We start from the raw sequence: 72,089 nt of genomic DNA, 5'->3' as shown, positions 1-72,089 counted from the left end.
CTTTTCCCCTCATGCGTAAGACGCGTTGGGATTGTTTGTTTTGGTTAAACACATTCGGGTGTGTCCCGGTGTTCACACCACCCTTTTCCTTCTGTGTGTAACACATTAGGATCCCGGTTGAGACCTCGGGTGCTCCCGACGGTCGCTCTTCGTCTTTCCTACACGTCACATAGTTAAGTTTGCATAATTTTCTTACATCCTTTCTGTACGAAATGTGGTTCGGTTCGTAATCCCCATGTGTGGCGTGTTTACATACTTTTGTGTTTGAGGTTGCTATACCTTGTTTCGGTTTGTTGGAATGTGGAATTTTCATTGCATAGCATTTGCACCTAAATGTTTCATTACAGCCTCATTGCATGATCATAAGTTATGTTCCTGCATCGTGCATATCGTTTGCATCTTGCCCTAAAACTACACTGGTTTGATTCCTTGCAAAGGGATACGTAGGCAGCCTGCGGGCGCAACCATTTTTGTCTTGCTTGTTTGTTTGTCCAAGTCTTCGGCCTTGTCAAAATGGGTCGTTTCTGGGCTTTGACATTCACTCCCGTCATTTCATGACTTCTGAGTTCTGTCAAAGAGGGGCAATCGTAGATACCCCATTTTTGACCGTCCTCAAGACTTGGACGTCATCACTTGTGCATTTGATTATGGTTGCATGTGTTCGTTTTGAGTGCCCGAAGTCTTCAGCAGAACGCCCTGTCTTTGAGCCTTTAGACCTTGTCCTTTCTGTACCTTGTTTTGGATCAAAACTTGGTGCCTGAAACTTGTGATGACCTGTCGGCCAAAACCAGAGGCTGTCGCCCTTGGTTGTCGGCCATTAGTGTGGCTAGTCGGCCACCAGTCTCTTTTTCCAGATATTTGTTGACAGCTGTGCCAACTGTTAGCACAATTAGCTGCATCTCCCTACACGTGTATGGTAGGATGTTTCCAAGCTAAAGGCATGTTTTTCTATATATAAGGGGGGTTCCTCCCCCATTTTTAAAGGTTAGAAATTTTAGAGTAAAAATCTCTCTCTCTCTCTCTCTCTCTCTCTCTCTCTCTCTCTCTTTCAATTTTGTGCCTAATTATTTATTTTCTCTACACTTTTGCATACACATCCTAAATCAAATCCTCTTACCTTTGAGCTGAGATTACTTAGGGTCTTCTTGGAGCTCTTGAAGGTGGTTTTAGCTTGGTTTTGTACCTAGAATTTCCCTTTGCTTCAAGAGGTAGTTTACTTGCCTTGTTTACTTTGTTTTGCAAGCTTGTTTTACCATCTTTTCTTACTGTTTTGGGGCTGGTTTTGAACTTAGAAAAACTCTATTTTTGTGGCCTAAAAGTGCTGGTTTGAGCCCTTTTTTAGTTAGGGGGTGGTTCACCATTCTTGCTTATTAGTTTGTAAAGCTTTTGTGCCTTTATTCATCACGTTTAAATCAACTTTTTTTGGGCCTTTTAACTACTGAATTTCAGAGGTTTTTCAGTAGCAAAAAACTTATTTTGAGGTCCAAATTTGGAGGGGTTAGCCTTCCCTCCTTGTGTCTTGTTTGCATGCCTAGTTAGTTTCACATGTTAGCATATTTTTATAGCTTAACTTAGCTCAAGTCCAGCACATTTTAGCCTCTAAAATAACCTGTTTTAGCTCTGTTTTGGGTTGATTAGTTTGTTTGAGTCTTGTTTTGCATAGTTGTAGTGTAACCCCTTTCACTAGCAAGGTGTTTTAAGGCTTTAATCATCATTGGTGTGAGTTGATTGCATGTTTTAGTGCTTTTTCTACTTCATTTTAGCACTTAATCATCTCCGCAACCTCCTTCCTTTTTTGGTTTTATTTTTTCTTTGAAAGTGGTTTCAAACCACTTGTTTGCCTAAGTGTGAAATGGAGGTCCTACACCTAGTGTAATGCCTCTTTCATGCCCAAAGCAACTTATGGTTTGAGCCCTCCTTCCATTAGAGGACACTCACCAATGGACTTAATGGATTAAGGAATGATTTGGTAATTAAAATGAGTAAACAAAATTGGCAAGTAAAAGAGGCAAGATAAGCATTCTTTGTGTTGCATTGCATGTGTTCAAATTGGACATTAATTTGAACACACGGAAAATGGGACATTTCATACTCAGAAGTGATGAAATATGTCATTTTCCTAGGTCTCTATTGCCCTTGATCATGCATGATAGGGTGATGGAGTCTTTGAGTCTTGTTCTTGTATTTACTAAACTTGTACAATTGGTTTTACAAGCCATCATGCAATGAATTTGCTTGATTGATGGTTTGCGAACCAAATTGTGTCCCTCATTTGACTTCCCCATAAAAAGGAGAGGCAAAGTATGCAAATAACCCTTGAGAAGTGCACTGTTTTGTTTTGTTTTGCTCTCTATTGCAGCAAGGAAGTTCAAACCAATAGTGGCCGACAACTACCACTAGTGGCTGACCGACCACCAATGGTAGCCGACCAGCCACCATTGGTAACGGACCAACCCCTTGTCGGCTATCAGTGAAATTTGCACAGTTTGTTGGTAAGGTGGAGCAAAGATGTTCTGGAAGTGGGCATAATTTTCAGTGATCACAGGTGCAACTAGAGGGTTACAGTAGCAAAACAGCAGCTTTTGCTGGTGGAAACCAAGCACGTGCATGAGCCTCCCTTGCATTTTCAAGCTTATTTAATACTTAAATATCTAGCTTAAATACATGTTGTAATTAATTAGTTGTAGCTAATTAAGTGTTTTAAATAATTAGTTAGTTTAACTAGTTATTCGAGTTCGGTTTGTAATGATTAGTTAACTAGAATAGTTAATTAATTCAAGTTTTGTAATAATTAGTTAGCTTAATTAGTGTAGCTAGTTGGTTTGCTTATTCATTTGGACCTTCCTTCGTAAGGGCGTAATGTTGTAATAAGTGTGCGTACGTGTGTGTATGTCTTTCAACCTCACGTTTTTCTCCTTTTTATTTACCCGCTTTCGATGGTTAGATTGGGGGCATGTTTCGATTAGCATATCTTATGCTTGCATACATTCTTCTTGTCTTGCATGCACCGAGACTCGGCGCATCATTCAAACTATATTGTTATTTCAATATCTTATTTGAATACATGTTTAATCGCATGTTGTTCAAATTGCTTCATATGTATATTAGTAGCCGAGCCTATTAAATTACATATTGTATGTGTTGCATTAGGCATCTTGTATAGTTAGGAATCATGTATATTTTTCTAACTCTCATGTTTTCCTAGCTTGGAGTACTAGGTGAGTTTTTATGCTTTAGCATACTTGCATAAGTGTCAATGTTGCCATAATTAGCATGCTTGCCATGAGGCTATGTGCTTAAATGCTAAACTACATGAATGCCTGTGGATGAAGGCTTATTATTTGAATTGGAACGATTCAACAAATGTGCGTTTTAAGCCCACTTTGTTGAGTGGCAAATCATATTTTAAGCCCACTATGTTTGGTGGCAAATCCGCAAATTTTAAGCCCACTTGAGGGTGGCAAATTCAAACCATTTTCGCAAACAAACATGAGTTGAATTGTTCTAAATTGAGCAAACTAGTCTATACTTGTTTGTGCGTATCACATAGTAAAGCTAGCTTAAATAATCAACAAGAACACATAATGTTTATAAAAAAAAAAATCATATCATGATTAGTAGAGGCCAATCTTTGATCGAGCGAGCAGGGGTGCTCAATTTATGGCCTTCCCCTCTCGTACCTAAGTTCCCGAGCCGAGGCAACTTTGGTGATGATGGATACATGGCCTTTGGCACGAGTCATGGGTTTCCTAAATTTCCCCAAAATAAAATATTTAGGTGGCGACTCTGTATCTGGCAAAGCAGTCCAATTTTGGCATTTTGATCCTAAAATCAATTTTTCAAAACGATTTGTCGGATTTGGACTCTTTGGTGTTTATCAGTTTCACATTGCACTTGTGAGATTAGATTCAGAACCGCAGGAGTCCGAACTGTAGGGCTTTCTTTCGAGCTTCTAAAAAGGGGTGGCGAAAAAGCCGAGCTATAACAACAAGAATATGAAAGCAAGAAATTTACCACTAAATAAGCAAACTTGTGGCGAGGTGGCTAAGCCTAACCTCTAATCCTCCCATGACCACAAGGTTCTAAGTTAAGCTATAACAAGGTAAAAATGATCAACTCCAATGGATTGGCTACTATGTCCTAAACACGCCAAATCCAGAAAGACCTACAACAACACAAATATGATATTTAAAGCATAAAAAGTAAGAGTACGTGTAGCGAAGAGGACTAGAACCCTTTTATAAGCCCATGTTCAAGTCATGTCAAACAAAAACAATCTAAAAATAGTGCTAAAAAGGTACTGAAATTTAACCAAATGAAGTGAAATGAAGGTAAAAAAAATGAAAGAAAAACAAAGAGGTGCACAACTAATGAGCTAGCCAATGGAATGGTGGCAAGCTCACTCACTTTTAATAAAGTTTTAATCACATTTTAAGCTTAAAAACAACTCTGAAATCAGTATGAAAGTACAAGAAAAAGAGAGAAAAAAAATGTTTGAAGAGTTCAAAGATCACCTCTTGAAAGAGATGATGTTCTTCTTAGTTTACAAACCACAATCCAACCACTCTCAAGTAACTGAAATTGTGTTCAAGAACCTCAACAAAAGTTTCAAGTTCAAGTTTAGATGGTGTATCTATTGTATATGTGTACTGCAAGAGAGAAGGAAAGTGTGTTGGACAAGCTATAGGCTTTTGGAGATTTTTTCTAATTCCAAACCATGAGGGAGGGTGTTGTATTTATAGAAAAATAGCTTCTCACGTCGGAAATATCTGTAAAGAGACAATTGACCCAAAGCATGTGCATGGGAGCAGCTACAGCTATCAAAAATATCTGCTATCGGCAAACATGGTCGGCTAACCATGAAGGGATACGGCTAGCCAAATAGAATTGACCTGCTGACCATGTGATGGCCTATAGTTCTCTAGGTGGTTAGGCCAAAAGAAAAGTGGTTTTGGTCAAGAAGGGGTGTAAGGTTTAGGTTTTGAAGCTCAAAAGTGAATTCCTTTTGCTAAAAAATTAAAGAATTTGCACAATGTAATGTTTCATCATCAAGTGTTCAGATTGAAGTGCCCAAAGGGCAATCAAAAATGAGATGTCTACACTCTCTCTTGTCTTCTAATCTTGAGGTATGGATTTCTTCAACCTTTGGTATGATTTTTACCTTAGTTATTTGTCCATTGAAAGAATCTAATGATTTGGGGAGTTTGGGTTAAACCTAGGTTTGATTTTGAATTGTAAAAGAGGTATTTTCAAATGGGTTCTTGTGAAAGATTGTAGGGATGTGTTTATGGTTGAGATATGTTTTAAATTTGGTTCTTGAAAGTAAAGGGATTTTTATTCTAAAATCATGGATGTTTGGTTTGTGGAAGAAAAAGGAATGATGTTAGGTTTTGCAAGAATGGAACTAATGTATATGTTGATGATGGTGGTGGAGTTGGATATGTAATATCACTCCTATTTTGAAAATGATATCTTTTGTTGAAAATTATGTTGAATAGAAATATCTATTTTAGGCTATCGGTGGAGAATAACTTTGATTATTGTAGAAATTGCATGAGGATTGGGTGAATTGAAACTAATTACTCATATATCTTGCATTGAGCATTGTTTCATACTTAAATATTGAAAATGTATTTTTTTTGAGAAAAATGGGTGAATACATTGGTGAATCTGATTAGGGGGTGTGGTTGTGGTTATTATGTTAGCCTGTGTGTCTGTGGTGAAAGTCTAGAAACCTGCACGGTTAGATGCCGATCATTCCGGTTAGTACTCGTAAAATGGCTTTGGTAGTGTTTGTATAGCCTACTGGCAAACACGTACCTAGAGATTCTCAGTGTTTTGTATCCATTGCCCTATTTTGGGATATAAAAGGTTATTTTTATAAATTGATATATAATCTGGCATTGTATTGTTTTGAGATCGAAATTTAAAACATTTGACAATTGGCATGCATATGCATCCACCTTATGACTTTGTTAAGATTCATATATTGTGTTAAAGTATCTCTACTGGGCTTTAACTTACTCTATGTAGAAAATAACTTTCAGGTGCTGATAATATGCCTACACCAAAGACATAACTTGAGAGAACTTGGAGCCAAGAGCTTCCTTTTATTTATTTCATGCAATGATTTTGTGAAAGCCTTGGCTTTTAATTGTATTGAGATGAACTCATTTTGATGTACCTAAGTTTCGACTTTGAAAGATGTAGCCATTACAACATATAATTACTTGGGTTTTCTTTTATTTCAATGTTTGTACGCATGTTTTATGCTATAGATTCATGATCTGGGATTTATGAATGTATACGCGCATATGTCATCTTTTATATGATTAAGAATTATAAATGGAATAAAAATATAATGTTTTTATCAATTGTAAAGAATATTATGAGATGAGCTACTATTATTATTTCGAGACGTTACATTTATGATTCTATTTAAATATTTATATTTTATTATATTTTTAAACTCGATAGAGTGTTAGAGGATTAATAAATTAACAAAACTCGCGCATTCAAACACCTAAAGGTTGGCAAGGTAGGAATATGTGCCTGGCTACATTTACAACACAAGTGTCCGTTGTATATGGGAAAGGCTGCTACATGCACCCAAAAAAAAAAAAAAAAAAATGCATATGGTATGCACCTACAAAAAAAAAATTATAATTGGTACTACAAAATATGACTTTTATCCCAAAATGTATAATTTTTTCTTTTTATAAAATATATAACTTTTTAACCCTCACAAAAAATGTAACTTTTACTATAAAAAAAAATGATTATCCATAACTTGAAGAATGTATACCATAATTTCACAATTCATAATTTTCAATATAAAAATCAAAAGTTTCGCCATAAAAATAATAATTTTTATTACGAAATGCAAATGCACATTGTAGCATTTCCTTTCTTACATAGTCTTCACTATTTGCCCATAAAAGGAAAAAAAATATCAATTTTCTTTATTTATTGAATGATTCATAATTTTGTATTTCCGTAATCACAATAAAACCCTCAACCCCAAATTTTAATGAACTTGTTTCAAAATATTAATGTTGTACACAATGCCATACTTACAACGAACTCCATGACATTTTCCTACTAGGCAAAAAATGAAAATAATCAGTGTGTTTGGTTTGAGTTTTTTGAATTAAATTTTTTAAAAATTGAGTTTTTTTATTTTCGTATTCTTTTGTTTTTAGTGAATATTCTTTAAATTTTAAATTTTTTTTTTTACTTTTTTAGATGCACCTTAGTTAGATGTATCTAAAAAGTAAAAAATTTGTAAAAAAATATTTTAAAAAATTAATAAATACATAAAAATGTAAAAAATGTACTGAATTATTATATTTTTTATATTTTTGGTATTTAGTGAATTTTTAAAATATTTTTTTATAATTTTTTTGCTTTTTAGGTATATTTATGCTAGGTGTGTCTAAAAAGTAAAAAAAATACTTAAAATATTAAAAAAATTTAGTAAAAACAAAAAAATACGAAAAATAAGAATGTAAAATTTTCTAAAAAGTATCTTCTAAAAAATGAAAACAAGCAAGATAAATCTGCCCTGACTAATGTGTACAAACAAAAAATAAATATAACATTCAAAGTACACATTAGGGGTGCAACTCGGGCGGGTTCGGTCGGGTTGGGGGTCTGCCCAAGCCCGACCCGAATTGTATTTGGCACTGCCCAAGCCCGCCCAAGCCCGACCATGAACCCGAACATTGTTGCCCAAGCCCGGCCCAAGCTTTGTATTTTGAACTCGGGTTGCCCGAATTGCCCGAGTTCAGAAACCTGTAGGTAGATCTAAGGGTAGACATAAAAGATGCTAATCTAATGGTAGAAAACTAACCAAAAATAAATAAAAAATAAAAATTAAGACTAACTCTTTTACTTAATGGAAGACTAACCAAAAAATAAAAATAAAAATAAAAATTAAGACTAACTCTTTTACTTAATTTATATATATTACATAATTTATTAAATTATATATATATTATATATTATATATTATATAATTTATATAATATATTAAATTGAATTCGAGTTCGGGTTGCTCGGGTTGGCCATTGGTTCTGCCCAAGCCCGGCCCGAATTGCAATTCGGGCATCAAAAATCTGCCCAAGCCCGTCCAGATTACAAGATATAGTTGCCCAAGCCCTAAAAAAACTCGGGCTGGGCTCGGGTTGCTCGGATTGAGCCCGCCCGAGTTGCACCCCTAGTACACATGACTTATGTGTACAAATAAAAACTGAAAATAATAATACCGCCATGACTAATGTGTACTCATTCAAAGTATGGAATTAAAATCAAGTTTTAATTCCATACTTCCTTTTGTAATGTTTTTGAAACAATTCTGAAATCTTTGAATGGCCTTGATCTTGGATGATCAATCTTGTGCTTGCATCCTGATGTGATAAGGTTGTGTTTGAATATTAGATTTGGATAAAATTTATGAAAGGAAAAAAAAAAATGAGATGAAAATGTAAGAAAATTTATTTTCTCATCCTAAATCTATATATTATAGGTACTCTGTTCATAAAATCAAGTTTTAACTTTATTTGACTTTAGGTCCAAAGGCTGAAATGCTTTGTCTAAAAATGCAAGTTTAGATGAAATGATTAAAATATTCTTCTATATATATCATATATACGGCATCGGCACACAAATGAATAGAATGAGAGAGAGAGATATCTGTGTTTGGTCTTCTTAGATTTTCCCAATGGGCAAACAGTTAAAAGTTAAAAAGTTAAAAGTAATTAAAAAAATTAAAAAGTTAAAAGTTATTAAAAAAAATTAAAAAGTTAACAATTTATACTAAAAAGTTAAAGATTTTTTTTTATTTTTTATATATTTTTTCATAAAAAATTAAAAAATTATCTCAAACATATTAATTTTTTTATATCATATTTTAGTTAAAAAGTCAAAAAAATTAAAAAAAACAAAATTCCAAACGAGGCCTAAAATTAAAAATGGCTCTTGTATTAGCAAATCTAATTTTTAATTAGAAAAAAATAACCTGTAAATAAATTTTTTATAAAATATGATCTATGATAGTTTTGAATGGTCTTATATATATAATATAATACAATTAAAGTAATTGTGTATGTGATGCTGTGATGTTGCAAGGTAACAACGATGGAGATGTGAGGTTCAAAGTCAGATGTGAGGCTCTGAAAAATTTGGACAGATAAAAAATTTTCACAGATAAAATTTGAATAGATAGAAAATTTATATAGAAAAAATTAAACAAATAGACAAAAAAAATTGAACAGATTGAAAATAATTTGAACAAATACATGAAAAATTTGAACAGATAGTCAAAAAAAAGTCTAAAGATAAATTAAGGGATAAAATTAGAAACAAAATATCCTTCAAAACAAGTAAAGGCACCTTTTACCAAACTATTTCACAAATGGGGGACCTCTCACTAATAAAAAAAATACATTGAACTTAATGTCTTAGACACTCTCTAAATTGGATTTATCACTAATTTTCTCTATATTATATAAGTAAAAGGGAATTTTTAATGAGAAAAGCTAACAAAACTCTAAAGTGCTTAATCTAAATTTATTGATTTTTCAATTTAAAAAAATAATTAATAAATCACATACCAACACTTCTTTTTTTAAACAAAGAATGTATTTTTTATTCCTAAAATCATTCATTCCTTACTATCAAACAAGGAATGAGTTTTCCAATTAAGAAAAAATAATTAATAAATCACACACTCAAAAAGGAGTTTTTCAATTAAAAAAAAATTAATATATCACACACTCAAAAATATTTCATCGTAAAATATTTTCTAGTAAACTATTTCAAATTCTTCACCACAAAACATATAATAATTTATATAATTAAATTTCATAACATTTTTTTTTTCTCTCACCATGACCACTACTACTTAACGTATATATCAAATCTCATTATTTTCATACACAGTAGTGTTAATGGGGTTTTCTTTTAAGATTCAAACTCTCGACTCATTTCTTTTTAAATTTCTTTAATAATGAAAATATTAAGTGTCATTATGTGTTGCATTTTAATTAATTCATAATTAAATACATAGAGTTTTATTAAACCCTTATATTATGCCACCGTAGTTAACATTTCAAATTACTTCCTTAATTGTGTTTACCATACCAAATTTATTTTCAAAATTGTTTCCCTAAGATTGCATTAATGCATGATTTTGATACATCATTTATACACATATGGAAAATAATTAATTCTTTAACTTAAAATTTAAATATTATTGATTCTTTAACATGGTCTGGGCTTTTCTCCAATCCTCCGTCGGACTGGAGAGGTGTTGTTGGATCTTGTGGGCTTACTTTTGGGTTCCATTTTAATAATCTGAACCATTTATATTTTAGAATTCGTGGAGTACGTCATCCTTGTAAAAAATCAAGTCAATCAGATAACGATAACCATATGTTTGTATTAGTTTTGTATGAAAAAAATAGACAGTAAGAAAATAAACTGTTCATACAAAATTGATCCAAACACATGATTTCTGTTATCTGATCAACTTGCTTTTTTGCAAGGATGATGTACTCGACGAATCATAAAATGTGAACGTTTTGGATCATCAAAACGGGGCCCAAAAATTGGCCCATTGAATATTTAATTCAAAATTAAATACAAGTCACGAATCAATAAATTATCATATAATTTATACATAATGTTTAAATTTATTATTATCAAATATTTTTACTAAGATTGAAACTAAAGTATGACATAATTTAGGATGGCTCTGCCTTAGATAATTTTTTAATATATGAATATATATAACTATTTATTTCATAGTGTTAATATAAATATATAATTTTTTACCTAAGTTCAAATTTTTTTAATAGATATGCATAAAATATGTTCATATTTCTTATTTAAAAAATAAAAAATAGATATAGATATTTGTTTACCAATTTAATAAATAAATAGGTCAAATGATTCATAAGTTGGGGTATAGACCAAAACAATTTTTAATGATTAGGTGAAGGTTACGTTGGCATAAATATACAAGTCATTTATGTGTAACTCTAATAAAAATGAATAAAATTTAATTGATTATAAGTTACTTTTACTAAATATTTTAGATAAATTTTATATTATTATTTAGTTTTAAAACTAATTTTTGATTATTTATTTATACTCATGCATAGTACTACGAAGACCACTTTACTGACTCTTAACACAAAATAAAAATAAAACTAATTAAAATTTTAAAAACAAAAGTGATGTTTTATTTTTTATTTAGTAGCTTCAGAATACAAAAATTACTAAAATTTATAGGTTATTAACACAAAACAAAATTAAAATAAAGCTGACTAAAATTTTAAAAAGAAAAGTGATGCTATTTTTATTTTTATTTTTATTTAGTAGCTTCTAAATACAAAAATTGTTGAAATTTATAGGTTATTGACACAAAATAAAATTAAGAAATAAAAAGGTGATCCCTTGAATTTTTTTTAATTAAGTAGCTTTAGAATACAAAAATTATTAAAAATTATTAGTAGTAGACACAAAATAAAGTTAAAATTTGTATAATAAGATATCATAAATGCTTATTTTCTAACTCCACAAAATTTAAATTTTTAAAACTTATAATTGTCGTTTAACTCTTATCTAATTTTAACTTATTACATCTCAGTTCTTATTTTTGAGATTTTTTTTTTTTTTTTACAAATTTTAAAAAATTATAGGCAACATTTCACGCTTATCCAATTTTTAAACTACTACCATGTTATGTTCTTCTAGCATTAGAGTTATGTGTTTGGTTTGAGTTTTCTAGATTAAGTTTTTTGAAAACTAAGTTTTTTTGGTTTCCATGTTTCCTTGTTTTTAGTGAATATTTTAAAATTTTAAATTTTTTTTTTACTTTTTTAGATACACCTTACTTAGATGTATCTAAAAAGTAAAAAAATTGTGAAAAAATATTTTAAAAAATTAATAAATATATAAAAATACAAAAAATGTACTGAATTCTTGTATATATATTTTTTTTGTATTTTTGGTATTTAGTAAATTTTTTATAATTTTTTTAGTTTTTAGGTGTATTTATGTTAGGTGTGTCTAAAAATTAAAAAAATTACTTAAAATATTAAAAAAAATTCAGTAAAAACAAAAAAACAAGGAAAATAAGAAAGTAGAATTTTCTAAAAAGTGTTTTTGGAAAAATGGAACCAAGCAACAGATTTTTTTTTTTTTTCAAGTTTATCTTATTTTATTTTTGAATTTTTAAATTTCAACTTGATTTCTTTTTTTCAATTTTCATTTGATGTTGAAAAATCTAAAAATCTCCTAAATATTGATTTGTGATTATGTATCAATTATAACTAGTAAATAACAATCTCAATCAAATAATCAAAGACAATCACCACAATGATTTTACGTGAAAAAATCACAATTGGAGCATCTCCAATTGTGATTAAAAAAATAAAAAAATTAAAAAAAAAACCACAGGCAAAAGCCACAAAACAATCCACTAAGAAGACATAAAGGAATTACATAAGTGTACTCTCAATTACCTAGTGAATCCACACCCAAATCGAACCGACCCCAATGTGCCTCTTCCACCACCGTCTTCACCTCGGAATTATCTTGCCCAACGTTGAACCCACAACGTTGATGTCGAATGCACGACGATGAGTCACTCCAGAATCCACCAAAGCTTCAGGTCCGAATTTCCCAAAATCCACCAAAAAACAATTCTTTTTTTTTTATTGAATAAAACAAACAATCCTTTGACGTATACTTCTTAAACCATGAGTTAAACTCAAAAAAACATCAAAGAAACTATCAAAAAAAGCTCTAGATGAAAATCTTAATGCCCAAAAAGAAAATTTGGAAGTCGTCTCTAGAAACAGACTAAATCGCATATTAATAGGAAAAAGAATTGTGATCTTCGCTCGAGCGCAAGAATGCCACTCGAGCCGAGTAACTAAAACGTATGTTTCAGAACACGGATCTACACTCAAGCGCAGGAAAGACCGCTCGAGCGAAAAAATACAACTCCCAGTACTTTTGCAGACGAGTGAAATTTCTAAAAAGTCGCGATCTCCGCTCGAGCCGAAAAACAACCTCGATTCCCAACATAGCCAGCGAAGTGGCAAACATGATAGGATTAAGCTCACAAACTCCTTTACATAAACACAATTCAGGTTGGATTCGCATATAAAAACTCATAGTCTCATTGAAATAAAAGAACGAATAAAATTACAACTGAAAAGAATTTTGTCAAACGAGATTGCCAAGAACAAAAACCTAACAGATGTTTAATAAATTTCTCTCTACCTCATTTTTCTGTAATTTAATTAATTTTCTCTTTTTATATTCTTATAGTTCATCCTCAAATTTAAACTTGATTTTTTTTTTTTTATCTTTATCTTATATTTACGGAATCTACTTTCGCTCTTGATTTTCAATTGAGTTTATTCATTTTTTTGAAGATTTATCTAATTTTCTCTTTCTATATTCATCTTCAAATTTAAACTTTTTTTTTTATTTATCTTTATCTTATATTTATAGAATTTCACTCTTTCTCTTCTTTTCCTTATTTGGTGAATGTAACAAGTCCTCTCTATAAAGAGGTTACTGATCATTGTAACAATATAATAAAGACAACAAGAAAGGAAAAGAAGAAATTTGAATATATAGAGTTTTTATTAAGGTATTTGTGTCTCTTTAGGAGCTATGTACGACCTTCAAGTCGTACATCTCTACAAGCATTGTTTTATATATATGAGTGAGTTATGTTTTATTATTATTAATGTCCGCCATACTTGCTAGAGTCCATCACCTAATTAGAACCGAATGCTCTTAGGCCTTATTTGATTAACAGGATTAATAGTAAAATGATTAATAATCCTATGAATTAGTATAAAATTAGTTCTCATATAAAATTAGTGAGGTAACCATTTATTATGTATTCATTTTATTTTATTTTTCTTCCATACTTGAAATTATGATCTTCAACCCCTTCTAATGTTAAAAATTCACTGATTTCGTCGAATTAGATGTCTATAATATATGTTGACATAGAAGGGCCTATAGGAGCATTTGGCCCATCACTTAGAGCCTAATACATGATTCAAACACTAAAGCCCAATACTACTGGAGCTCAACGTGGCATTAAGGACCAATGACATCTAAACACGTGTCAAGAGAAGAACCAGCTACATAAGCAGACAAAGATCGTGCAAAGTTATTGCACCACACATCAGCCATTAATGAGGCTTCCTACAGCATTTATTGCGATAACTCCTCCCCGTCGGGACAGAACGGCATCACCATGAACACGGCAAGCTAGAGCATAGACTTTCGGCCAAGGTGACAGGTCGGAAGGCACAAGGAAATTATTAGCAGAGGATATAAGCAGGCACCGACGACAAGGAAAAGGTAAAGCTTCCCTATCACCAATCTATCTCAACATTCCATTTCTCTCTTTCTAACTTGCTCGTCGGAGGGTTCGCTGGGGGAACTCTCCATTCCCTGTTGAACTCTTGTGCAGGTTTTGCTGTGAGCTCAGCCCCTAGGTAACAGTTTGGGAAGTGTGGATCAATCTGACCCGTCCATCAGGAGCCCGCAGCATCATCAGTTGGCATCGTCTGTGGGAAAACCGTTTTGCTCCGTCTGGCAACTGTGTTCATTGTCGCCGGAGACCCACTCCTGATAATCCTCACTTGCCACCCACCAAGGTAGATGGTCACAACTAGATCCATGGCTTCTTAACACAACATTGCCGATCCCCAAGCCGACCCCCCTAACCCAAACAACTTACTGCAGTTGTGACAACCCTCACCTCTGATTAGTATTAAACTGTGAATGAGCATGCTAAGTAATTGATTAAGCTGAAATTCTGAACTGAATGCATGAGTATGTTGCTTTAATTGCATTTCTATCTATTTGTCATTTAATGATCTGTTCATATTTTGACTTCGAATTGCAAATTGAAGGCCTTATCAGCGACCGAATCAGAAATTGATTAGTGTTTTGTGCTAATTAGGATTTATGTGATTTTATGGTAGGTTTAATTAAAATTCAATTTGAAATGATTAAATTAGCATTGTTAATGTTAAATTACATCAACTTGAATTATTTGCATTTTTGCCACTAGTGGGCATTTTAGGCCATTAATTGATTTTATATCATTTTGTTGCATCATCTCATCCATTTCCTCAAGACCAAAATCGAGAGAGAGAGGGAGAGTAGGAGAAAAACTTGAGTTCATCTAGATTTTGACTTGAAATTAGAGGGCTTGAAGGATAATTGCATAATTAGGCTTCTACATTGGGAATTCAAGACCTAAGGTAGGAAATTCATCTTTTTAATTATGAATTTGAGTTATTTCTTGCATGGTTCATGGGAATATTGGAGATTAAAGACAAGAATTAATTTAAAGAGTTGAATTGAGAATTAATTCATGCATGCATGTACACATTCTTGAGTTTTGAGGTTGTTTTCATGAGGATTTCAACATGCATGTCTATATTTTGGTTGTAGTCCATGAATTCACCATGTTTTGGAGCATTAGAGTTCTTGAGAACTCATGCATGTTATGATCTTACATAGTTCATGAAGTTTCATTCAAATTGTGTTCAATTGCCTCACCTTTGGGCTTGATTTCATAAATTGATCTTTGAAACATGTTGTATTATGGGTTTCTAAGTGTTTTCCAGAAAATTAACCCAAAAAAATCGAATTTGAAGCTTTAGAAGTTGAGTTTTGTGCTTGAGGATCAATCTGGAAATTCCATATTTTGGATCCACGCTCGAGTGGAGGACTTCATGCTCGAGCGTACACTCTGAGTACATGCACTTCCGCTCGAGCGTGGAAAGTCACGCTCGAGCGTGAAATGCATATGCCCAGAAGTTCATGTGTTTTGCAGTCCGCTCGAGTGAGAGAATTCACTCTCGAGCGAGGGTCTGAGTCTCACGCTCGAGCGGAGGTCGAGCGTCCGTCGAGCGTGAATATCTTACAACCAGTACTTTTCTTGAGTTTGCAGCCCGCTTGAGCGAAGGAAGTCACGCTCGAGCGGAGCTTCATTCTCTGCATGTCCGCTTGATCATAGAAAGCCACGCTCGAGCGTGGACTCCTGTCTCCGTAAATTTTGAAAAGTGTTTTAAAGTACATTTTTGCATCCTCATTTCATCCTAGGCATTCCTAGGCCTAGTTTAAAGCATCTTAATGAAGATAATGTTATAGAACCACACCGAGTCAAGTTAAGGGGCTAAGTTATTAATCCCAAGTGTGTAACTTAGTGTGTTTGTTTGTTCTGCAATTGTGTAGGGTTGGCATCCGAGGACGCTCATTAACCTGTCTGTAGCCCAGTACTCTGTGAGTAACAATGTTGTAAAGATACGTTTAATTACAATTATTTTCTGAACGATTGACTGTGCTGCTTTCTGAAGTAACATTACTTACTGAATGAATGTTTGTCCCATTTGTGAACTGTACTCGTGGCATCCATAGCAATTTACTGTTACTGCGCTGTTACTGCTACTGTTACAGAAATCTCTGTCAGTTCCAATGTTTGGAACTACTACTGTTTACTGTCATGATGTCCATAAACTGACTGTTCGGTCTGTTAAGACCTACTGTACTATTTTACTATTGGATGTACCACATATGACTACTATGGTTTCTAAATGACTGTATGGCATGTATTATGAGCCACTGATTGAATAATTGATCTACAGATCCAATTGACTGTTTTAATTACTGAAAGGACATTCATTCTTAACCTCTTTATGCATTTGTTATTCACTGGGCTTTAGCTCACTGTTTATATTTATATGTAGGTGTCCAGGCATCGGACCGAAGCTAGGAGCGTCATGTTAAGCTCCCGTTTTGTCGAGCCAACCATTGTGCCTCACTTCGAGGTTCCAAATCTGTTCAAACCAAGGCTGTTTTGGGGTGTCTCAGTTTCACCTTTTTGTCTCTGTTATGTAAAAATGTTTAAGGCTTCTGACTGTTCAGTTATGGTGAAGGGATTTGCTCCCTAACCTGGATGTTTGTGTATATGATGTATATATATATGTTTTGGCTATGAATGTGGCTTGTTCATAAAAGTCTTTTTGCATTCAGACTTTTACAGCTCATTGGACATCATTTATTTACTGTTTGGCTTCCGCCAGCCCCTTACTCTATATTACTGTTATTACTGTTAAGCAGGCCTTTGGTAATCACGGATTACTGGCTGGTTACGATACTAAACCCATAGGGGCGGGTTTGGGTCGTGACAGTAGTATTTCACTGAGCTCACCAATAATATTAACTGCCTAGCTGAACAAAACCAAGCCCTAATCAATGCTTTGCTTCAAAGGAACCTTCTCATTCCTCCTCCACCACCTTAAGATGTCCCACCCGACCGAGAACGAGCCCTGAGCCATCCCATCCAACAGTTCCATCCATCCAACTTGGAGGGCTTGCGACCCCTTCCTCCAGAGATGAACCCGCCACCTCGGGCCCCACTCCCATCAATCCAACCACCAGCCCCCGAGGGAGAGGCCAATAGCATCCAACCTCTATTGCATTCTGGCAGAGACAACGCTCCTCTTTGGGATGCAGAACTCCAAGCCATGAAACTCCAGCTCCAAGGAGTCATGCAGAACATACAAAATAAACCCTCTACCACAGCCAACTCACCATTTGTTGCCTCTATTAGGGACAAACCCTTACCTCCTAAGTTCAAAATGCCCTTGTTCGACTCTTTCGACGACATAACGGACCCAATCGACCATTTGGAAACTTACAGAATCCTCATGGTCCTCCATGCATTCCCTAACAAGATCATGTGTCGGGCTTTCCTCGTAACACTTAAGGGGTCGGCTCGACTCTGGTTTAGTCAACTGCCAACAAACTCTGTTTCCACTTTCCAGCACCTTAGTGACTCCTTTCTCAGCCACTTCATTGGTGCCCAGCGACAACAGCGTCCGGCAACCCAGCTTCTCAACATCTGTCAAACCGAGGGGGAGTCGTTGCGCCGCTTCGTCACCCGCTTCAACACCGAAGCCCTGCAGGTTGCGAAAAACAACGACAACGTCATTCTTACGGCTATCATGGCCGGTCTACGATCATCTGACTTCCTTTTTTCTCTCTCCAAAAACCCTCCGACCTCCATGACAACCCTACTCTCCAAAGCCCAAAAATACATGAACGCCAAAGATTCCCTAACTGCTTGACAAGATCCTACGACCAAAAATTCGACCCCCAGAGAGAAGAGAAAGGACTCTAAAACCAGAAACACCCAGTACACTCACCAAACACCTCAGTATACCGATCGACCTGCCCGAGCCGACCGGTCGGCACCTACCCGACCGCCCAACCGATTCGAATGATACACACCCCTCAATTCCCCCATGGAACAAGTCCTGAATCAGATCCAACGAGATTATCCCTTGAAATGGCCCCAACCGTCGCGGTCTCCTTCCAATCGGCATGACCAGTCCAAATTCTGCCGTTTTCATCAGGACCATGGCCACAATACTGAGGAGTGTGTTAACCTTAAAGACAAGGTCAAGAGCTTGATATGCCAGGGGTGTCTCAGTCGGTTCACGGTAGCCCGCCCTCAGCAAAGGCAAAGGACTGAACCTACCAGGAACAACCACCGGTGCACCCTTCCTCGACAACACGCACAACCTAACCAAGGCCATGATCGGCCGCCACAACCACCCCGGGTACAAGGCAACCCCGCTCCCCGGTCGGAGAGATCAGAGTTATTGCTGGCGGGCTTGCTTGTGGAGGACCCTCCCGTTCGGCTCAGCGGGCAAAACTCAGAAAAATAAGGCAGAGCTCAGATAAAGAAGTTGCAACACTAGACCACCCTTCAAACACCTCAAGCAGTGGATGGAGCCCATCACCTTTACGAAAGCCGATTGCACAGGCATCCGTTACCCCCATGACGACCCTCTCGTTATCTCTGCTCTCCTCTCCAATTACAAAGTCAGACAGGTGCTTGTCGACAACGGTAACTCTTCGAACATCATCTTCCTAAACGTCTATCACCAACTCAAGGTCGGGAAAGAAAGCTTGTCCCCCCTCCAAACCCCACTGGTTGGTTTCACTGGAGACCGAGTGACCTCCATAGGCTCCATCGATCTTCTTATCACCACTGAAGAATACCCACGATAGACCACTACGTTGCTCACTTTTCTCGTCGTCGACTGTCCCTCTGCTTATAACATCATCCTCGATCGCACCGCTCTTAACGCTTTTCAAGCCGTCACATTCACGTACCATCTAGCCATGAAATTTCCTACCGACCTCGGAGTCGGCACTGTGAGGGAAGAACAGACTGTAGCCAGAGAATGCTACGTCGCTTCACTCAAAAAGGCCAAGCTCAAGGAGACCATGATCATCGAAGGACTCGACGTTAGAGACGAAGACGAGTTAGTCAGAGGGGAACCAGTGGAAGAACTTGTTGAAGTCCCCATCGACCCCACTAACCCAGCAAAGACAGCCAAGATCGGCAGCCAACTATCTCCTCAAGCTAAGGCCGCTCTTACAACCCTCCTGACTGAGCACAATGATGTGTTTGCTTGGACCCATTCTGACATGCCGGGTATCGATCCTTCCTTCATCACTCATCGTTTGAGCATCGAACCCCATTTTCGACCCTTCCGCCAGAAACAGTGCATCTTCCACCTGGAACGCAACACTCTTATTGCTTCTGAGGTAGATAAGCTACAGGAGGCACAGTTTGTCAAGAATGTGGACTACCCCAGATGGCTGTCGAATGTGGTCTTGGTCCGTAAACACAATGGTAAATGGCGACTCTGCGTCGACTACTTCGACCTCAATCGAGCTTGCCCCAAAGATAGTTATCCCCTTCCTCGCATAGACCTGCTTGTCGACGCCATGACCGATCATCAAATGCTCAATTTCATGGACGCCTTCTCTGGGTACAACCAAATTCTGATGCACCCATCTGATTAGGAACACACCTCCTTCATCACCGACCGGGGAACCTACCACTATCGTGTCATGCCATTTGGGTTGAAAAATGCCGGAGCAACTTACCAACGGTTGGTCAACTCCGTCTTTCATCATCAGATAGGTCAGAACATGGAAGTATATGTCAACGACATGCTAGTCAAGAGCAAACTCTCCTCTAATCATCTGGCCGACCTACGGGAGACCTTTGGCACCCTACAAAAGTATCAAATGAAGCTCAATCCAGAGCAATGCGCCTTCAGCATAGGATTTGGGAAGTTCTTGGGTTTCATGGTCAGTTAGCGGGGTATTGAGGCTAACCTTGAAAAGATCAAGGCACTGATAGAAATGCAGTCACCCAGAACGGTTAAAGAGGTTCAAAGGCTTACTGGCAAAGTCACTGCCCTTAACCGCTTCATTTCCTGCGCAACAGACAAGTGCCTCCCTTTCTTCAAAATTCTTCAGCAGGCTTTCGAGTGGACGACCGAATCCGAAGAGGCATTCCAACAATTGAAGCAGTGCATGGCCAACCCCCTTTTACTTTCTCAAGCGATCACGGGTGAGCCTATTTTTCTATACTTAGCTGTATCGAACACTGCAGTCAGTGCAGCCCTCATCAGGGAAGATGGCTCTGTCCAACGTCCGGTCTACTACATTAGTTGGGCTCTCAGGGGAGCAGAACAAAGCTACCTACTGCTAGAAAAGATGGCCCTGGCCTTGGTAATAGCCTCAATACGACTCCAACCTTACTTCCAGGCCCACTCCATTGTCGTCCTCACTGACCAACCTTCGAAAAAGATAATGCAATAACTAGAGTTGTCCAGCCGACTTATGCAATGGTCTGTCGAGCTCAGCTAATTTGAAATCTCCTACCGACCTCGAATAGCAATCAAAGGATAGGTTGTCGCCGATTTTATCTTGGAGTTCACCAATCCTATCCCAGCCACGGCCCACCACCCAAACCATTCAACGCTGAGACAAATGAACCCCTCTCCTGGACCCTCAACGTCGATGGATCATCCTGCAAAGAAGGCAGTGGGGCTGGTCTCATCCTCACCGCCCCCGAGGGTGGTTATTTCAAATGTGCTCTAGGCTGAATACGAGGCATTGATAGTAGGACTCCGCCTAGCCAAAGACATTGGTGTAAGCCATATCCAGGTGTTCAGCGATTCCCAGCTCATCGTTGGACAAATTACGGGGGAATTCGATGCCAAGGGCGACACAATGCGGGCATACAGGGATATTGCACTCCCCCTTGTTCACCTCTTCAATACTTTCCACATCACGCACATCCCTCAGACGAAAAACTCCAAGGCAGATGAAATGGCTCAATTAGCTTCTGCCGACCAGTCCTACCTCAGCCATGGTGTCCGCCTTGAATACCTAGCCCACCCTGCCATTTCCCTAAAACAGCAGCAAGTCCACTTCCTCCAAAATGAACCTATTCCATAGGCGGCAGATATCCTTCTCTTTTTGACAACTAGGGAATTGCCAGACGACAAACAGTAGGCTGCCAAAGTCAAGGCCCGGCCGTCCAACTACATTCTTATCAACAGCCTCTTGTACAAACGTGATTTTTCACGCCCATACCTGAGATGCCTTAATCCTACTCAAATGACCTACGTGATGAGGGAAGTCCACGAGGATGTATGTGGTAATCATTCGAGCGCCAGGTCACTAGCCCATAAAATACTTCGCACCGGTTACTTCTGGCCTACTCTCAATCAAGATACCACTGAATTCGTGCTTAAATCTGATAAGTGCCAACGCTTTGCCAACATCCATCATGCTCCTCCTACATAACTAATCACACTTTGCAGTACCTACCCATTCGCCAAATGGGGGATCGACTTAGTTGGCCCATTGCCCACCGACCGAGGCCAAACCAAGTTCTCAATCGTCGCCATTGATTACTTCACTAAATGGGTGGAGGCAGAACCCCACGCCACAATCATTGAGCAGAACACAACCAGATTCATTTGGCAGTCGATCATGTGCCGAGGCATCCTTCAAGCCATCGTCTCCGACAACGGCAAGCAATTCGACAATGCCAAGTTCAGGAAATTATGTGCAAAACTTCAAATCCAACCATGTTTCTCTTCCCCAGGCCATCCCTAAGCCAATGACCAAGTTGAGGTTACCAACCGTTCTCTTCTGAAGATCATCAAAACTAAATTGGAAGCTGCTAAGGGACTCTGGGCTGACGAAATACCAAACGTACTCTAGGCCTACCGCACTACCGTCCGAACCCCCACTGGGGAGACCCCCATTCGCTTAGTATACGGCGCTGAGGCGGTCATCCCAGTGGAAATTGGTTTGCCTACCCCGAGGGTTTTGCACCCGAATTCAGAGCTCACCGAAGACTTGCGTCGGGCTGACTTAGACTTGATTGAAGAGCTCTGAGAGACAGCTGCTATCTGACAAGCCTCCTATCGACAAAAAATGAGAACACACTACAACCGCAAGGTTCAATCAAGGGAGTTCGCAGTCGGGGACCTAGTCTTGCACGAGGCAACTCTCGCCACCAAAAACCCTGCCGAGGGCAAGCTAGTAGCCAAGTGAGAAGGCCCTTACGTTGTTAAGGCCAGACCTCGCCCAAGCACCTACCGACTCCAGGACATGGAAGGCCGAGACCTCCCCCACCCATGGAACGCTGAGCACTTGAAGCGTTATTTCTAGTAAAGTGTCATGTCTTATTTTTGTATTGATCATTTGTTATATGTGCTTTTTGACCATCTACACATTTAGTTATTTTTGTCCTCTTTGTACACTATGTAAACTTGTGATCAATAGGCTATGCCTTAAAAGACAATGGTTTTATGGCTCCGTTACCTGTGTTGTGCTTCAATAACGACTTGTCAAACAAAGTTAATTAAAGCCTTAGCTAGACTGAGCACGAAGGGCTCAGCCAGACTGAGTCACTTAAAGCCTCAACCAGACTGAGCACGAAGGGCTCAGCCAGACTAAGTTAATTAAAGCCTCAGCCAGACTTAGCATGAAGGGCTCAGCCAGACTGAGTTAGTTAAAGCCTCAGCCAGACTGAGCACGAAGGGCTCGGCCAGACTGAGTTAATTACAGCCTCAACCAGACTGAGCACGAGTGAAGAATTCGATCGGATGGTTCCAATATTCAGTTCACATCCAGGTCCATACTCCGAGGTTTTTTGACATTCTTTACAGCTTTAACTTTACATTTTTAATTCATTTAACATCCAAGCTCATAGTCGTCCAAGCCCACTTTTCATTTTTAACACTCTTAACATTTTTGTGCATGCCTATTTTCAACGATTCTTGCATCATGGTTTTTTTTGCAAGTTAGGCTGGCTGCCCATTTCTAAAAACTCTTTACATCACAATCTGCTGGCAAGTTTCATAATTCATGCACAAGTCTTACTTTTACAACCTTTCTTCAAAAAATTCTACTCTACCATTGTCATTATTTTCAAATTTACAACTCAAAAGAAATAACGACAACAGTACAAGGGAAAACTCATTGTTTTATTTACAAACTTACTATTCCATACAATTCACTGTAGAAATCACACATAACAACAAATAAACGACAACAACAAAAAAAAAAAAAAAAAAAAAAAAAAAAAAAAAAAAAAACAACAACAACAACAACAACAACAACAACAACAACAACAAAAAACAACCAAAAAAAGATCACTCATTCTCGCTGGAGGCCAAGTCTTCCTCCTCAATCCCCTCGTCCAGGGGGGTCTGGGCAACGTCGTCTTCATCAATCTTCACTTGGCTAAAGTCTACGTTTGGGAACAGCTATTCCACTTTATGTTTAAACGTCTTCCAGCCGCTGTCCCAGAACTTAGCCATTTCATGCTTATAGAAGTCCGACCGCTGGAAGCTCTGGATCACTTCCTATTCACTCCTACTTCCAGTGGCCGCTTCTGATGGCCCAGCCCCTCCATCCCCCTCCCTCGCCAAGCTTCTGGCCACTACGGCGTCAATGGCTATCTGGAAGTCAGCAGACTCCTTGAATTACTCCACCGCCGCCTTACACAGGTCAGGGTACGCTGCCTTTTCAGACTCTAACTTGACCCTTTTGTCTTCCAGAGCTTTCTCCAAGTCAGCAATACGCTTATCTGCTTCTTCCTTGTCCTTGATTGCTTGGGCACGCAGATCCTCATTGTTGCTCAGTGCCTCTTCCCACCTTTCATTGGCAGTGGTGCAGGCCTTTTGGACCAACTCTAGCTGCTTCTGCTCGCCTGCCAATTCAAACTCCAGTGATATCACCCTACGGTGCTCCGCTTCCAGGTCTGATCTGGTGGCGAGGAGCTCTGCCCCGGTTCGCTCTGCTGAGATGCCCTGTACCACTGCCAATACCTCCATCTTCTTGGCTCTTTGTGCACACTCCATCCCCTTAAGGCATGCGCTTCGGGCGGCCTTCCTCCACCCCGCTATCTCGTTCCTTAAGCTCTGCAACTGTGCCTCTACTTCTCCCAGCCGGGCCCTCACCGGCTCTATCTCCAACTTGGTACGCGCCGATTTGTTGAACAAGGCTGCCGCCAAGGTCGCCGCCTCCATATGAGCCGAACAAAACCCTCTCAGGAGGTCAGCCTCCCCCACTCGCGCCATTGACCGAATGGCCGCGTCCTCCAATACTCCAACCAGCAGATCGGCAGCAACCCTAGCTTTCCCCCTTTCTTCCACCGAGCACCCTGCCAGCGTGCGCGCATGGTACGACACAGTCGCTAGCACGCCACTCGTCTCTGTCTTGCTGGTCCCAGTCTTTCCTTCGCCATGATTAGGGGTTATCTCTGGTACCACCATCGGTGCCGTAGTCGCATTTGGACTCAAGTGTTCCTCTAACACTTGAGCACTTGGACCCTTGTCCTCCTCTGTCGTTTGGATGGTTTCCATTTCTGGAGCTCCCCCCACACTACCCTTCTTCACCTTTTCCACCACAAGGGCAACCTCCCCCCCAGCCTTCATCTTTTTCAGGATAGGGGCATCTTTCCCCCCCTCTACAACCCCCCTCTTTTTCCTTAGTTTCTTCACCACCGCATCCACCTCTTGCTTGCCCCTCACCTTCAGTGGGTCTACGGGGGACGGCAGAGGGGTGAAACCAGTTAGGTCTTTGTCACCCACCGGCTTGGGACGAGGCCAGATCCGCTGCCTCATCATCAGCTTCAGGGCAGGCCCCAATTGCGCCTCCTTGTATTTTTCCGCCCTAGCGAACAAGCTCCTCTCCTCCTCCTCCTCCTCCTCCTCCTCCTCCTCCACCTTCCTCTGCACTTCCATTTCCTCCCTCACTGGATCCTCTTCCAACAGTTGCGGTCTTAAGTTCAGGGCAAACAAGGATGAAGGGCGGACCAGGTCGTCCTATCTAACACCCTCATTCTCCCTCTACTCCTTCATCTGTTTGACCTTACTCTCTACCTTCACCCCTAACTTCGGCTCCACTATTTTCGTGGGGACCTTCCATACCGTACGTACCCTCTCCGCCCCATTCCCCAACACGAAGAACCACCTCAGTCTCCACCCCTTTATAGATGACGGTAGCCTGGCTACTAACCCCTTACCCACCACCGCCTACAAAGTCACCCAAGTCTCTTGCTGACCAGATGCTTTGTAGCATGAAAATAACTCTTCGACTGTCATCGTCGATCCATCGGTCGCCCACGGCCATGCGATCGTGTAGGCCATTATAATCTTCCATGCGTTGGGCATCAGCTGCCCCGGCGCTGCTTCCAGTCGGTTAACTATCTCTGCCACCAATTTAGGGATGGGCAACCTCAGTCCCGCCTGCAATGCTTCTTGGTACAGTGAGAACTCTGCCGGCCACACATTTGACACCCTCTTCTTAGATGTGGGCACCATCAACTCTATCTCTGATAGAATTTGGTACTTCCTTCGTACCTCCTCCAACTTCTCCACTGTAAACGTGGACCTGTCTGGTTTGGTGTGCCAGTGGTCTGGCTCTGCTTGGCTTATAGGCTTCACGGCCGCGATCATCGTCAGAGGAGGAGGAGGACCCCGCACCAACTGACCAGCTCCCCTCCTCTCCCTTTGTTCCACCCGATATTGTTCTGCCAACTCCACTGCATCGTCGTCACCTAAAGAATCAAGCCTTACGGCTGGCCTTTCCTCTCGCGCCATTTCTACTGCGTATCTGCGAATTACTTCGGACGTGGGCACAAGAAAGTTCACAAAGTGCTGCAGAGGTGTATCACTCGACACAAATGAGTTTACTTTTGGGACGCTTTGGTTTTTTGCAAAAAGATAGATAAAACGGATAATCCCAAACGCCCAAGGTTTGCCTATATTCCAAGGGTCAAGATTAAATTTTGCCAGTTTCAAAATTTTCAAAATTTTTTCCAAAACCGCCTTTTCAACGCCCTATATTAAACCTATCCCTTCGTTTCTTGCCCAACGCCTAACCTCCTCCATTACAAGATTACGCCACATGTACGACCACGATCCACTACCCCCTTCCCCTTCTCTGTCTATTCCACTTCACTTCACCACGTGCCCCGCCGCTCCTCGAGCCCCGCGCACCGCCACTTCCTCTTCCCACTCGGCCACCCGTCACGGTCGGCACTCCTCACGGTCAGTCCACCCACTCTGCCACCCGTCGCGGTTTTCCCTCTTCACGGTCGGTCTGTCCACTTGGCCACCCTTCGAGGTCGACCCTCCTCATGGTCGGTCCCTCCACTCGGCCACCCCTCACGGTCGGCCCACCTCGTAGTCGACCCTACCTTCGGTCGGTTCCCTCACGTGATCACCCCTCGCGGCCTTTCTTACTCCGATTTCTCTCCGTCGATCCTTCACAACCCCTGTTTTCTCTCTTATTCCCTTCGTTGGACTAAAGCTACACTTGGGAATGGGGGACTACTAACATAAGAGGGCCTATAGGAGCGTTTGGCCCATCACTTATAGCCCAATACATGATTCAAACACTAAAGTCCAATACTGCTGGAGCTCAACGTGGCATTAAGGACCACTGACATCTAAACACGTGTCAAGAGAAGAACCAGCCACATAAGCAGACAAAAATCCTGCAAAGTTATTGCACCACATATCAGCCATTAATGAGGCTTCCTGTAGCATTTATTGCGATAACTCCTCCCCGTCGGAACAGAACGGCATCACCATGAACAAGGCAAGCTAGAGCATAGACTTTCGGCCAAGGTGACAGGTCGAAAGGGACAAGGAAATAATTAGCAGAGAATATAAGTAGGCACCGACGACAAGGAAAAGGTAAAGCTTCCCTATCACCAATCTATCTCGACATTCCATTTCTCTCTTTCTAACTTGCTCGTCGGAGGATTCGCTAGGGGACTCCCCGTTCCCCATTGAACTCTTGTGCAGGTTTTGCTATGAACTCAGTCCCTAGGTAACGGTTTGAGAAGTGTGAATCAATCCGACCCGTTCCATCAAGAGTCCGTAACAATATCATATGTAATTTGATTAATAAAATTTATAATTAAATATAAAATTATGAATTTATGAAATAATAATTTTAATATTATTCTATAATCTTACTAATGAGACATATTATTAAAATTTGAATGGAGATGATGGTTGTCAAGGAGGAGAGAGAGGGTCACCAACGGAGAAAAGGGTTTGCCCTAGGGAATGGGAACTGGGGGAGAGTGACAGAAGGAGGAGCTACACCAGGAAGGTTGTAGATTAGAATAATGGTGGCTGCTCGTTAGTCAACTTCCAATATTCTTTTGTTTTTTTTTTTTTTTTTATAAAAGGATGACTGAAAAAAGTCAATTTTTTTTTTTTTTTTTTTTCCTGACCTCTTCTGTCGATAATAATAATAACAATAATACTACATTGATAATTTTAATTCTACATTAAAACATTATTACTAAAAGGATAGGGATGAAATATCATTTTATTTTTTAAATTTATATACGTATTTTAATTTGATATTTAGATTTTGATTAATATTAATTTTACATTTAAACTTTTGAAATTTTAATCAATTTAATCTCTACCGTTACAACCTGTCTATAATTAGACGAAATGTACAGATGTGATATTAAAGTTCATTTGAAATTTTATTTTACCCTTCAAATTATACTCTAAAAATTAATTTTCCCCCAAATTAAAAATCAATTTGCCCTACATCAACATATTCCGTCTAATTATTGACGAAATATGACGACAGAGATTAAATTGATCAAAATTTTAAAAATTTAGATGTAAAATTAATATTAATCAAAATTTAACAATTAAATTAAAAAAAAATACGTGGAAATTTAATGGACGAAATGATTGTCGTTGGGGTCCACACTGAAATCACACCACACAATTGCCTAAGTCAAGTCGTCGGTGTCACGGTGTGCTACATTGACCGCTACTATTAACTCCTGTTTCAATTTTTAAAATTAAAAAAAAAATGCATCAAATATATTTGATCATATATATTTCTAAGATTTAAGTGACTGAATTTTGTATCATCATTTATGCTACGTGTATGTAGTTTGATAAATTGTAGTGTTGTTAAGGGATATTAATTTTCATATTCACTGGTTGGAATTAAAATATTTATAATTTTAGATATTTTTTTAATTGCATCAAAATTGATTTTAAAATAAATTTATCAAATCCAATCACTCTCTCAAGCTGAGATCACAACTTAAGGGAAGTTAAAATCTTTTTATTTATCTATTGAAATTATTTTAACCTATCTCCCCATATTTTAACATATCTATCCAAATTATTTTAATTTATTTGTCCTAATATTTTTACTTATTTGTTCAAATTATTTTAACTTATTTGTTGCCCTGATTTGGACAAATAGGTACCTGAAGCTTAAAATAAATAAATAAAAACAAATCATTTATGATTTTAAAATTTCAACATGTCATAATTTTGCAGTAGGTAGTCTGTTTTGAATGATATTTTTTTTTATTTCATAGATTTTCTCAAAGGATTTTAGTTTAAAGTCTTGATATTAAGATTTTATAAGATAAATGACATATAATATTTTCATAATAGTTGGGGTCCATCAATATTTTCACAGAAAAATTTCAATAAAGGATTCAAAGTAAAATTTTATAGAGAAATTTTAGCGTCACAGAAAAATTTTAGCTCATAATATTATTAAGAAACCTTAACTAATAAGAAAAAATATATCGGATCTCTCCTACTACCAAAAGTTAGAGAGAGATGTTTTACTAATTTATCCTTTTTCAAATTAATCCATTTGAAACTGGTGAAGGCAATTTTAAGCATTTACTTTCACAAAAAAAATTCATACTTTGCTGTTTTGATTGATCGAAAAATCATTTTATTCACTTTTTTTTAAACTTTATATTTAATATTAATCTTATTTGAAAAATATCAGAAGAAATGGATATACATATATAAATTTTATTAAAAACAAATCTATAAAACTCAAATTATGAGATTTTAAATTTTCCTAATACAAAATTAATTTGTTTAGCAAAAAATATGTCGTAATGGCCTTAAAAATTGGGGGAGTTACATCCCAATGACGCAGTGTTTTTTTTTTTTTTTTTTTTTCTAAATATGACTTGCACCAACAGCATTTCACTTCCATCCTGTCACATAATCGCTCGTACCCTATATGTTTTGTAATTTTTTTTTCGCTACTGTGTTGTAATTCTTTCTTAAAAATTTAGCACATGAAAGTATTTCTAAATAAAATTAAAAATTAAATTTATAACTTGAGCCCTCGTAACAAAATAGTACGAATTAAAATTAAAAAATATATATATATATTAAAAAATTCTAAACTAAACAAACAGCTACTCGTAAAAGTCATGTCAGTGCCCAATTATGATGGCTAACACGGTTTCACAAGGCCCCATAATCACGCTGTAAGGTTGTTGATGGGGTCCACATTGAAATCACACCACGCCGATAAGGGTGTAATAATGGCTCGGCTCGGCCCGGCCCAACCCATTCAGGCTTTGTGGGTTCGCGGTTTTTTAGCGGGCCGAGCCGGGCCTGCATAGGCCAAAAGGTGAGGCCCAGGCCCAAGCCCACTCATAATAGGGCCTAGGGCTGTAGGCCTGGGCTCGGGTCTTGGCCCACGGGCCGGGCATAGTCGGGCTTTTTTTTTAATATTAGAAATAAAAAATTTTAAAAAAAAAATTTATGCTAGAGTATTTTAATTACGATTAATGAGATATTTTGTTTGGTTATGTAATGTTCTATGGTGATATTTAAATTTAATTATATATGACATATTTTTTTAATTGTGAACTTATAACTAAAAAAGTATGCAATTATGTAATTTTTTTTTCTTTCGAAATGAATAATTTTATATATATGAAATTGAAACTTTCAATATTACAATATTAAATTATTTATATAACATTTATTGAATGAATAATTTTTATTTCAAAATGAAATAAAATATTACAAAAATTGATATTATTAAATAAATTAGGTGTAGATTACTGATAATAGTATAACAACTGCATCACTATAGGTCAAGTACATCCCAATTAGGTTGGCACCTACTAGCCTACCAATCATTTACTTTATACTCCACCTCAATAATCTAATACAAAAAAAACAAAAACAAAAACCAAGAAAAAAACGAAATGAAATGAAATAGTAAAAAATAAATTGTTGATCAATCATCGGAGGAGACAGACATTTCAATCGTGTTGCCCAATGATATGTCATCCAAATCATATTGAATTCACTCATTTTCACTAAAATTGTGTCTTCTTGTAAGCGCGTGTATATGATCCCTGGATATCATCAATGCCTCAACCATTTCGGGTGAAAACCTGCTCCTATAGTCACTCAGCACCCGTCTGCCTGCACTAAAAACTGTTTCTGAAGCAACTGTAGAAATAGGAACAGTTAGTATATCACGGGCCATCTGTGAAAGCACAGGCCACATAGATTCATTTTGTTTCTACCATTCCAAAATGTCAAAATTATTGGAATCATCCACTGATGGGCTTTCCAAATAACGTTGTAGTTCAGAACTACTTACACTTGTATGTTGAGATATTCTTATACTTTTTATTACTGTGAAAATAGTTAATCTCCTGCCTCGAGATTGGACTGCTAGTATAGTGTGTGTAGGTGTATTTACAGAAGCAGCTGCAGCTGCCCTGTATTCTTGAAATAATTTGTTTCATGTTTGCATAATAAGGGCAAACTGTATTTGATCAACGAAAATACACTCTAAAAATTCTTGTAAACCAACTTCTTTACACCTAGGATCAATTATTATAGCTAAACCTAATAGATGAGGCAAATGATGAAAATATTTATCAAAATTTTCTTTCATTGAAGTAATAATGGTTACATAAAGTTCATTAATGTAGACACCCCATTTTTGACCGACCTTAAGACTCAGACGTCACCGATTGAGCGCTTGGTGATGTTGCATATTGTGCTCGTTCGGAAGTTTCAGAGTCTTAGCTGTGAGCCTTGCCTCCGGACTTCCGGACCCTTTTGGGCTTTGCCTCGATTTTCGAACCAGGCCCTATTTTCTCTATTTTCTCTTTCCGAAGGGAGGGAGAGGTCTCGTAGATCTTCTCTCAGTGGCCGTAGGCTACATTTCGTGGTCGTAGGCCATTTTGCCCGTTTGGAGTCCGGTTTTCGATTTTTCGGAGCCGTTGGCCGTGTGCCTCGGTTCAGGACCGCTTAACCATCTCCGTTTGCTCTGGTCTTTGTCATACATCTTATTTTCCCTTTTGAGGGACACTGTGGTCTGAGAGACCAACTTCGTGGTCGAACACCACTTCCGGTGCCTAACAGTCAGTTTTCGGGGCTTCGGGCTACGCGTTTCGGCCCCCGAACCTTCATTTTGCATCGGTTTGGGCTCATTTTTGGTGGAGACCTTATTTTCACTGTTAGAAAGCTTGTAGGAGGGTGGGAGGCCAACAATTTTTCTGAAAAGCCAACTTCTTTTTGGTCAAAAGTGGTTCAGCATGAATCCGGGAAGGAGAAAAATCTGCGCGGCTTCACCGAAACGGGCGTAACTCTTTGCACAAGAGGAATTAAGATATGAGGCCACCACCATTGGAAAGCTTACTTCCGGGGCTTCATTTTGCACTCAAGAATCTCCTAAGTCCAAGTCCGGGGGGGGAGATGTGGTTGGTTGAAGTCCGGTTGGACCGAATCTGCGCGGCTTCACGGAAAAGGGCATAACTTTTTCTACAGGAGGAATTTTAGTGCAAGGTTTGTGCCATTGGAAAGCTAACTTCTGGGGCTTCATCCTAAAGGGTAACTGGCCACTTTTCCCCTTTGACCTGGCCGGCCGGCCACTTACCTGGTGGATGACTTTTTTTCCCCTTTTAAACTGGCCGGCCATTTTTGCCCCTGTGAGTGCATTCCAGCCATGTATTTTTTTTAACACTTCACCCATGTCCGAGGGTTTGGCACTTTTGGAGGGAAACTTGACTCATTTTCCCTCCATTTTTCCCCCCCTTTTTCCCCCTCTTTGGCCTATATATCAGCAGCTCCAGCTGCTGGTTTAGGGTTACAAAATTCCCTCCCAAGCCCTTGCCTTGTCTCTCTCTTTCTCCATACTTCCAAGCTCCAATCCTTCAAACCCTACACCATTCTACACTACACCTCATAGCACCACATCCCCATCTTCCATTCCAGCAGCTTGAAGCTGATTTCCAGAGCTAAAGAGCCACCAAACTCAAGCCAAGAGTTGCCAAAAACTTGGTCTTCAAGGGTAAGTTCCATTTCCCCCTTTTTTGAGCTTATTTTGCATCCTATCTTAGCCATATTTTCTTGCTGTTTTGGGCTCCGACCCTAACTGGAACTAGGCTCATTTTGAGCCATTTTTCATGTTTTTTTAAGGGTCTCTCACTGTTTGAGGCCTCCTTGTTGCACTTGCTTCATTATCCCTCTTGTATGCCTATTCCTTGTGTAGTATTTTTGGCCTATGTATAAACTGTTTTGAGCTCTGTCATGAACTGAAAAGTTTCTTATTTTGAGCCCTTCTTCAACATTGTTGAAGGGCTCATTGCTGTTTGAGGCTTCCATTTGCTACTTGCCATTATATCTCTCTTTTGACCATATTTTTGCATGAATTGTTAGCCTCTTTTGCTTCTGTTTTTGGACTCCGGTCCGAACTGAAAATGGCCTTATTTTGACCCCATATTCATGTTTCATTAAGGGTCTTTCATTGTTTGAGGCATCCTTTTTATACTTTGTATTATATCTCTCTTTTTGGCCTTATTTTGTGTAGTATTTTAGGCTTGCATGCATACTGTTTTGGGTCCGGCCATCCACTGTAAAATGCTATATTTTGGGCCTCTCTTCAACATTGTTGAAGGGCCCCTTTGTGTTTGAGGCCAGAAACCACCACTTGCTTCTTTGACCCTCTTTTGGCCCATTTCTTGCATGAGAACTTAGCCATACCTGTGTTGGTTTTTGTGGTTTGTTGTATACTATAAAAGGTCATATTTTGGGCCCCTCTTCAACATTGTTGAAGGGTCCTAATCTGTTTGGGGTCAGAAGCTGTGAGTTGCTTCTTTATCTCACATTTAGGGCCATTTTTGCATGCTAGTTTTGCCCTATGTGTGTTTGCTGTTTGGCCTTGTTTAAAACTGAAAAAATGCTTGTTTTGGGGCTTCCTAGAATCTGTCTTCACATTTCATAATCGAATAATGCATGTTTTATATAGCTATAGGCCAATGCATGGGCCTAGTTTTGCATTTCGGTTTCATTTCATGCATCGGGTACTATATCGCCATGATTCGAGACTGTTTTGGGACATATTTTAGCGCTGAAATTTTCATGCCTGCATGCCATATCCCATGCCTTGCCATGTCTTGTTAGAGTGGCATTTTGTGCCTTAGGGTCGATCCTCGGTTTGCGTGCATGTGTGCACGCATTTCGAGTGTCTCATTTTTCATCTTATGGCCTCCTATGTGAGTGTGGCTGAGGTCCACTCATGTTGGTGTAAGCCCATATTGCATTGTGTATGCCATCTCATTTCATAGCATTGTGTATGCTAGGCCGTATGTTAGCGCATTGTGTATGCCATGTTACCTCATGCATCGTGTATGCCATTTCATAGCATTGTGCATGCTAGGTTGTATATTAGTTGCATTCATGCATGTCATGCATATTGCATTGTGTTTGGGATAGGAGTTAGCCCGAGCATGGGAAACGAGGTGCGTTTCGTACTCCGAGTGACGGAACGTGTCTCAATTCCCCAGTCACCGACACTCCGGATTATCCATGATGGAGTTGGGTTTTAGTTGAGTTTTCATTCGCATCCATTTCATATTGAGTTGTGCAATTCGATCCCTCGGCCATCATGCATCGATATGAGTGATTGGTGGCACGAGGATCGAGGCATGCATACATCTGTGAAAATACATTGCTATGCCCCTTTCCTGCTCTCTGTTGCAGCAAATCAAGAATTAGCAACCTTCCGGAGCTTGGCGCGCTTTCCAAGAATAATTGCGAAACAGAGGCTAATTGGGGCATCCCAGTGGATTTCCACGCAAGGCAGCCCAGACATGCATCATCCATCATCTGAAGAAGAGTCAAGGCAGTCCCGGCTTGCATGCCAGTTTATTATTTTTCTTAGTTAATTTGTAAATTAATTAGGAATTTGTATTATTTGGACTGTACTATTTATTCGGACCCTCTGCGCGAGGGCACAACTGTAATAAGTGTGCGTGTGTGTGTTGTATGTCTTCCAACCCCACGTCTTTCTCCCTTTTATTTATCCGCTTATGGTGGTTAGATTAGGGCATATTTCAATTAGCATACAGTATGACAGCATGTTTGCATCATTCAACTGTTTTGCATGCACCGGGCTCGGCGCATCATACTAACTGCATTGTATTTTCAATTCCAAATTGAATACATGTTAGCTGTAGCATTTCATATGCCATGTTTAGAATAGCCGAGCCTGCTATAGTTGCATTTTTGCATGTGCTGCATTAGGCACTTCTGTATAGTTAGGATCATGCATGGATTTCTAATGAGTTTCTGTTTTGGCTTGGAGTACTCGGTAAGTTTTATGCTTTAGCATCCTCGCATGCGTGTGAGTGACTGCCATGAATAGCATGCTTACCATGAGGCTATATGCTTATGTGATATAACTGTCTGAATGCCTGTGGGTGAAGGTTGGGTTACTTAGATTGGAACAAATCATCAACTGTAAGTTTTAAGCCCACTAGATAGTGGCAAAACCATCTTTTCTAAGCCCACCCGAGGGTGGCAAAATCTGCATTTTAAGCCTACTTGCGAGTAGCAAACCATCTTTCAAATAAACAAACATGAAATGTTTTGTTCCAATCCAGGCGACCCGGTCTATACTTGTATGCTGTGCGCATCACATAGTAAATCTAGGCTAATAACCGGAATAAGAACGCATAATGTTTTCAAAACTAGATATCATGGTTAGTAGAGGCTGATCTTTGATCGGGCGAGCGGGGGTGCTCACGAAGTGACCTTCCCCAATCGTACCCAAGTTCCCGAGCCGAGGCAACTTTGGTGATGACGGACACGTGGCCTTAGGCAAACGAGTCAGGGTTTCCTAAATTTCCCAAAATAAAATATTTAGGTGGCGACTCTGTATCTGGCAAAGCAGTCCATGTTTGGCACTTCTTTCAAAAAATCTGTTTTCTCAAAACGATTTGCCGGATTTGGACTCTTTGGTTCAGATTACGAACCGTGACAATTTGTGAGTCCTGAGCTGTAGTGACCCCAAATGAACGGAACGGGATTTCCCTCCCGGGGCGTTCGGGGACGTCTACAATTAACCATATATTTTATGAAAAATTTAATTGTTTCTGTTAACATATGTAAAACAAATGATGAAGTAGGAATATATATATATATATATATATAAGAAAATAATTTTGTTGAAATATTGAAAACTTTTAAAAAATCTTTATATAAGGCTACTTGACGCTAATTAAGTTCAGTGGGTGTCAGTACTCCTCCTATTGATGTTTCTGTAAAAAAGAAATCTATTGCTCTTCTTTGTTTACAAACTATTTTTAACATATTATATGTTGAATTCCACCTACTATCTATATCTAAAATTAATTTTTTAAATGACATATTTTCTTATTGACAAATCTTTCTATATTCTGAAATTCGATTACCAGAAAACATAATAGTAACAACTGCATTTTTTGTTACAAGTATAGAAGTTTCGTATACATGCATAGCTTCTTTAACAATCAAATTTAAAATATGGGCACAACAACGAACATGAAATAAATCACTATCAACAAGTAATTGTAAAGTTGATTTTAAATGGACTACAGTTTGATTATAATATGATGCATTATCTAAACTAATCGTAAATATTTTATTTTGTAAAACCCACTCATATAATACATTTCTTATTTGTACACCAAGCGAATGACCAGTGTATGGCAGTTCAACTAATTTAAATGAAATTATTCTTTTATTTAATTTCCAATCATTATCAATTAAATGTGCGGTGATACATTGATATTCAAAACCATTATTTGACCACAGATCAGATGTTAAACAAACTCTTCCATTCAAATTTTTAAAGATATCAAATAGCTCACTTTTAATATCCTCAAATTTCTTTAAAATCCTGTTTCTAGTAGTATTTCTTGAAAAACTTTGATATTGCGGTGCAAAATTTTCGTGAATCATTTCGATAAAATCAAGACATTCACTAGTACTAAAAGGTTGTTCTTTTTTAATAATATAATCAACTACAGAATTTTGTGCACGTATAGGATCATATGAAAATGTGTGCAAATTACCAATTGATGAAGCCCCTAATTGCATTTGACTTCGAATATCAGGTTGTTTACTTTGTAAATGTTTGTCAGAATGCCGTTTTAAATGACTAGTACCCCCTGCAGATGCAGCACTAAGTAAACGTGCACAATATTTACATTTTGCTTTAAATGTAATTGTGTCATCAGGATTATTTATAGATATTTTTCAAAATGTTCCCAAACACTACTACTTATGCTCCTAGATGATGATCCAACTGTTGGAAGAGGGATATTAGAAGGAGAATCAACAGATTCATGTGGTGTAGAATATGTATCAGCATGGACATAAACATTAGGCATATTAGGATCCATAGTAATGCAAGTAAAACAATATATAAGAATTAATAATTAATTTAAATAATGTGTAAATTCAATCAGTAAAAAATAATAATTAATATATGTGCATAAATAATTAATGAAAAAAATGAGCAGTTAATAAATTTAATTAAACTAATTAAATGCAATATAAAAAATTTCTTTTTCTGCTAAAAGTTTCTTGTTGCACAATTGCAATAGCCACTTAGGGATGGCACTTGAAAATTAATTAAGAGTTGAGAGAGTTTAAGAGAGAGAGAGAGAATGATTTAGTGTGAAATATATTTTGAAAACTAAAATATATTTATACTAGTTTAAATTATAACCGTTTGAATTATAACCGTTTCATATATATCCGTTTGAGTTGTAGGAGATGCAAATTTGCAATGCAACGGCTCAAAATTGAGACTAGGCTGGTACTATAATAGTAGGTAGGGGCTGTACGGTGGCATGGCAAAGTTTTAGGAAATGGTTGCCTCCTTTTCGGGCAACCATTTGGATGGTGCTCTTTGGCCAGTGGGAGCCATCACGGGTCCCCTTTTTCTAATCGGAACCGTTTAATGTGTACAACTCGTCAAGCATTATATGTTTGTAAAAAATCACGTTGATCGGATATCTATAACTATCTGATCGGATTAATTTTTTTTTTTAAACCATTAACTATAACACCATACATTTTTATACCAAATTTATTTGATCATGTAGTTAGCAATATCCGATTAATGTGATTTTTTACAGGTATATAGTAATGGAAGAGTTCTACACATTAAAGGGTTTGGATTATCAAAATAGGACTCATGGTGAGTCCCCACGAGCCTAGTATTACTTCCAACTTTGTAAATATATATTTATATATATATAATTTTTTTTTTCTTTCACGTGAGGTACACTTTTCCATCAAACAATGAAGTAAGAAATTAAAAAAAATAAAATAAAATAAGGCCAGCCACACACACAAACTGCACACTGCCACTACGAGCCACGGCGTGATACATCATATCATCCTTTTCTATCAAACAATTATTAATTTGATTTTAATTTAATAAATTATTATTAATTTTTGTTTTATTTTTAAATTATTAATGTTATTTATTTAATTATATTAATTTTTATTTATTTTTTTATTTTTATAAGATCAATCTTTTTATTTATTTAATTATTTAATTTTTTTATTTTTTATTTTTATAAGATCAATCTTTTTATTTTTTAATTATTTTATTTTTTTATTTTTATAAGATCAATCTTTTTATTTATTTAATTATTTTATTTATTTATTTTTATAAGATCAATCTTTTTATTTTTTTGTTTTTATAAGATCAATCTTTTTATTTTTTTAATTATTTTATTTTTTTATTTTTATAAGATCAATCTTTTTATTTATTTAATTATTTTATTTTTTATTTTTATAAGATTAATCTTTTTTTATTTTTTTTAATTATTTAACTATTGTAAGTTATTTTTTATTTTTATTTTTTAAAATTTGATCATTGGTAGAGAGAGGGTTTGATGGTTGGGTCGGGCCGGGTCCCAAAATGGAAGGCCCAGGCCCAGGCCTAAAGGTACTAGGCTGGGCTCGAGCCTGGGCTTAACCGGGCCGAAATAGCCTGGGCCCACCTCGGGCTTTAGGCCGCCCACGAGACTCGGACCATTTTTACACCCCTACACGCCGAGTGTTCAAAGTCATCGGTGTGCTATATTGACAGCTACTTAGATTAACTCCTGTTTCAATTAGAGACCCCCCTTTGTCGTAATGGCCTTAAAAATTGGGCGAGTTAGAGCATCTCTAATGATGTGTCATTAGAGTTGCTATTGCTAAATTATGGTAGCAATCAATAGAAAAGTATCTTTAATGACAACTTTTAGCAGTTGCTATTTTTGACAAATATCAAAATTGCTAAGTCAGCTTCAACCAACCGTTCCTTTACTCCCTCACTCCCTCTTTTTTTCATCATCTTTTCCAAACACAGTTTCAATATTCACCGAAAAATCACAAAAATTTCTAAATTTCCAAACAATATTCACCCAACAATTTCTAAATTTCCAAAATCACACAAATTTTGAAATTTCCAAAATTCACCCAACAATTTCCAAACACAGAAAATTAGAAAACAAAATACCTGAAGCAAACAAAAAAATAAAGTCGTACTTCGGAGATGTCGGAGCCGCCGGAGTCGCTGTCGCCGTACCTCGACGCGAGCACCGAGAACGTCGCCGTCGATGTCGAAGAGGAGATGGAAGAGGAGGATGAGGAGATTGAGCCATTGCCTGTTGCCGTCTTCTTCGTGCGACTCTTCGCCTACACTGATCTCCTCAATTGGGTCTTGATGGTGGTGGGATTGCTAGCCGCCACCACTCACAGCATCGCGCTGGTGGTGTACTCGAACAAAGAAAAAAGAGAAATAAATCTGTGAGAGAGAGAGAGAGAGACGACAACTGAGAGGGACAGAGAGGAGAAAATGGTGAGAGAGACAGTAAGATAGAGAGGAATAAAAAGTTGGATGATTCTACACAAATCATCTCAACCGTTGATGACCAACACGTGGACGGTGGAGATGAAAATTTATAGAGTTGTTGTGCTCTGTTTGGCTATAAAAAACAAAAAAATAAAAACAAAAACAAAAATAAAAACAAACACCAGCTTGTGTCAAACGGTCATGTCTTCAAGCGGCTATTATATTAAAACGGTAATATTTTGAATTTTTATAAATAGAAACCCCTCATTTCAATTTTATTTCACAACCATTGCACGTTTCATTTTTCTTTTCTCCTCTCTTCATCTCAATTTGATTTCACAATAAACTTCCAAAATTATATTCTTTTTAGTTTTTTCACACAATCACTATGGAAGGTTCATCAAAAACAAAGAGAGAAAAATCTTTCACTACTAAAGAAGATGTGGCAATTTGTAGAGCTTGGTGTCACATTATTGAAGACCCAATTGTTGGGAATTCGCAATCTCATGCTCATTTTTTGGGAAGAATTTTTTAAAATTATTGCTCGCTGCAAAATGATCACTCAAGAACACAAGTGTCAATATCATCTCGATGGGGTGTAATCATGAAATGTTGCAACAAATTTTGTGGGTGTTTGACACAAGTCGAAAATCTGCACCCAATTGGAATGTCTCAAGTTGACATAGTAAGATTTCATATTCATTTATTTATGTTAGTTTATTTATTTTGTCTTATTTAAAAATGAGCCAATTAATTAATGTAATAATTTATTGATACAGATGCTTCAAGCGAAACTGTTATACCAACAAGATGAAAACAAACATTTACTTTTGAACATTGTTGGCCAATCTTACAAAATAATATCAGGTGGCAAGATGTAGCTCCTACAAACATAGTGAAGTCAAGGATACATACACCATTTTCTCCTAATTTAGCCCTCTGATTCTCCTATGGATAATTGCATTTCTCTTGAAGATGACATTAGTCCAAGTATTGGTAACAATCCAACTATTAGTGAGGGTAGTGTCTCTGCAAAAGGTAAAAGGCCTATGGGTAGGAAAGCTGCAAAAGAATTATTTCGGAGAAATCAAGTCGTTGAAATTGAAATCCAAAAGTGAGCATACAATTAGAGAATTAGAGACATTTAACCAACAACTTGTTGAGAAAAAAAAAGAAAAAAAGATGAAAGAGAAGAAAAAAAGGATTGAAGCGCTACAGGAGCTGAAAGAACTTGAGATTAGAAAACAAGAACATGAGATAAAAAAGGAAGAAAATATGATACAAACTACGAACATTTCTCATTTGGACCCTCAGATGAAAGCGTATTACACAATGTGAAAAAAAAATGAGATTTTCGCCAAGTGGTCCTCAAATGTCAGTAGCCCAAATTACTATTTCCCCTTACCTCCTGATGAACAATCACAGGATAATGTATTTTTTGCAATGTCATTTATTTTTTAATGTAATTGTTAGTCTTTATTTGCAATGCCATTTTTTTTTTATTTTGTAATGAAATTTTATTTTTTATTTTTATTTTTGAGTATTTTTTACAACAGAATGTAATATTGATTTTACAATGTATAATGTTGACTATTTTTTAGTATAATTTAAATTTTTTAATAAAGTATAATGAAAAATAAATATATTTTTTGAAATGAAGCAATAAAAAGATAAAATACATTAACTGACCTTAATGAAGATAATTTTATTACAATAAAAAGACATTAAATATATTTTCATTAACTGACATTAAATGAAGATAATTTCATTACAATAAAAAGACATTAAATAAATTTTTTTTTTCAATTTTTCAATTTTTTTCAATTTTTATATTTGTCTAGTCGGAAATAATATAAATATATAATTTTTTTTACAAACAGTTAAAAAAAGGTCACAAAAGACAAAAGAAATAAGCAAAAAATAAAATCACAAAAAAACATATATCCAAACAAAACCTACAAACTTGGAAGGAAAGTTGGTTGAGATTTGCCAAAATAACAAATCACCATTGAAGCATCATTGTTATAATTTAGCAAAATAGCACTATTTATTACCAAATTATAGCAATAATAATGGCAATATAGCAACAACCATTGGAGATGCTCTTAGAGCATCCACAATGGACATGTTAGTGATTGTGTTAGTGTTAGTGGCCAAATTTTAGCTAGCTACAGTAACGTTTGGATCTCGTAATGGAAGTGTTAAGTAGTGTGTTAATGGGTTTTGTTAGTGCCAGTTGTTAACTTCTTTGTTAACTGTGGCTAGCGTTTTAGCCAGCGAGAGAGAGAGAAAGGGGAGAGGGAAAGGGGAACGTGGGAAAGTGTCTTAGGGTCGTCCGACCGAATATCCAGCCGATCATCCCCCCGGACATCTGGACCCTTCACAAAAAAAAAAAAAAAAAAAAAAAAAAAAGTTGCCTCTGATCGGTCAACCGGCCGGTTGACCCGTCGGACGTCCTGCCCAATTCTCCTACCTCCATCCATTGCCCCTTAACAGATATTATTTATATATATAATACACATATTATTTATACCACTTTATTTATTATATATATATATATATATATACACACTTAACACACATCTTAACACACACCTTAACACATCTATTGCACCATCACTCACTCTATAAAATTCACAAACTCTTAACACACCTTAACACATATTTTTAAACTCCACTTTTATCACTTTTTGTCATATAACACACATTTTAACAAATAATTTTAGCTATCCCATTGTGGATGCTCTTACACCCCAATAGCACATAGGTTTTTTTTTAATAAGACTTGCACCAACAGCATTTCACTTCCATTCCATCACAGAATCACTTGTATCTTCTATATTTTTGTAATTTTTTTTCATTTTTCCTACTACATTGTAATTCTTCCTTAAAAATTTAGCACATGCAAGTATTTCTAAAAAAAAAAAAAAAAAAAATTAAATTTTTAACTTGAGCCCTCGTAACAAAATAGTACGAATTAAAATTTAAAAAATATAATTCTAAAAATTCTAAACCAAACAAACAGTTGCTCGTAAAAGTAATGCCAGTGCTCAATTATGATGACTAACACGGTTTCACAAGGCCCCAAAATCACGCTGTAAAGGTTGTTGATGGGGTCCACATTAAAATCACACCACGCCGAGTGTTCAAAGTCGTCGGTGTGCTATATTGACCGCTAGTTAGATTAACTCCTGTTTCAATCAGAGACCCCCCTTTGTTTCTTTCTCATCTCTCAAAAACTCATCTTATTTTTGTCATCTTCTAGGGTTACTGGTGTATTCTTTCATATATTTAGGCTCCCAAATATCAAAGATATGTCTGGTTCAAGTGCTGATGATGCAATTTCAAGCGTTGTGACTGAATCTGAGTACTCATGCCGTTGCTTTTCACTAGCTGAGATACAATCACTGACCAACAATTTTAATGAAGAATTAGTTATTGGGATTGGCGGATTTGGTAAGGTATATAAGGGTTTCATCGACAACGGTGCTACAGCTGTTGCCATAAAGAGGTTGAAAGCAGAGTCCAATCAAGGCGCAGAGGAGTTCTGGAATGAGGTCAAGATGTTGTCTAACCTCCGACACGCTCATCTTGTTTCTCTGATCGGCCTATGCAGCGACTGCGAAGAAAAAGAAATGATCCTTGTTTACGAATACATGGCTCGTGGGACCCTAGCCGATCATCTCTATAAAACAACTAGAAACCAAACTGAAATTACTACTTTTCATCTCACATGGGAGCAAAGGCTCAACATTTGCATCGGTGCAGCACGAGGGTTAGACTACCTTCATACTGGTACTGATCAAAATTTCATACACCGAGATGTGAAGACCACAAATATTCTGTTAAATGGGAAATGGGTAGCCAAGATTTCAGATTTTGGGCTATCTAAGAGCACTGCGAGCCATTCAGCAACCCACGTTAGTACCAGAGTTAAAGGTACATTTGGATATTTCGATCCGGATTATTTCTATACCCGCAGACTAACCAAGAAATCTGATGTGTATGCCTTTGGTGTGGTGTTGTTGGAAGTTCTCTGCGGGAGGCCGCCGGTGGATACAAGACTCGAGGAGGAGGAAATTAGTTTAATCCTTTGGGCTCAACGACACATTAAAAAAGGAAAGGTTGATCGAATCATTGATCCCTCATTGATTGGGCAAATAACACCACAAAGTCTAAAGTACTTTGTAGATGTTGCCTCCAATTGTTTACATACTGGTTCAAAGGAAAGGCCTGCGATGGCTGAAGTGGTAGGGACTCTTGATCTTGCATTGTTGTCACAACGTAAAGGACGATCAGGGGGAATAATCGGAAAGGTGCTTCAGGGTATTGCAACTGTGCCTAAAGGTATGAATCGTTGGTGGAGGGAGAGAAAGGAGAATGGTTTTAAGAGTGGACCATCAAATGATTCATTTTGGGAACCACTTCCAGATAGTGTCACCCGACAACTCCGTCGCTTCTCACTAGCTGATATTCGAGCAGCCACAAATGATTTCAGTGAGGATTGTTTGATCGGAGAAGGTGGGCTTGGCAAGGTGTACAAAGGGTATTTGGATGGGGCGACCGGTATTGTTGCGATCAAAATGTTGGCGACGTTGCAATCAAGGCAAGCCCGGGAAGAAGCTAGGGTTGAGATTGAGGTACACTCCCTACTCGACAGTCACCCCCACATAGTCTCTCTAATTGGATTCTGCAATGAGGAATCGGCGTGTATGATTACATGACAAATGGATCCTTGGAAGATCATTTATTCAAGATAAACCGCGATCCACTTTTGTGGAAAGAGCGACTCAAGATTTGCATTGGTGTAGCACGAGGACTACAATATCTCCATTCAGGTGTGAATCGTGGAGTTATCCACTGCGACATAAAGCCATCCAATATTCTGTTGGACGGGAATTGGGTTGCAAAAGTTACTGATTTTGCAATCTCTAAACTAATACCCAATGACATTGCAAATGAATCATTTACAGTTTCAAGGATTTGTGGCACTTATGGATATATGGCACCAGAGTACGCCATACATGGAAAATTGACAACAAAATCTGACGTATATTCATTTGGAATGGTGTTGTTGGTATTATTGTGTGCCAAGAAGGTACATACTTCCAGCCCGAATGAAGGTGAGGAGTCCGTTGACCGTTGGTTCAAAAGTAGCTGCAAAAGAGGAACCATTGATCAAGTCATTGATCCATATCTGATTGGGAAAATAGCGCCAGAATGCTTCAAGGAGTTTGTCAAGATTGCATTGAGTTGTATTCTTTATCAGGTAATCCAACGACCCTCGATGGATGATGTGGTAATGAGTCTCCAGTTAGCATTGCAATTGCAGGAGACTTGGGAGACTCGTATCGAGATTGGTGTTGAGTTATCTATGACCGAACCTAGTTCTTACAACGTCTTCTCTATTGATGAACTGAGCAACAACGTCTTCTCTATTGATGAACCGAGTAACTTCTTCTCTAGGGATGAGCTGAGCCATCTTCCTTCGGATGCAAGCTGGAGTGGATCAATATCTGACTCGGATTTTGATGAGTTAATCCGTTAGCAAAGAGTCCATGCATCTCTCTGTAAGAGAGCTTGAATTTGATTCTTTTCACTTGTGTATATGTATGTCTTTGTTTCTTATGTGTGTTTAGGATCTTTTTTATATTTGTTAAGTTTATTTATACTAGTGGTTATGTTGGACAATTTTTTCATACTTGAATGTTTTGAAGAGCTAAAAATGTCAACATCAGCGGCACTGATAAATTAATAATCATTAAAGAGAAGAAACAATCATAATTTTATAGACATCATATTTTATTCCCAAAAAAAAAAAAAAAATTAACAATGTACCAACAGAATCTGCCTACAAAATTCTTGAAAGTATGTACCAACAGAATCATAACTTCTACGAATTTGGATCATAACCAAAGCCAAAGTGATTCACTACAAAAGCACCACAAAAATTTCATAACCAAGGCCATTTCAGCTCATAATAAAAACACCACAAAGCCTCCATATCAAAATCACTTCAATTCACAACCAAATCCCACAAAGCCTCATAACCAACCACACCTTGAAAACTACATTTGGAATCAAGAATTAATCAGTGTGTTTGGTTTGAGTTTTTTGAATTAAGTTTTTTAAAAATTGAGTTTTTTAATTTTTGTATTTTTTTTTGTTTTTAGTGAATATTTTTAAATTTTTAAACATTTTTTTTACTTTTTTAGATGCACCTTACTTAGATATATCTAAAAATTAAAAAAATTGTGAAAAAATATTTTAAAATATTAATAAATACATAAAAATATAAAAAATATACTGAATTCTCATTTTTTTTTTGTATTTTTAGTATTTAGTGAATTTTTAAAAGGTTTTTTTCACAATTTTTTTACTCTTTAAGTATATTTATGTTAGGTATGTCTAAAAAGTTAAAAAAAAATTGCTTAAAATATTAAAAAAATTTAGTAAAAACAAAAAAACACGAAACACAAGAAAATAGAATTTTCTGATAAGTTTTTTTGAAAAAATGGAACCAAACAAAGTGAATCGTACTTACAAAACTCTTAATCAACGCAATATAAATAAATAAAGTAAAAGTTTTTTTTTCTTCCTATTTTTCTTTGTTTTTCATAAATTTTTCTACAAATTCAAAAGTCAAGCACAACCTAAAAATATTTCACAACAAAAAAAACTTACTTTTTGTTTAATTAAAAAGGCATTATTATAATAACTACAGAGTATGTTTGTTTGGGCAGATTGGATAATGGGAGATTATAATCCACTGGATTGTTAATCCCTGCATAGATTGTCCCCAGACTATTTAGTTGGACTGGATTTGTATCCCATGTTTGTTTAGTCATAAGATTAGATGTCTAGATTAAACTCTTCTATTGAATCCTATACTTGTTTCGGATATTATGGAGAATGATAAATGCTCAAAAGTTTATTTTGCCCTTTTGAATTATTTATTAAATAATAAGAATATTAAATCTGAATTATAAATTTTATTTTATTTTTTTACTAGAACTTTTTAAAAAATTAAATAAATAGAATATTAATAAAAATTACATAAATTTATTTTAATTTGTAGTTGAGATTTTTAAATTTTATTTTACTTTACTAACTATAATTAATACCATATTATTAAAATAAATAATTTAATAAAGTATAAATAATTTAATAAAGGGGCATTTACACACAAATCCGAAGTATGAACTTATACTCCATTAAGTCCTAACTAAGATTTTTTGAATCTTTAAGTCCCATTAAATTTTTAATAGTCGAAATTACCATTCAAACAATGATTGATTATTATTTATGATTATTTATAAAGGAATATAATGATTTGACATTTATTTTAATTTTTAAAACTTTAAAATATCAACTTTCAAAATGACAAAAACTAAATAAAAAAAAATGTGAAAAAAAAATTTATAAAGAAGCATGATAATGGAACATTAATGTACAAAAAAAAAATTTAAATGAAAAAAAAACCGATAATATTCTCAGTTTTATTGGATAGTTGAATTAAACCAATAAGTAGAAGGACAAAAACGTTTAACCTCATGCTCCGTTTTTTTATCAATTAGTGAAACAATTATCTGAAATATTACTATGCAAAATTGATAATGTTCTTAGTTTTAAAATTTGAGAAAAACTGATAATATTCTCAATTTTACTAAATAGGACTTACTGGTTCAAAAAATTATAGATAGGACCTGAGCTACCGTAACATTTGTAAAAAGGATTTTTATTTAATTAACTATTTAATTAAATAATTTATTAAGTATAATAGTATAAATAATTTAATAAATTTATTAAGTATAAATAATTTAATAAATAAATTTTATTTTTAAAAGATATTAAATAGTAGAGGGTCAAAAATGTAATTTCACTACCTTATCCCATGGGATGAGTTATCATATAGATTGTGTTCCACCCCTATAGAATAGAATAATCCCATAGATTTAAAATTCATAATCTGGAGTAAAAATTTTCAATTAAACAACGGACTATTAATCCGGATAAACTATTAATCCTATCACATACTTAAATCCTTCCAAACAAACACCACCAGAGTAAAGCCACACGGTCGGTAGAAGTGTGGTTCATCTGCATCTAGTGCGGCTTCCACTATCATCCTTTTATAAAGTCCGGATTCTCCATTTCTATTATAAGTGCTTCATAATGGGAAGGAACAAAGTAAAGTCACAGAAGCCATGGAAACAAGCCCTACCATTATACCTCTCCATCTCTACTTTCTTCTACTCCTTTGCCTTCTTTGTCTTGATGTTTCTCTGTCTATGACCAGTGATGCAATTGCACAATGCAACGGATCGATAGCAGAATGTAATGTCGACTTGGAGATGGTGATGGAATCAGAGGTAAGCCGAAAGTTTCTGGAGACAAAGAAGTACATATCACCAGGAGCTTTAAAGAGAAATCAACCAGTATGCAATGGTGGTGCAAGTGGCGAAGCTTACAATAAGACTAGTGGTTGTCTTCCACCACAATCTAACCCTTATAGTAGAGGTTGCTCCAAATATTATCGTTGTGGGGGTGATTCATGATCCACCAAGGTTGGCCTTGTGCATAAGCGCACAAATCACTGCCAAAAGCCCCAATTTTTCACTCATAAATAGAATAAAATTATCCTTTTAATTCTCATTCAAATGAGGGTCTCTATTCAAGTCCAACATCCAAAGAGCCATTTCATTTACATTTAGCAAGAAAAGAATTGAATCTAAAATTCAAGATATATAGATGAGTTTTTTTTTTTTTGAACAAATATATAGATGAGTTTCATAGAAATTTCTCACTGGATCTAGTTTATTTTTATTATGACTTTGGATTTTGTTTTTGGCTTCTTTTTTTTTTTTTCCTCATTATAAATTAGGTTTCGCTAAACTACAAAACAAGGCCAGATTTTATGTTTTTGAGTTCTTATAATGATTTCTTCAGATCTAATGTGCGGAAGCAAATTTTAGCATATAATTTAAGTAATTATATATACAAGTAAATTTTATGTGGATGTGAGTACTTGTTATTTACTCACAATTTTTTCATTTTTTTTTTTTTTTTTTTATGAATATGTATGAAGAATCCATCGTAAAAGTTTGCTTAGGAACCAAAAAGCTCATGCTGGCACTACCCATGTTGCATCCCACTTTTTGATCAAGTTGACATTTTGACACTAGTTGATCTCATTTTTCATATCAAGTAAATGGACAGAAGCTTCATACCATGTAACTCAACTTTAGGAAACATTTGATGAATAATAAGTATTTTGAAAGTTGTGAGACCTTCATACAAAATCAAACTAAATCTAAATCAAATTAAGTTTTATGTTCCAATCAAGTAAGATCAACTACATAAATCTTCTTTCACCATTTGATCTATCTCATATTAGGATTCATATCTAATAGGGATTTTTGTGTTGATTGTCAGGTTACTTAACAATTTAGTTGTGTTCTCAGGTTGCTTGGTAGATTAAATCAGTGAAAAGGAAGAATTTAAATTTAGCATTCATTTACATCATTTTAGAGGGCCAAAAACATATGAATAATTAGTGTAACATTAACCATAAGAACTTATCAAAGGATAGGTCCTAACATAAGTTTGTTAACCCACATTAAAAACTGTTTGGGAAATTAAGTCTTTTAAAATTATCATCTACTGTCAGATAGCCTCACCCTTATATTTAAGATGCGCAAGGGTGTCAATGGTGTGTTCAGCCGTTAGGTAAAATTTTTTTTTTTTTTTTCAATCTTTAAAACATCATCTTTCATTCTATGCATCCAATCTCTATAAATTTGATATTTATGAAATTTATTTATCGAGATCAAACAAATAAGATTCATATTGAATAAGAAATTATGTAAAAATAAAATTAAAAAACTGAGAAATTACTCAAAACTATGAAATTTCTCAATTCAAATTAAAACCGTGAAACTTTTCAATTGCAAAACATGAGAAATTTCTCAATACTACTAAACTTCCTCCAATTCACAATTTTTTGCAGTTGACAAGAAAAAAATGGGTCAAACACCACTTGATAAGTCTCCAGTATGTCATCCAATGCTTTGCTAACTTCATCCTATGAGTAGCGACTGTCAGATTCAAGCTTGTTCAGCTTATCAACAACCTGTGGTGGCACGCGTATGGGCTTTTCTTGGTGTTGCTTATGTAGACTCTTGCGTTAGTGGCAAAAACAACTGGATGGCAATATATGATATGCATTGACTACCTCAATTTGTTTAGGACATGATGGCAAAGGTATTCAATATGCTAGTTTACCTCAAAACCACAGCTCTCGCGATATGCACATCATGACATTGACAACATAATGTGCTAGTTGTGCAACAGAAGATAAGCATCAGCAACTACCTCAATTCCTTCTAGGACAAGATGGGAAAGTTATTCAATGTGCTAGTTCATCAAAGCACAAATCTCGCAAACCTTGCAAGATTCCAATTACCATACACAAATAGCAAGGTTGTTAGTGACTAAGGGTTGTTTTGTGTAGGTTATCTAAGTTGCTTATTTCTTTTGATGCATCTTCTGTTTACAACTTATAATGTAAAAATAACTTGAATAAGTTAAAAAAAGTTGATTATCTGAAAGTTGGGAGAATGGTGCTTTTGACTTCCTACTTTCTAATTATCAACTTTTAACTTACAATAAACTGCACCAAACAAGCCCTAAGAATTTCAATAGGTGAGGGACTGCCTTTTGTCAACTTGGAATGAAGGGACCAAAACAAGGTAATACACGTTTGATTTGCGTTAGCATGATATACCAATGATTATTTTGGTCATTTGATTACACTTGGGACTTCACACGCTAAAAAGTTGAGGTGAAACTTAGGCCTCGTTTGGAAACTTGACTATTTTAGTTGACTTTTTAGTTATTTTTTGAGAAAAAAAATAATAATAATTTGAGTTTGAAATGATTTGTTGATTTTTTTTTTTTTTTGGTAGTTTAATAAATGATTGCGGGAGAAAAAGTGATTGATTAATGTGTAAGATGTAATATTTTATCTTATTAACTATTTTAACTTTTTGTTTCTATATTGGCTATTTTAGTCAAAAAAGTTGCTCCCACATAGGGCCTTAATGTTATATGAGTACATTATATAAGAACTTCGTTTAAAATCCCAAAAAACACATTAAAAAATATCAATATTCACAGTTCAGTTTTTCTCCTTTAACCTTTCACAATATAAGTTTGAATAAAAAAATAAAAAAAAAAAAAAAAAAAAAAAAAAAAAGAAGAGTACCCTATAAGATAAAGTGAGATACGGCCATTCCATGTACCATATTGCTTTGTCATATAAAATGGCAACATTGGCCGACAAAGGGTGGCGAGAGCAAGACAAGAAATCAATCAATCTACCACAAATTTCTTTATTTTAATAGATATCCTCGCCCATTTTTTTTGTCCAACCTAGAATCAAATCTATGCCTTTATGTTGGGTGTCTTTTATTTCTCCTAGTTATCAACCGAAGAGGTGTCTGGTTGTCTGCATCTACTTCTTCTAACTCAAGAACACATTCTCCAGAGGGGGGCCCTCTTCCTTAGTAGTCATTTCTGTTAGCAATGGACTGCCTTCTTGAGATTGTTAGCAGTCTCGTCATTCCTTTTCTTTACCAGCACGACGTCGTCAAATAAAAGGAAATGTCTTATCTTGCCATGCCCCATTCTCAAACTTCTACTTGTGAGGGCCTGAGCCATGGAATTGGATAACAAAACTTTTCTTAGACATTGTTTTTCTTCTTCCTAAGCGTACGCCGCGAGGTGAGACAAAAGAGAAAAAACGGGGAAGGCCTTCTTATTTTGAGGAGAGTACTAAGTAATAAAGAGCTTGCTGGTGAATGTCTCAGAGCAAGGAGAATAGAACAATCAACAAAAGAGAAGAGAAGAGGTCCATGATCAAAGATGCGAGAAGGTGTATCAGTAATCACTCATGCCACAACTAATGCTAATGAATCCTCCTACAATAACAAGGCAAGTTAAAAAGAAGAGATACCGATCAGTCAGGGTACTTCCCTGATAGAGCAGGTAGAGCACTACCTAAACTAAACATTAGAGGTGTTTTTGCTCCCTTCACTTCCGTTTCAAAGTTAAGGACAAGCACCCCTACCAACCAACTCCCAACTCATGGAGATGACTCGGCCTGACATCATCATCCGAAAACTAAAACATGTCAACAGCATTCCGTTCATTTATGCAATATTTACTCGTTTACTTGTTAGCTACCGCTGTTCCACACCCTTGCTTTCAAGGAATCTAAGGAAAGAACGTAATAAGTGGTGAACAAAGTTTACTCGCTCCTTAGAGGAAATAAAAATTGCCTCTACCGCCAAGAGAGGAGATGAATAATTGGCTCGAAGAGGGAAGAGATGCGCCTACTTGCTTTGCTAGAAAGTTAAGTGACTAGTTCACTGTTGAGAGGTTAAAAAAAGAGGACAGATAGGCTAAAGAGGGCTTAAGTGCTAGCTAGTGTTAAAGAGCTTGTTGGATGACGGCAGAGCGAGCAGACTAGACTAACTCCCACTTCTGTATTCCAGTTTACAGAAGGCAAATGGCTGGCTTGTTTGTCTAGTCCCACCTCTTCATCCTAAGCTCTTTTCATCCATACACAAGCATCCTCTTCTCTCTAACAAACAAGTCAACTACCCTATCTCATTAGCAAAGCTAGAGCACATTAGTAGACTGCTTTCTTAGTTAGATAATTGTATTGATAAAAATAAAATATACCTTTTCTCCCGGAAGTCTAGGTTGCTACTCTTCAAGTTAGAGAACTTCCACAATTTGGGGACTGGCTTCCAGAGACCGTTTTGGTCCACACTAGAGAATTCAGTCTCTTGGGCCAGGCTCTATTGGGCAGAGGATCACGTTTCTTTACTCAACAAGCAGGAAACAAGACACTGGCACACTTAATTAGAGAGGTGAACCAGCATCAATTCTGAACCAGAAACAAACCCTTAGTTTTCATTTGATTAGATTAGGCCATAGCTGGATGAACCAAATTGATCCAAAACATAGTCTGACTTGCATGTGCGTGATAGGGGCTTACTTTTGATAAACGAGTTAAAGATAGAGATGACTTGCCATCGCCTACTTGAAAGTCCTCACAAGTACCAGAAAGCGAGATGCTCTAGACTAAATTCATGAAAGGGTGAGCCCCTCTTTGAAAGGTTCTTTGAACTAAATATGCAACCACAGCTCTCTTGTACCACCAATACAAAAAGAACCAACTTTACAGCTTAGTACCTACAACAGGAGTATTGACGGATGGATTCTTTTTTACCAAGAGCTAAAGCACCAAAGCAAGAAAGGGAATATTCACTAACCCAATTGCCCTAGAAGTATAACTTCCCAAGAAATTGACATCTGTCTTTTCCGAAAAGCTCTTTTCCGAATAACAAAGTAGATTTCTTCTCTAAGCAAAGCTACCCTCCCTAAGCTTTAAAAAATGGGGCTAAACTGACAAACCTACCTCTTTCTACGAGTGCTGGAACTTGAGTATTGAAACTGAACTACTAGCTTTCTTCAGTTCCTTCTCTAGTTTGGTTGCAGGTTCAACTCCATTGAAATCTTAACTTACAGTCGTTCCTTCCTTCACTTACAAACCTAGACGTCAAAATCATGATCCCATCCCTTCAACTATCAGTCCATTTAACTAAGAAGGGGGCCCAAAACAAAAACTTCACCATCTTCCCCAGAACCCCATACGTTGACACTTTTTAAAAGGGAAGCTGAATATTTGTTTTTCTTTGGCACCATCCCTGGTTCAGACCAGGATGTGTTCAGAAGTGTACAATCATTCTTGCACGATGCAGCACCAAAAAAAAAAAAAAAATCATATTTTTTAGGAAGAAAGCAACTCTTTCCTATTTTATATTTTTTTAAGGCAGTCGTCCTTCACTTTTTGGGGGGCTAGGAGCATATGAAGCCTTACTTCTTCGCGGGTAACAATGAATAGTTTTGCTGCAAGCCTGCAATATGGCTATGCAGCAAACGTGCACCATCTTGAAAGTGAGGAGTTTGGCACGTTTGAAAACATACAGTCTGAATGCTAATTTTGTCACTAAAACCAAAGCCCAAGTAGGCCGCCACCTAACCATAGCTTTTTTATTTTATTTTTTTGACAAATAAAAAAGATTGCATTATTAAAAACTAAGAAGTTACATGTTGGCGGTACTCAACACCCCTAACATCTTCAAATAATTGGAATGAGATAAAACCAGGAATAGTAGAAAAAACAGTGAAAGACCATTTTGGTTAAAACCTTCTATTGATAATATGCCCGCACACTTGTTTCCCTCACGATTGTTGTCCATAGACTATGACAAATTTTTAAGAGAATCATGCCAACCACAGACGTATTCCAAATCCAGGTTGTTAAAAAAAAAAAAAAATTTAAATTAACAAACAAAAGTCCAATTCCAAAACCCTCACTCATCACAAAATTAGGTTCACCACCTAGATGAATCATGTTCCTCAAATTCAAACTACGAATCAGGTTGAACATGTAACGCAAGAGCAAGAGTAAACCACAATATTTTATCTGCTCAGGACACATACATCAATTTTGTGCCCTAACATTGTCAAACTTGACCCTCATTTATGAACCTAGGTCACAATCTGACTAGACAAACCCTTCATCTAGTAAATCAAAATCTACTTAAAATCAAGTTTCTAGACCAAAAATTGAAGGAACCACCACGACTTGAGCAACCAGGCTAGTTGCCATAACACCTGCAGAAAGAGGACTGTCTTACCAATACCCATACCATACAAGCTTACAGCAAAATGTATTCAGGAGGCACCTACCAGCTTGCAAGAGTAAAGCACAAAAACAGAGACAAAAAAAGGAAATAATTTGGAGGGAAGGGAAGTAAAATAACAAGAACAAGAACTGAGGACCCTCAAAATACGTGCATGATGTCTTTATATGCTTGAATAGACAAGTTGATATGATTCTTGCTATTGTCTCACCAGAAGATTGCAATATGAACTCCGATACCATGTTGAATTATTGGCCATCAACTCATCTAAAAGCTTAGAGAGAGGGCTGTTAAAACCTATCACCTACTTCACCCACTTAAACCTACTCCACTAAACCTAACCCACTACACCACTACCACCTCACCTACTCCACTAAACCTAACCCACTACACCACTACCACCTCCACTTCACCTACTCCTTACCTACTACACACTCACCCTCTTCTATATATAGGAATCATGAATCATTGTAATATATATAACATACAACAATCAATAATACATCAGTTTTTCTTACATGGTATCAGAGCTATAGGTTAAAGATCTTGGTGTTCTTCGCCTTCCGGCGGGCGGGCGGCAACCTCGCCTTGGCCGCCCGCCGGACCTCTACACATACCTTGCCTCCGCTGCCACTAAACCCAATTCAACATTCACCTTCAAGATCAGAGCATCATCACCATCATCCATCTTGGTCACCTACACCAAACACACTCTTTCTCTCTCTGTTTTTTTAATACCTCTCCCTTTTTACTTCCTTTTTCCATCCAACAATACAGAAGATACTTTTGCCTGCATTGTCTCAATCGGAACACCAAGCTCAGCAAGAGAATTCTCCAAAGCTGACCTAGTATGGAGCTTTGCAATCTGCTGGTCATCAAGAGCATGCCCCTTGGACTGCTTCTCTTCAAGCATCTCAATCTGCTGCCACTTTTCCCTCAATGCACGGACTTGTTTGCAAATGAATTCATCTGCATCATTGTTGGGTTGTAGAAAGCAATCTAACCTATGGAAAAGTAGCTGTTGGAGTTGGCACTCATCTCTGGCACTCCTTTCATCCTGCAGATCCAGAAATACAATAATGGATTTTTGAAAACATACTTTTCTCTCTTCCTTCACCTTTTACACCCCACTCCCGCCGACGAAGATCATCGGACTAGTCGCCGTCGTCCACGGCTTCACCGGCGAGTCGAGCTGGCTCATTCAGCTCACCTCCGTCCTCTTCGCCAAGTCCGGCTTCGCTGCAAATCCTGGAAAATTAGTTCATCTGGGATGTGGGGAAGGACCTCCTGTACTGTTTCAGCCATGGAAAGTATGCTTGCTATGTCATCATTTGCAGACTGTGAAGCAGTCCTCAAATGTAAACCACCAGCACCTCCAGGGTATCTTGCAGAACCAGGAGGAGGAATTGGTGAAGTGGATGTACCAGCCTGAGATGGATTCATAGGCCAAAGGCTCCAAGTAGCATCTTCAAGGGCAGTCTGCGCATAGGTTTCTCCTACAGCTGCAAGATGCCTCATCATCATCTGAACTCTCCCTAGTCCAACCGACCCAGTACCAGTAGATGAAAAAAAAAAAAAAAAAACATTCTCACCCCTTTTTTCTGCATGTTCTTCCTACCATCCGGGTTTGCACAACACATTTGTTTTATTCATATCCGGGGATCAACCCCGATCACAATTTTACACCAAAAAAAAAAAAAAAAAAAAAAAAAACAACAACAACAACAAACAAACCCACAAACAACACCAAAACAACCACATCCACAGGCGGGATTTTTCTTCTCTACTCTGCCGCCGGTCTCTTCTTTTTGCCTCCGTCCTGGGCGGTCCTTGACGGTGCTGCCTCCGTGTTTCCCACGCCACTGGGCATGATCACTACTCCCTACTCCTCCACTGCAGCATATGGCGGACCTCCAAATCGAAACATCACGGTGGCTTTCCGCTTCAGCTCCTTGTTTTCTGCCTTTAGCACACTTATCTCTGCTCGCGCATCCTTATACATGCGTTGGAGCAGAGCCAGTTGGGCGTTTAACTGCAGCACCTCATTTGTCCTACTCTGCAGCCGGTGCGACAGGTTTGTGACCGCCGTCATGGTCTCCACACATGACTTCAAAGTATACTGATTGGCCTCAATATCCGTTTGCACCGCCATTTTTTGCTCCACCGACCGCATCGGAAAGTTCAACGGAGCAAAACCAGAGGCGCTTGGTTGAGGTTCACTGGCCACCGCACCAGTTATCTCTCTTGTTGACTCGTTGAGGTCGGGAAAAAGAGTGAGCAGACCACGGGACGAAGAGGCCATATTCTGGGTAGCTGAACGGGAAGACGAGGCCATGTTTTTGGGTTGCTGAGTGTTTCAGCGACGCAGCGATTTCCGACTGGTACTTTCAGAGAAGGATTGGTTACAGAGTGTTACAAAGTTTCTCTCTCCGAAAACGCAGAGTTTTTCAGAGAAGGGTTGGATCCAGAGTATTTTCAGAGTGTTTCAGTCTGACAATGTTCAGAGGTTTCAGCCTGGTTTGGTTTCCACAGCCTCCGCATTGGTTTATATCGACACTGACGACGCGGCCGACACGCCACTCTGTCGCTCACGTGCCTCGCCGCGTCTCCGGCTCAACTTTTGATGGCTCGACGCTTTCTGTCGGGCACGCCTTTTGATGAAGTGGGCGCGCCTTTTGAGGGCGCGACTTTTGAGGGCTCACTATATATATCCATATATATATATATTTGGGCAGCCTATATACACCATCATACAGTGTATTTTTTAAGAGTCCGACAAGACTCTGTAAACTGTCCCGACATTGATTCCGGTTAGCTCCTTTATGGGTCCGACAAGACTCTATAAACTGTCCCGACATTGATTCCGGTTAGCTCCTTCATGGGTCCGACAAGACTCTGTAAACTGTCCCGACATTGATTTCGGTTAGTTTCTACAAGGGTCCAGCAAGACTCCGTAAACTGTCACAACAACTATCACAACATTGTCTGCTACAACGGTCCGACATGACCCCATAAACTGTCTTCTACATCGGTCTGACACAACCATCCAGTGTCCTCTACAACGTTATGACACCACCATACAGTGTCTTCACCATCGGTCTGACACGACCATACAGTGTCTCCTATCCTCTTTTCTTTTATGTATTCGTCTATTTTCTTGTTTTGTTACTCTCTCCAAACTCAAATTGGCTAGTTCCTATCCCCCTTGAGTTTGCGGGGGGCTGTTAAAACCTATCACCTACTTCACCCACTTAAACCTACTCCACTAAACCTAACCCACTACACCACTACCACCTCCACTTCACCTACTCCTTACCTACTACACACTCACCCTCTTCTATATATAGGAATCATGAATCATTGTAATATATATAACATACAACAATCAATAATACATCATGGTCCAATTATTCACAAAGTTTTCTACACAGACTCACATTCAAAATTTTGGTAGCCAAGAACAATAAACATAAAAGGAATGGGATCCGTACGTACTTTAACTAAACATTATTGGATCAAGTCAACAAACATTCAAAGCTGAACGTGCTTATATCCCATAATTCTTCATCATCAAAGATAACTATATTCCTTGGTGACTCTACATGTTCAGTAATGATAAACTTACTCTTAATTCTCCTGGTTGGCTGCAATATCTTTAAGCATTTCCTTCAACTCGCCAGTCTACATGACAGACCAAACCATTAAAGCAATGTATACCAGGCCAAAGAATAACAATTTTGGTATGAGAATACCTGGTGCATGTTGAGAATGATGTATGATCCTCCAACAAACTCCCCCTTGATGAATATCTGTGGAAACGTGGGCCAGTTGCTGCAATGAAAGACCATGGGACAAATTGAAACAATTAGAAACTAGACATTTTTTTTATCAACATTTTGGACCAATATGGTTGCTAAGTAAAGACCAACAGCAACTCCGTTTGCAAATATTGTTTCTCAGTAATTTGCATCAATTAATCAGGAGTCATGACAACTGAGCTTAATAGCTTATTCTCACAAATGATCCCAACAACATGTGCAACGGACACACAGGCAACCTTGTGGATATATATATGATGCAAACACATCCCGAAAAATTCAATCAAGATTTGGCCATATATATAAAACAACAAATGAAGTACCATTAAAAAAAGAAGGGCAAATTACTGCCCAAATAACAACAGGCCCAATAGTATGGAGAAATGAGAATGGCATCCCCTAATGCGCCTCAAAAGTTAACTCCGTTAATAGAAAATGTGAAGTGATAAAAATGCCCTCTCTCTAGGGGTGTAATTTTGGCCCGGCCCGAGTCGGCCCGCCATCAAGCCTGTCAAGCTCCCGCCAAAAATCGGGCCAAGCCACTTGTGCAAAATCTGGGCCTAGTGGGTAATCGAGCCTGGGGCAGGCTTGGCTTTTTTTATTTTATTTTATTTTTTTTAAAAAAAAAAACAAAAATAGCTTAAAAATTAAGTTAGGCGTCGAGCTTGCTGGGCCTCAGATTGGGCCAATGGGCCTTGGGCTAGGCCGGGCCAAAAAACCCATGGCCCATGCCCTAGTCCGGGGAGATATGGGCATGCCTGGTCAGGCTTCAAGCCAGCAGGCCATTTTTACAGCCTACCACTTTCTATCTTTCTCACCTTCCTCCAACACACTCCTCTACCCTCTCCTCCACCCTACCTCATCCTCCAATTCCCCCATATAACAATCCAACACCGACCACTGCCACCACACACAAAGAACAACAAAACCAATAATCAATACAATACACAACAAAATCAAAACAATACACAACATAATCAAGCCAAAAAAAAAAAAGCCCTCTCTACCCTTGATTCATCAAACACCCTCTCCGTCCGCCCTAAATTAATCCACAAAAAAAAAAAAAATCCATAAGTCAAGCAATCAAGGGGAAAAAACATAAATCAATCATGCTCAATTGATAGGAAATGGGGGTTTTGGAGTTGGAAGGTGTTGGATCACGGCGCTGGGGTTGGGGTCACAGCTAGGATTGCACTGGAGGCAACGTTGGAGGGCTATGGAAGGCAATGGGGTTTGACGTGGAGGCCACTGGTGATCATCATTGGTATGAGCCTAGAGCCAAGCTATATATCTCTCGTTCGTGTCTGGGCGAGAAGGTTGGGTGGTAAGCAGGTTGAGGTGAGAGGTTGGTGGTAGCACGATGGAATTGAGGGAAGGAAAGGCATGGTATTTGGGGAGCTGAGGCAATGGCGTAAGGGGAGGGATCATTAGGGGCAGTGGGGTGGGGTGGGGTGGGAGGCGGCCGTGGCATGGTGAGTGGTGGTGAAGTAGGGGAAGGGGGAACGCAAAGAGAAGGGGAATGGATGGGGAAGAAGAGTAAGAGTGACTAAAGGTAAAGTGGTAAAGGTTAAAGAATTGACCCATTTCTTGAAGGGTAAAAATAGCAAATTTAAAAAATTATCGACACCATAATATTCCATCCATCTCTCTTTCTTGACACCTAACGGCGAGGTACTCAATGATATGCCTACTCAAATGTTAGGGGAGTCGGTGTCATTGTCCTATGCTAATGGGATCAGCTATCTATGAAACAATGACACTTCAAAATAGGTGTTATAGTCGTGTCCATTTTTTTTAGGGTACACAACAGGGATGTGTGTGAATGCAGTGAGAGACACGTAGACATGGTGGGACGCAATTCGGGACACGACAAGTCTTATTTTAATTTTTCAAAACTAATTTCTAGGGTCATATTATAATATTTGGAAACAAAAGGATTGGTTTTTTAAAAAATATATAAATCATATGAAATCATCAGCAATGTAACACACATCTAAAACACATTTATGAAGTGGAGAAACAACCTTCTAACAATCCTTGGAGCCTAATGTAACACAGATTTAGGGGTTATTTGGGAAGTGTTAGATTAGTATACTTTTTGATTTTTTACAAAAAAAACATGAAATATGGGTTGGGGTTGAAGTGATGTAGTAGAGAGGTGATCTGACCTAAATATGAGGTGACATAACCCAAATAAAATAATTGTTTAGCACATGCCAAACAAAGCCTTAGTCTCTGGTTAATTAAAATTTAGTTTTTTTATGTTAAATTACTGTTGGTTTTTATTAATTTTAGTTGTTTATGAATGTAATATTTACATACATAGCAAATAAACTTTTTTTTTACATATCCCCCACTGTATCCATGTCCTGAATTTTTTGAAATTATCTTGTCCCATGGCCGGTGTCCGTACTTCCAAGGCAGTTGTAATTTGGACAATTGTTAGGGAAGGTCCGTGTAATTTTCCCAAAAGATAAACATATACCTTCATCAACAAGGCGACAAGGAAAATTACTATAAAAGTAAACTGCTGAAATGGAAATAAATTTGATAAATGAAAAACTGCCTGAACAAGTGTTCACCAACTTTTGAAAATATTCTGGCATGGCCATGTATCTTTTAGCCACTGTTGGATGGAGCATTCAATTAGATAAATTGTAACCTCACTTGAAAAAACTGCTATTCAAATACATCATTAGGAAATTCATTTTAATTTCCACTCCATGTTAATTTTAGAATAAATATACTCTATTTTTATGATATCATGTTCTTAAAACAAGTTCTCTGCCTACTTTTTTTTTTTTTTTTAACATTGATCCCCTAAGCAGGAGAGGTCCTTGTAATTGTCAGATCCATCAGGAGAGGCCATGTAATTTTCCCAAAAGATAAGGAAACAACAAGAAACATTAAGTCTCACATTAAAAAATTATTCACAAACATTAGCTACTTTTATTGCAAGGGGGCAATTGAAAAGATGTAATCTATGCACTAGCTCAGTTCTTGAAACATCAAGAAAACAAAATGTAAAAACAGACCACACAGTCATACACCTTGAAAAACTCATACAATTTTACAACCATTGCCCCTGATTCAAACTCATATCTCCCAATAAACAATAATGTCAATTATTACAGTAATTTGAGTTCATCCTATATTATTAAGAATTGCCAATAGGAGGGTGCTTTATATCTGAGAAGCAGGCTCTTGCTGCTCTCTAGATGTATAACAATGCTAAATGGATGTTCTAGAGAATGATATCAAGTACTACGTTACCTGAATGATTTGACAGCATTCTTAAGCTCAGGGTCTTCCAATATGTTTCTGGCACTCAAAGGAACATCTGAAAAAAGCATATCAACAGTAAGAATGCCACAAACAACTTAAAGTAGTCAGGTCGGCAAGGTACAAGGCCCAGCTCAAAGTTCAAGAAGTACGACACTAAATAAAATTCCAGCTACAAAATGAGCTCCAGTCAGCTCCTCTTTTAGAGCTTCGATTGTCTCATCTTCTTGTACTTTCCTAAGACAACTTAAGCCAACTACATGGTCATCTCTCATAACTATTCTTTTTTTTAAAAAAACCAAAAACAAAAATGCTCTTTAATTTGTCATTTTGACATAGTTGACTAAACACCCAAATATATCAAGAAGCCCAGACACTTCTAAAGAGGTAGTGTACACCGACACAACAATGACACTAGTCAGACACATCCAAACATGTCCAACCATTTTTAAATTTTTTCAAAACTTGGACACGATTTGGACACGATTCAGACACTTGTAAAACACACGTCTATTGTTTAAACACACATAAAACACATTACAAGTTTGAATAAAATAGCATGGAATCCAACAATAATAATAATAATAATAAACAAAGTAAATTCATACCTATTCTCATCTTTTTTAGACTTTAAAAACTATTATCGCTGAATTGATTATTCACATATATGACATATACTAATGGTTTATTCTTATATATGCCATACAATAAATATATAAAACTATACATTTTGCATGTGTCCCCCACGTGATGTGTCCTTTATTTTTTTGAAAAATTCTGTGTGTGTGTTGATGTTGTGTTTGTCTCGTGCCACACGCCCGTTTCTGTACTTCTTAGAAGGTATGTTCAAGTGTCAAGTTTATCTAATATTCATATCCAAGGATACCAGGACAAGGCTAGAGGTCATATTTATAAAATATTTCTTTTATTTGTTATGATAAAATGAAGTTTACAAACTAACATACAACATTATATGCATATAATGGGAGTATTGTGCATAGTAAACCTGACTACTTATCCATACTTGATGGGTGCATCTCTAAATAAGCATGCTGGTCACATATCATATACGGTATACCCTTACTCAAGTGTTCAGTGTCTAACACAGATACTTCAAAACTTTAGAAGAGGCCAGCTACCATACCAAATAGTCACATATAGACCACATAAAAAAGCATAAATTATTCAAGCTCACATAAATATATGGTTGCTCAACCCTCAACTGAACCAGGGAATGTATGAATATTGTTGTAAAACGAAGGAACAGAACACGTACTATATTCTTTCAACACTCTCACTGCTAACGAGCTGAATCCACACCGAGGAAGATCAGGCACTCCTTTCATGTAAATCATCACAGGGTTGCCATTGACATCCTGCCATCGAAGCCAAAAGCTATCAATAAAAAAGACTAAAAAACAAGACTAAAACTTTAATCTGGATAATTAGAGAGAGAGAGAGAGAGAGAGAGAGAGAGGCTTAAGACTCAATATCTAATGTGAAAGGTACAGATGACTATTGTCAACCTGCTCAACAATGTCCTTCAAAGAAAGGTCAGAATTCTGAAGCTTATTAGTGGGCATGAAGTCCTCATGTGTGTCAGGATCATTTGGCACTGTAGTTGAGTATCGCATCCCATGGTGGTTAAAGGATCCAGCTGCCTACCAACAATTAAAGCAAAAATATTAGCAATATCATTTCTATGATCAATCATTAAGAATGATTTGTTCTAAACATGACCACACGCTGCTTAAAATTTCAAGAAAGCCTTTTTTTGGTCAATTTTTCTGAGTGTAGTTTAACAAGTAAAACATTTTTTGTTTGCAGTTTATGATTAAGGATCCAAGAAATCTAGAACCAGATGGTTTTGAACATCTTAAAAACTAAGTAGTTTCTTTGCTGTAGGAAGAGTGCATGGAACAGTCTTCTACATAAGTGAGACTCTTAGCAAGTCCAAAATTAATGTGCAGCAGCAGCAGAGTGCTACAGTCCTAATGCAAAAAATTAACATCGTGTGATTGATAAGTTGGTAAAAATATGTAAGATAAGATTTTAAGGTTTGTATGGGGTGACTAAAGGGTAAGGGTAAGAATTGAAAAGAAAGGATTTTGATGCCTGTTTTGGGTGATGTGTACAGTACCATGCTAAATTTTGACCCTTTTGTGTGCAATAATTGTAGAATGATAAACGCCTGTGGTTTGAAGGGTTTATGGAGATAAAATAAAGTTCAATCAAGATTTAGAAAGAAGGTTCAATCAGATCTGGTTAAGGGGGTATCAGACGCTAAAAGTGTAAAAAGATTTAAGAAAAATGAGGAAAACAAAATTCTAGGCACCACACCTAGATACCATATTGCAATTTGCATCACATGATCACACAATACCAAAAGAGTTACAAAAACTTCCACAAATTTCTCCAAAGCGCATTCTCCATTGAATAGGAGCATTACAAGGCTCCCTATACACTTTAGAGCTAAGTAGCACAAACACGGACATACGACACGATATGCCGACATTTTTTATTTTAAAAAAATGCAAGACATGACACACTTTGGACACGTTAAGATTTTTTTACTTTTTTAAATTTATTACATGTCATATATATGAATAATTTATTCGATAATGAAAAATATGTAACATAGCACTTATTACATTAAAAAGTTATATATTTCATAACTTAAGATATCATTTACATAACAATTACATTTTAAAGAATGCAAAATAAATATAGAGCATTGTAATACACATGATGTATTCATCTAATAAATGTTTCAAGAAGTGTCGCCGAAATGTCCGCAAAAGTCTCGGTAAGGTATCCGATATTATGAATTTTATATTTTTAATTAAGACACACTGTAGAAGCAGCAAACAAGCTGTAGAAGTGTCAAACACACTTTTAGAAGTGTATGGAGAGTGTCAGCCAGACACGACACACTTCCTCCCAAGAAGTTTATGTACTTCTTAGCTTGCAAAAAACTTCTAATTTACTTGGACTACTAAATAGGCAACAATACTTTTAACAAAACCTATTTAAACCCAACTAAAACATATATTTGAAAACCTAATAATATAACTTGACCATATCATGACCCATGGGCTACAGCCTATGTTCATAATTTTTGCAAATTACCAAAATACCTTTAATCTACCGAAAAAATATTAAAAACTAATTCGTAGCTTATTTAACAATAAATAAACATAAACAAGACTTTATTAAGATAAAAAACATACTATGCATTGCTCCTATAGGAACTAACATAAAGCATTCTAATTTCTTATTTAAGTTACTTCCTTGGACTGCATCCATTTCCATAGATGCAATTTTCTGAATTCTAAGCAGACATGCGAGTAGGCTAGAATATGTAAATGTGGTTGATCTAGCAGTAGCACAATCTATTATTGCAAAATCTGTTTCATTTATATTTTTATGTTTCTAAAGAATTAGATTACCCAAACTCAAAAACAAACAATGTTTCAGATGCAAACAAATTTAAACTTGCATGAATCCCACTTCAATAATCATGTTTAAAGGAGGAAAATGTGGTTGATGGCTTTCATGAACGGAAAGATCAATAGCAAGCATGACAATCTGATCATGTTCATTTATTTGACAAAGCAGCAATATTAAGAAAACTTCCCATAACCTAGTGAACCTTTTATGTGTATGAACATAAGAAATCATGGTCAAGGAACATATGACATAAAGATCTAGGCAAGAAACACCGAATAACTTTTCATGTGAAGAACTTAATGTCTCACAACTTAAACTAGTAATTCACTATGAAACAAAAAATGCAACTAGCAAGGATTAAGTAATAATTATGGAATGACCACAAGAATTGTCATTTTGAATTTCTTGAAATTGCATTGGAATTTGGAAAGACAATGTATAAAGAAGTTCAAAGTTGTAAGAGGCTCTAACTAGAAATAAGAAGTGAATTTGAAAGTAATGGTCAAAAGGCATGCATAGATGCTATTTTTTATCAACAATGCCATGGAGGAAAGAAAAAAAAAAAAAAAAGCCCAAAAAGTGACCAGCAAGTGAAGTGTGTGGGCTAAATTCATCCCAGTTGAGGCCCTTCTCATACTAAATTTGAATTACACCATACAATACATTCTCTAATCATTTCCGGGCTACTTTTTTCTGTCTCCATCAGTGTTGTTAACACCATTCCGTACCAGAGGGTACCCGCCTGAAATGTGCCATTCAGGAAGAAAAACAGGACACAGCTACTCTAACTCCATATTGGCTATGTGCTCGGCTTGTACCGGACAGTTTCGGTCATTCCAGATAATATCGGCCGGAAACCTTTATCTTGCAGGATACACCAGTACACAATCTGGAAAAAAAAAATAGAGATTTTGAAACAAAAATAACGTTGTTGAGGGCTGGACTGGTAGCCATGAGTGACAACAGTGGCAGGTTAATAATGGAGGAGGGTGCTCTATGACATGGGACTTCTTTTTCTTCCGTAGCAGATCTTGAGCATCTTCTTGGCTTTTACGACTTTTATGGCCAGAACAAATTTGACACCTTATTGTGGGTTTGCTTTACTTCACCTCTTATCCTTTTTCATACGGTTTACTCTCTCTACGGTATCTTTGTTTTGCTTGTGCTGATATTTATGTATGTCAGATGTTCGATAAAATGGCATTAAGGCCAAGTTTGGCATATTGCAAAAAAGTCAAAAAGTTATTCAAAAAGTTTAAAAGTTAACACTATTCACCAAAAGTCAACAATTACGGCTGCACAACTCCCAATCCTAATTTTTCCCTACAAATCAATTTTTACAATTTTTTATTACACATTTTTCCATAAAAAGTCAAAAAGTTAACCCAAACATTCATATTTTCTTCCTCAATTTTTTAGTCCAAAAAGACAAAAAAGTACACTTATTTAGGACACCCCAAACAACCCCTAACAGTGGCTGGCTTTTACTACTACATTTTTGTTAAGTTTTTTTTTACTCTTCTAGGAATGCGTGGTGGCTTGGTGGTTAGTGCTCATACAATGCCACTAACAGTGGCTGGTTGTCATCCATCCATGGTATAATTAACCTTTGTTTTTAAAAGAGAGCTTAATTATGTTTTTCATTGTGTTTATGTACTAGACAATGGGTTTGTATTTTAAATCATTTTAGGGTATATGGAATTTGTGTTTTAAGGAAACAACATGTAGATAAGATGAGTGTTGCTAAGATGAGGATGATAAGGTGGATGTGTGACAAGACTAGGAAAGACAGAATTAGGAATGAGTATATTCAAAAATGGGTAAAAGTAACACCGGTAGAAGATAAGTTAAAAGAGAATAGATTGAGATGGTTTGGTCATATACAATGGAGACCAACAGAAGCAGTAGTGAAGAGATGCTATGCACTGACGGTAGTTGGAAGTGTTAGGAGACGGGGGTAGACCTAAATTAACGTGGGTTAACGTTGTAAATAGAGATATGAATCTTCTTAATTTGACTAACGAAATGGCCTTTAATAGAGTCGAGTGGAGAAGAAGGATTCATGTAGCTGACCCCATTTGATAAGACTTAAGGCTTAGCTTGGTTTGGTTTGGTTTGATTTGGAATTTGTGTTTTAAGCTTTTAGTTGTTTTATAAGTCCTTTTACAATATGAGAACCTGTTTATGTTATGCTATAATTATTTAGTATTTGGCAATATTTTTCATAAATATATTTATTTGCAGCGATAAATCTAAAACGGTATCTGAAAACACTCTGGTACCAATATGTACCAAACCAGTGAAAAAAACAGTACCTTCCCCAGTACAGGATTAACAACTTTGGTCTCCATACTTTTTCTCTTTTCTTTTCTTTTTTTTTCTGCTTTATTTCTCCCAAAAGCAATTAAATTCCTAATAAACCTTCACACAAAAGACTAGTTTGCATCCAAGTTACCAGTTGAGGCTAGTGAATCCACACTTGTACAAATTAATTTCTTGCAATTTCTTTCTATTTTCACCTCATGTTTTGATTTTAGAAGCCAAAAAAAGAACGTAAATAGGGGTAGAGGCACGTGAGGACCAAAGGCTTAGATAACGCAACAGCTGCGGTTGAGACTCTGACACTGGTCAAATTCAAGGATGAGAAGGAGTTCAACAAATGGTGTAACGGCTTGAACTGTGCCAAAAGCATTTATCAAGTATGAGCCGCAATCTTGACCCAACTAGCAACCTGAGCATGTAGCCACATTTTCTTATTAGAGACATAAATGTATTTTTTATTTGAAGTTTCAAGTATGTACCTAATTTTTATACCTCCATTTTTTTCTTTTTCTTTTTTTAACAAAATCCATTCAATTTGTCACTTTAAATGTTTAATTATGCTAAAATCTTCTCTTATAAATTTTATATTTTTTCCCCACCTTCTCTCTCATGTCTTTCTCTATACCTCTCTTTTTGTGTATGTACCTTATATTGTTTGCCCACTTTCTCTCTCATCTCTTTTTTCCATACCTCTCTCTGTGTATGTATGTGCATCCTCATATAATTTTTTTCTCATTTTTTATGAAGGCATTGGTTTTTAAATCATGATGATCATCATACAAAATTAAATTAATAAAAAAAATAAAAATAAAAATCTCTAATTATAACTTTGGTATCACGCTGATTTAAACTCAACGTCACCCCTTCTGAGCCAAAAACCTAGCTCCGCCACTGCACATATACAGCAGATGCTATCTCATTTACCAAATTTGAACTCAATTATAAGCCTATTTCACCGAAAATAACTTCAATGATGAACTAATCTACAATCACACAAGACATTGAATATAGCAACAAACCTTCAAGTATCTTATATGGCGATAAAAATAAAGAGTAACGAACTCATTTCAAATTTTGCCTAAAACTGAGCAGACTCAGTCACACACAAATCGCAAGTAAACAAACAAACAAACAAGGTTCACAAATCAAATCAATCATTTGAAGCATATTGATTATGACAAGAAGAACCGTAAAATGAGCTAAGAATTAACAAAACAACAGCATATATACAGACCTACCTTTGTAGCGGAATCGGAAGCAGATAAGAGAGTGACTGATGGCCGGAACGACGACGAAGACGGCGAAGAGGAGAGGCCGGCGGCGGCGAATCGGTGGAGCTGAGCAGTGAGTCTTCTCCTCCACATGGTGTTTGTTTGTTTTTTTTTTTAATTTTTTTCTTGTTTCTCAACAAATGGCGTTTGGGGGAAGGGCTCGGAAGCAGGAGTTGCGATTTTGGGGGGCTTTTCCCAAAATATGTCAAAATACCAAGTTATTTTCCCAACTAGGTTTAGTTCGGATGGAATTCTCAAAATAAGCTAAAACGTGGTTACAAATCACATTTTTACCATTTTTGTGGTCCTTCTATAAAAAATTTGTAAAATCGTAAAAGCGTGATTATGAATCATGCTTTTAACAAATTTCTTTTTTTTTTTTTCCAGAAAACGTGATTAGAAACCGCGCTTTTAATTAAAATATAAAAACGTGTTTTGAAAACACGTTTTCAGTATTGCACTCACTCTTCATTTTCATTCTCACACACACATACACACACTCTCTCTCTCTCTCTCTAACACACACACACCCACCACACTCACACACTCACATCTTTTTAATATATATAAATTTTATTTTATAAATTTGGGACCAATATTAAATATATATAATAATAATTTATAATAGCAAATAATAATCAACTATATAATTTTTATAATTTTTGTAAATACAAATCATTTTTATATAATTTTTATTTTTCGAGTGGTTAGAAATAATTTTTTACAAATTAAATTGAAACAACCATATATGTATATAACCTGTCCAAAAATTAAAATAATAATTATTTTTTACCCCTTAAATGATAATTATTTTTTATTTTTTATTTCTTAACCAAATTAATTTTTAATTTTTAAAAAAAAATTCTAAAAATCAAACCATACATAACCTAAAAATCTTTTGATAAGTCATTTCTTACGTTGATAACTTATTTAATTATTTGTTAATTTTACGACATTTTTACCAACTGAGGCATGTTTGGTAACCATTTCGTTTTCAATTTTCAATTTATATTTACAAAAATTTAAAAAACTATCATAAAAACTTATTTGATAATTTTTTTTGTTTATAAATGGTTGTCTCAATTTGTAAATTTGAGGAAAAAACATAAATTCAAAAAATGAGTTTATATTGGTTTTTAAACAAAAAATTGAAAATTTTACTAATAAAATTTTTTTTCAATTAATTTTATTTGAAAAAAAAATTTATTTACAATCTAACGTAAACTCATTTTTTGAATTTAATTAAAAAAAAATTTGTTAGTAAAATTTTTAAATTTTTGTTTAAAAATCAACATAAACTCATTTTTTGAATTTACGTTTTTTTCTCAAATTTACAAATTGAGACAAACATTTATAAACCAAAAAAATTATCAAACAAAATTTTATGATAGTTTTTTAAATTTTTGTAAATATAAATTGAAAACTGAAAACGAAATGGTTACCAAACATACCTCAGATGGTAAAAATGTCGTAAAATTAACAAATAATTAAATAAGTTACCAACGTAAGAAATGACTTGTCAAAAGATTTTTAGGCTATGTATGGTTTGATTTTTAGAATTTTTTTAAAAAAATTAAAAATTAATTTGGTTAAGAAATAAAAAATAAAAAATAATTATCATTTAAGGGTAAAAAATAATTATCATTTTAACTTTTGGGCAGATTATATACATACGTATGGTTGTTTCAATTTAATTTGTAAAAAATTATTTCTAACCACTCGAAAAATAAAAATTACATAAAAATGATTTGTATTTAAAAAAATTATAAAAATTATATAGTTGATTAGTATTTGCTATTATAAATTATTATATATATTTAATATTGGTCCCAAATTTTTAAAATAAAATTTATATATATTAAAAAGATGTGAGTGTGTGAGTGTGGGTGTGTGTGTGTGTCATAGAGAGAGAGAGAGAGAGAGAGAGAGAGAGAGAATGAAAATGAAGAGTGAGTGCAACACTGAAAACGTGTTTTCAAAACACGTTTCTACATTTTAATCAAAAGCGCGGTTCCTAATCACGTTTTCTGGAGAAATTTTTTTTTGTTAAAAACGTGATTTGTAACCATACTTTCTTAATTAAAAACGTGGTTTGTAACCACGCTTTACGATTTTACAAATTTTCCATGGGGAGGACCACAAAAATGGTAAAAGCGTGGTTTGTAACCACGTTTTAGCCTATTTTGGGAATTCCATCCGAACTAAGCCTAGTTTGGGAAATAGCTTTGTATTTTGGCTTATTTTGGGAAAAGCCCCCGATTTTGGAGCAAGCAGCGTCAAAATCGGACGCGTTAACTTTTTTTCAATAAATTTGAGAGTTTCTGCCTCTGTTTTTTGAAGTGGGTTTGGGTTATTTTAGTCGCAAAAAATAAATAGGTTTTTAAGTTTAATAAGATAAAATATCACATTTAATTCATGATCATTATATTTTTTTTCTTACAAAAAAAATCAAAAAAGTCAAAATCCTTCCAAAACTAGACTTTTTAACCTCAGATTAAAATAGTCAAAAAAATCAAAAACCAACCCACTTTCCAAACCAAGTCTCTATTTATTTGCCGATGGGGTTGGATAGGATGGGCCGGATTCAAAAAATTTTAAAATATTATGTATTATATTAAAACAATTAAATAATTAAAAATTTGTTAAGATATTTATCACAAATCTCATCTTATAAATAAGTACTTCAATTAGTTTTAAATTTTTTCTATTGATCTGTTAAGTTTTATTATTAGTAGAGAATTTCTTTTCGATTGGTCCAATTTTTAATTTTGATAATGTTTTGGTAGACGGTTATACCATTTTATTAATATGGTAGATATGATGTGAGATTTCTAATATTACATATATTAATGTGACAATACAACGTAACAGGTATGATGTAACACTCCAAAAAAAACTAAAAAATCCTTAGTGTTCTTTTCCCAAATGTAACATGTGGCACTTCAACATGGTAGGTATGATGTGATAACTAAAAATTTCTTAGTGTATTTTTTTCAAATGTGAAAACTTGGTGGGTATAATATGATACTCTAAAATAATTAAAAATTTCTTAGTATACTTTTTTCAAATGTGACAACGTAACGGGTATGATGTAACATTTTAAGGGCATGCTTGATTGACAAGATTAGAGCATAGGATTGAATTATTAATCCGTAGGCCCAATAATCTTGTATTTGTTTTGAAATTTTATTTTAGGATTATTAATCCAATGGATAAGTAATCCAACAAATTTGTAAGATTATTAGTAATGGGGTAGGGGTGGGATTATATATTCTGAGCTGGGAAATAAAATAAAAAACTCTTTTACCATTGACTAAAAATTAAAACACTTATTATTTTTATATAATTTTATATTTTAGAAGACTAAAAATAATTTTTAAAAATTTAAAAATATTTTTTGATATTTATTTTATCAAATTAGTTTATATTTTTTTAAAAAAAAAATTAAAAAACAAACCAGACATGGCCTTTGTATTTTGTATTTTTATTTTGCTTTTATTTATTTATTTATAATTTTTTTTCAAAACCACATATATGAAGAAATTTTGATAAAGTAAAGATTGTGAAGAAACATTAGTGGAGGGTAAGATTGGAAAATAAGATAAATATAGTTGTAATTCTATATGCACATGCTTTCTTATCCAATGCAAATCAAACAATGGATAAGGAGATAATTTATCTTACTAATCTAATTGAATAGTGAATACCACATTAATTTGATGGGATTATTAATACCTTCACTA

At 36.3% G+C, this 72,089-nt stretch overlaps 1 protein-coding gene, 1 long non-coding RNA gene and 1 pseudogene across 3 annotated transcripts; 1 reads left to right on the top strand and 2 right to left on the bottom strand.

Annotated features, from left to right (window-relative positions):
• Positions 1-42,583: 42,583 nt before the first annotated feature.
• On the top strand, positions 42,584-45,122 carry LOC114321866 (receptor-like protein kinase FERONIA pseudogene; annotated as a pseudogene). The gene has a single exon (XR_014335341.1). The product of XR_014335341.1 is annotated as a receptor-like protein kinase FERONIA pseudogene (transcript).
• Positions 45,123-47,242: 2,120 nt separating this feature from the next.
• LOC145795109 (uncharacterized) lies at positions 47,243-48,021 on the bottom strand. The gene is made up of 2 exons (XR_014335345.1): positions 47,895-48,021; positions 47,243-47,810 (listed from the first exon to the last, which is right to left on the bottom strand). It is a non-coding gene; the product is annotated as an uncharacterized LOC145795109 (long non-coding RNA).
• A 9,627-nt stretch (positions 48,022-57,648) lies between these two features.
• On the bottom strand, positions 57,649-68,545 carry LOC114305797 (monothiol glutaredoxin-S15, mitochondrial). Its single transcript, XM_082877972.1, has 6 exons — positions 68,314-68,545; positions 62,830-62,964; positions 62,580-62,679; positions 61,295-61,361; positions 57,956-58,034; positions 57,649-57,884 (listed from the first exon to the last, which is right to left on the bottom strand). The coding sequence occupies exons 1-6, from the start codon at positions 68,437-68,439 to the stop codon at positions 57,831-57,833; spliced, it is 561 nt and encodes a 186-aa protein (XP_082734098.1). The 5' UTR covers positions 68,440-68,545; the 3' UTR covers positions 57,649-57,830.
• Between the last annotated feature and the right edge of the window lie 3,544 nt (positions 68,546-72,089).

This window comes from Camellia sinensis, chromosome 7 (genome assembly GCF_055761805.1).
Source record: "Camellia sinensis isolate YWXY chromosome 7, ASM5576180v1, whole genome shotgun sequence".
In the NCBI taxonomy this organism is placed as follows: domain Eukaryota; kingdom Viridiplantae; phylum Streptophyta; class Magnoliopsida; order Ericales; family Theaceae; genus Camellia; species Camellia sinensis.
This window is presented reverse-complemented; position numbering and strand designations above follow the sequence as displayed.

Bases quoted from the DNA above. Each gene is read 5' to 3' on its own strand.
- LOC114305797 (XM_082877972.1), bottom strand. From the start codon at position 68,439: ATGTGGAGGAGAAGACTCACTGCTCAGCTCCACCGATTCGCCGCCGCC. The intron at 62,965-68,313 runs GTAGGTCTGTAT...AATTGTTGGTAG, and splicing joins CTTCCGATTCCGCTACAAAG to GCAGCTGGATCCTTTAACCA. The intron at 58,035-61,294 runs GTAACGTAGTAC...CTTTCATTGCAG, and splicing joins AATGCTGTCAAATCATTCAG to CAACTGGCCCACGTTTCCAC.